This window comes from Saimiri boliviensis, chromosome 14 (assembly GCF_048565385.1).
Source record: "Saimiri boliviensis isolate mSaiBol1 chromosome 14, mSaiBol1.pri, whole genome shotgun sequence".
NCBI classification, from domain to species: domain Eukaryota; kingdom Metazoa; phylum Chordata; class Mammalia; order Primates; family Cebidae; genus Saimiri; species Saimiri boliviensis.
Window position 1 is genome coordinate 32,483,095 of NC_133462.1, and position 60,948 is coordinate 32,544,042.

Genomic DNA, 60,948 nt, shown 5'->3' on the forward strand with positions numbered 1-60,948 from the left:
GATTCTCCTGCCTCAGTCTCCCAAGTAACTGGGTTTATAGGTGTGTACCACCATGCCCAGCTAATTTTTGTGTTTTTAGTAGAGATGGGGTTTCACCATGTTAGCCAGGCTGGTCTTGAACTCCTGACCTCAGGTGGTCTGACTGCCTCAGCCTCCCAAAGTGCTGGGATTACATGCGTGAGCCACCATGCCCAGCCGTAACCCTGCTCTTCATTAACTCTGAGGCCTGCTGCTTAACCTCTTTGAGCCTCTTCTATATCTGTAAAAGGGAGCTGGCAGCCTTTACTGTTGAGAGAGCAACAGACCCATGACGCCATGATGAGGTTGAGACACCAGTCCCGCATGCAAAATATAAGGCAGCACCAAAAAACTCAGTGACTAAGCTAAATAATATTCCAACGTTAATAATTTTTAAAAACCTCATGAAATTAATGCAAAAAAAATCCATGGTTGAACAAAATAGCAGAATGTTCAAGATAGAATCATTAAGAGTGTTGAACTGAGCCATACAGGAGCCTAAAAAGCAGAAGGCACCGGGCACAGTGGCTCATGCCTGTAATCCCAGCACTTTGGGAGGCCGAGGCTAGTGGATCACCTGAGGTCAGGAGTTCGAGACCAGCCTGACCAACATGGTGAAACCCTGTCTCTACTAAAAATACAAAAATTAGCCAGACATGCAGGTGGGCGCCTGTAATTCCAGCTACTCAAGAGGCTGAGGCAGGAGAATCGCTTGAGCGTGGGAGGTGGAGGTTGCAGTGAGCTTAGACCTTGCCACTGCACTCCAGCCTGGGGGACAGAGCAAGACTCTGTCTCAAAAATAAAATAAAATAAAAAGCAGAAGGAAAAGTGAGGAACTTTGGTCCTGTCTTTGTTTAACATGTTGATCTATTTTGTTCATCGTGGATTTTTTTGCATTCATTTTGATTTCTAAAAATGTTGCATTGAAACATTATTTCTCTTTAATACTGAGGTTTTTTGGCACTCCTTTCCTTTTGTTTTATTGAAGTGAAAGTTGTGTAATGTACAATTAACTTTTTTTTTTATACAGTCTCTCTCTGTCACCCAGGTTGGAGTGTAGTGGTGATATCTTGGCTCACTGCAACATCCTCCTTTCAGGTTTAGGCAATTCTTGTATCTCAGCCTCCCGAGTAGCTGGTATTACAGGCGTGCACCACCATACCTGGCTAACTTTTGTATTTTTAGTCACAGACTCTGAGGACAGTTTTAGATTTACATAAAAAATGAAAGGATAATACAGACGGTTCCCATATACTCCCTTGACTTAATTTCACTTGTTATTAGTATATTACATTAGCATGGCACATTTGTATAATTGCCATATTGTAATATTGATACATTATTATATTGATACATAATTAACAAAATGTTATTGATATGGATAGTTTGGTTTTGTTTTTTGAGACAGAGTCTCACTCTGGTGTCCAGGCTAGAGTGCAGTGGCACAATTTTGGCTTGCTGCAACCTCTGCCTCCCTGGTTCATGTGATTATCTTGCCTCAGGCTCCTGGGTACCTGGGATTACAGGCACCTGCCTCCATGCCTGGGCTAATTTTGTGTTTTTAAGTAGAGACAGGGTTTCACCATGTTGGCCAGCCTGATCTCGAACTCCTGACCTCTAGTGATCTGCCCACCTTGACCTTCCAAAGGGCCAGGAATACAGGTGTTGTGCCACCATGCTGGGCCAATATGGATACATTATTATTAATAAAAGCCCATACTCTATTCAGATTTCCTCATTTTTTCCCTTATATCTTTTTTCTGTTCTAGGATCTCACATTGCATCTGGTTGTCATATCTTCTCAGACTCCTCTTGTCTCTGACAGTTTCTGAGACACTTCTTATTTTCTCATTGTTTTATTTTATTTTACTTCTTTAGAGACAGGGTCTTGCTCTGTTGCCCAGGCTGCAGTGCAGTGGCACAATCATAGTTCACTGCAGCCTCAACCTCCTGGGCTCAAGAGGTCCTCCCGCCTCAGCCTCCTGAGTATCTGGGACTACAGGAACCCGCCACCAAAACATGCTCTGGACGTTCCTTAATTTTTAATGACTGTTTTGAAGAGGACTGTGCAGGTAGATTATAGGATTCCTCTCTATTGAAGTTTATCTGACATTTTTCTCATGCTTAGACTTGAGTTAGGGTTTCTTTGGGATCCTCCCTGATTGTTACAGGTGTAAAGGGTTTGCAAAACCCAATCACTGGGGAACTATTGCTGTTTTATTTACTTACTATTTTGTGTGACAGACCAAGGGTCCTGTTGTCTTCGCTGCTGAATTTCTAGCCTCTGGCACAGCCAGGTGTACGGGAAGTATTTGTGGAGTGAATGACTGTAAGAGACAGGAGTTCAGGAGCAGCTCTAGGTTCAAGAAGGATGCAGAATTGACCAAGCACAGCGAGCGACTGAAGCAGGAGTGAGAAGTTTGCAGGGAGGGCTTGCCAATGTGGTCCGGGGGAACCTGATGTCAAAGACAGAGATTCCGCCTTGGCCATACATTGGGAGCATTCAAATATGCTGATGCCTGAGTCCCACTTCCAGGGATGCTGATGTCCTTGGTCTATGGTGTGGCTTGGGTATCAGATTTCTTTTCTTTCTTTTTTTAGACAGGGTCTTGCTCTGTTGTCCAGGCTGGAGCGCAGTGGCACAATCACTGTAACCTCAAATTCCTAGCTCAAGTAACCCTCCTGCCTCAGCCTCCTGAGTACTGGGACTATAGGTGTGTGCCCAGCTATTTTATTTATTTATTTATTTAAATAGAGTCCTACTATGTTGCTCAGGCTGATCTTGAACTCCTGGGCTCGAGTGATCCTCTCTCCCTGGCCTCCCAATGTGCTGGAATTACAGGCACAAGCCACCATGTCAGGCTGGCTTCAGAGTTTTTAAAAACTCTCCCGGTGATTTTAAAATACGGTTAAGTTTGAGAATCACCTGTGTAGGAGCTGCTGCAAAGAAGCAGAGCCAGGGAGATGCACGCAAAGAATTAGAATTGGGGCGCCTGTTTCCTGGCTGTGTGACCTTGGACAAGTTGTTGAACTATTCTGAGCACCTGTGCCCTCTCTGAAAATAGTGGAAGTGATATTTACTTCATAGGAATGTGTAGATTAAATATAACTATTAATAAAAGAGCTTTCAGGAGGTTGCCACCAACACTTAATATCAGCAACAATTAAAAAAAAAAACATTGAACGTGCACTGAGGTTTTTTTCGTTTGCTTGTTTTTGTTTGTTTTTGATGGAGTCTCGCACTCTAGCCCAGGCTAGAGTGCAGTGGTGCGATCTCGACTCTGTAACTTCCGCCTCCCAGGTTCAAGCGATTCTCTTGCCTCAGCCTCCCCAGTAGCTGGAATTACAGGTACCCCACCATGCCCTGCTAATTTTTGTAGAGACGGGGTTTCACCACATTGGCCAGGCTGGTCTTGGACTCCTGATCTCAAGTGATCCGTCTACCTCGGCCTCCCAAAGTGCTGGAATTATAGGCGTGAGCCACCGCACATGGCCTGCACTGAGTTTTTATTCACACGACAGACTTTATGCTCAGATCTTTAACCAGCATTAGCTCTCAGGAGAGGTGGAAGATGTGGGAAGCAACCAAGTCATTGCCTTTAGAGAAGAAAAGCCAAGTGCAGCTTGCCTGCTGTGCTCTAAAGACAGCAAAGAATAATAATTACAATAGGAACAGCATTATCCATCTCCCATTTGCCCAGTGCTTCGCGTTAGCACGGAGCATTTCTAGCCTCACGCGCTTTCATTTTCTGTAGGGTCGGCCAAGTCATCTCCCTTGTTTACCGGAGGAGGCCAGGCTCAGAGAGGGAGAGGGGTGGCCCAAGGGCACACAGCGGCCAAGAGCCACCACCGGAAGGTGCCCCAGCAGGGAGGAGAAGGGGGCGGCGGAGCCCTCGCCCTGGCTGTTGCCACTGGGACGCTAGAGCCGCGCCTTCCCCAGGCCTCCGCTGAGGCTGCTGGCGCGGGTCCCGCGGTGCCAGGGCCTGGTCCCCGCGCTCTGCTCGGGATGCTGGGGCCTCGGAGGGCTCCGGAGGCGGTTGGGGGGGTGGGTGGGGAGGGCGCGGAGGCGCGGCTCCGAGCAGGGGGCGGGGGCTGGATGCTGGAGAGGCCACTCATGCCCGCCCACCTCCCCAACCCCCCCCTTCCCAAACACGCGGTCCCCCTTCTCCCGTGCGGCTGCCGAGGCTGGGCTGGGCGCGGGGGAGGCGGGGGGCATCGCGGAGGGGATCCCGCCCCCTCCCCCGGCCGCCCGACGCCCCCACACCCACGTGAGTGCAGGGCCGGCCTGGATCCCGCCGGCAGCACAGCGCGTCCCGGCTCCGCGCCGGTGCCTCCAGCGTTCGGTCCCCGCGGCCCCGGCCGGGCGCTTCGCCGGGCTCCGGCTCCTGCATCCCGGCGCATCGCGCAGGCCAAGGCGCGGGCAGGCCGCCCCCGCCGCTCCGGACGCCGGTGAGTGTGGGCTCCGCGGCTCGGCTGGGACGCGGGGGCGGCTGGCAGGTGGGGATGCGAGGCGCGCGGGGCTCACTCTGGAGGCAGGCGTGCGAGGCGCTCCCTGCCACCGCTTTTCTCCTGGTCATTCCGGCGAGTTTCCTATCACCTTAGTTATCCCCGTGTCTCCCTGCCCGTCACCCCACCTCCCCAACCCGTGGCCTCGGCTCACCGAGCATGAGCCTGATGCCTCAGTGTAATTTACAGGGCTCGGTTGTCTTCCCCATCAGAGGGCTTATTTCACCAGTTCCACACATATCTGATGTGGCTGAGGCTGCAGGGGGTCTGGGCATTTGTGTGTGTGTGTGTGTGTGTGTGTGTGTGTGTGTGTAAGAGAGACTGAGGTCGCCTTCCTGAACAGGTGTGTGGAGCTGAATGCTTAAATGTGGGGATGATTTTGAGTCTGAAGTATTGTGTTTTAAAGAGTGTGTGTGTGTAGGAATTGTATGATTGTCTCCTGCAATTCCTGAGTAGCTAGGACTACAGGCACAGGCCACCGTGCCTGGCCTCTGTGGTATTTAATCCATGAAGGGTGGTTGTGCAGAGCCATGAAGGTGTATGTGGTTGTGTGTCTGCGAATGTATATGAATTTGTGTGTGCGTGCAGAATTGTATGAATGCCTGCCTGGAATTGCATTTCCGAAGGTATGTGATTGTGTGCCTGAGGGTGTACCTGAATGTGGCAAGTGTGTGAGTGTGTATGTGCAGAATTGCATTTCTGAAGGCATGCGTGGTTGTGTGCCTGAGGGTGTACTTGAATGTGGCAAGTGTGTGTGTGTGTGTGTGTAGGGATTATAAGACTGCATGCATGGAGCTGCATTTCTGAAGATGTGTGTGGGTGTGTGTGTGTGGTTGTATGTCTGAACAGTTTGAGTGTGACTGTGTCTGTCTGGGGTTGTGTATGTGTCATTTGCATACAAGAGGTTTTCGAGGTTATGTGTGCCTGTGTGTGTCTGAGTGTGTGTGATGTGTACATGGTTTCCACCCTGTCTCTCCCTCCCCTCACTCACTCCCCTCATTCAGTGCTAGCATACAATTGCCAAAAAAAAAAAAAAAAAGTATGGAAAGCCTTTTCATTTTGCTCACTGTAGCTTGCTTTAGTTTTAGGGATGTAAGAGGCTCCAAGGGGCAGCCAACACATCTCATCACATGTAAGCATCTGGAGGTTGGGAGACCCAAGTGGGAAAGATCTACTCTCACCCCTCACCCTGTAGAAACTGGGGACACTCAAAGGGACATTGTCTGAGCAGGAAACCCAAGAGGTAGGTCCAGAAGAAAACCTAGACCCAGGGAAGCCTAGAAAAGAGAGAGCCCAGGGTGGGGAGAAGAGAGAGACCCAGAGAGGCCCGAGTGGAGGTCAAGATCACATTTTGTGTCAAACATTTTTGAAAATTGATGTTATTATTAATCGACAATCACAATGGTATATACTCATAAGTGATGCAGACAGCACTGAGAAAAACAGATAATAAGTCATCCTGCCACTGTAGCATTTTACTGTACTTTTAATTTTGTGTGAATTATGTTTCTGCTTTTTATTAACCACAGTTGACATCTGTTTTGTGGTCTTCAGGGGCTTCTCTTTTCTTTTTCTTTCTTTTTCTTTTTCTTTTTCTTTTTTTTTTTTTGGTCAGGGTTTTATACTGTCACCCAAGTTGGAGTGCAGTGGCGTGATCATAGCTTATTGCAGCCTCAGGCTTCTGGGTTCAAGTGAGCCTCCTGCTTTAGCTTCCTGAGTACTGGGACTACAGGCACAGGCCACCATGCCTGGCTAATTTTTTTTTAAAAAAGAGATGGGGTCTGGTTACGTTGCCCAGGCTTGTCATGAACTCCTGGGCTCAAGCAGTCCTCCAGCCTTCACCTCCCCAAGTGTTGGGATTGCAGGCATAAGCCACTGTGTCTGGCGTACAGATGCTAAGTATTGTCTGCTCTTCTCTAGGGGTCAGTAATTTTTTCAGCAAATGGCCCAAGAGGAGATATTCTCAGCTTTGTGGCTGGTACAGTTTCTGTTCCAACAACTCAACTCAGGCATTGTAGCTTGAAAGCAGCTGTAGACAATGAATGAGTGTAGCTGTGTGCCAATAAAACTTTATTTACAGAAACAAGCAGTGGGCTGAATTTGGCTAGCACACCATGGTTTGTCAATACCATACTATGTCTTGTAAGGAAGAGAAGGGAACCAGACAAAACTCTAGGCTCTGGAGTCTTCCTGACTGTTCAGATCTTAGGTGAATTATCTCTCTTGGGATCCACAGGCAACTTCCTGCTGTGGCTTAGTGTCTGGAAACATAATATCCCAGAGGAGAGGGAAGGATTGTACATTCCCTCTGTAGTCTTGTGGTTCACTCTCTGTGGGTTTTGTTGTTTTTTTTTTTTTTCACAGCAAGGTGAGAAGCAGCATTGTGGTTTCAGGAAACGGATCCACTTGGAGCAGGATCCTAAGTGGGGCTTGGCATTGGGAATTTGGATTAGATCTAGAGGACGTAGGCTCTGGAAATCCAGGGCAGATGTCCCATCCTTTGGATATGGTAGGGAGTGGAGGAGGGCAAGGAAGATCCCGGAAAAGCCAGTGGCAGGAAAAAAAAAAAAGGCCCTGGCACCTACATACTGGTAAAACCGAGACCTCCAAGAAACTCCCAGCTCGATCTGGTTGAATTCAGATACCGGTGGGGGTGAGAAAAGATATCAGGGAGCCTTGATGCCTTAGAAAGTAGATGGGCAGAGGGGTGGGGACGGTGGGCTGCTGTGGCTCATGACTGTAATCCCAGAAGTTTGGGAGGCCAAGGCAGGTGGATCACCTGAGGTCAGGAGTTTGAAACCAGCCTGGCCAACATGATGAAACCCTGTCTCTACTAAAAATGCCAAAAAAAAAAAAAAAATTTAGCCGGGTGCGGTGGCAGGTGCCTATAATCTGAGCTACTCAGGAGGCTAAGGCAGGAAAATTGCTTGAACCCAGGAGGTGGAGGTTATAGTGGGCTGAGATTGCGCCACTGCACTCCAGCGTAGGGAACAAGAGTGAAACTGTCTCAAAAAAAAAAAAGTAGTAGATGGGAGAGGTGAACAAATTCTCTTTATAGGTGTGACAATCCCAGGCAAACCAAACAGGTACAGAGTCCAGTATAGGATACAATATTTAGTGTCTTCCTTTGATTTAGAGAGGTTTTCTTTCTGAGTCAGATGAATCTGGTGTATTGCTAGGGGACCAGACAGCAGATTCCAAAGGGAGAAGTAAAAAGGATTTATGTCCAGAGTATTTATCAAGATATGAGCAGAGAAGAGGACCCAAGGAGATTAGAGGTTATGCCAGAGGACTGCCCTATGGGAGCAGTGGCCTTAAGTAGAGGAACACAGCAGCCAAATAGTGGCCTGGCACAGGGAGCTGGGAGGTAGAAGAATAAACACTCCATCTCCATCTCCTCCCGCCCTCCATTCTCCTGCTGTCTTTAAAAGAACTTTGTGGCCAGGCACAGTGGCTCATGCCTATAATCCCAGCACTTTGGGAGGCCGAGGCAGGCAGATCACCGGATGTCAGGAGTTTGAGACCAGCCTGGCCAATGTGATGAAACACCGTTTCTACTAAAAATACAAAAATTAGCCAGGTGTGGTGGTGGGCACCTGTAATCCCAGTTATTCGGGAGGCTGAGGCAGGAGAATGGCTTGAACCTGGGAGGGGGAGGTTGCAGTGAGTTGAGATTGTGCCAGTGCACTCCAGCCTCAAAAAAAAAAGAAAAAAAAAAGAATGTTATATACATGTAAAGGGTACAAGGGTAGTTTTGATACATGCATAGATCACATGGCAGCGATGTCTGGGCTTTTACTGTAAACATCACTCAAACTGTGTGCACTGTACCTATTGAGTAATTTGTCGTCCCCCAGCCCCATCTCACCCTCCCACCCTTTCTTTCCAGTCTTCAGTGTCTGTTATTCTACTCTGTGTCCTTGAATACACTTCATTTAGCTCCCATTTATAAGTAAACATGTGGTATTAAACTTTGCTTCTGCATTATTTCCGCCTAAGAGCATGGCCTCCAGTTCCATGCGTGTTACATTTCATTCTTTATTATGGCTGATTAGTATTTCATTATATACATCATGAAACATAGATAAAATAATATAAGCAACAATGTAGCAAGAAAATGTGATATTAATATAAATGTGGTACAGATTGATTTATCTATAATGTAATATACTATACTTATCTACATCACATTTTCTTTAATCATCCATTCCTGGACACTTAAGTTGATTCCACGTCCAGGCCATTGCAAATAATGCTGTGATGAAAAATATCAGTGCAGATATCCTCCTGATAAAAAGGAAACTGAAACAATGCTTTGTTTTCCTTGGGGTGGAGACTCAGTAGGGAGATTTCTGGATGGATGGTAGTTCTATTTTTAGTTATTTGAGAAATCGCCATACTGTTGTCCTTTCCCCTGGACAGATCGAAAGAGAACCAGTGGGAAAGGGAGCATGAGAGTGGGTCTAGAAGGAAGAAGAGAATTCTCAGTATCTCTGGAGCAAAGGCACTGCCCTTTCTTGGTTATGACAACAGTGTAGGTTAGGAGTATAGCATCTATAGCACACAGTGCTTTTAGGAACCCACAGAAATGTTTTCATTTCTTTCTTTCTTTCTTTTTTCTTTTTTTTTTTGAGACAACGTCTGGCTCTGTCGCCCAGGTTGGGGTGCAGTGGTGCAATCTTGGCTCACTGCAATCTCCACCTCCCAGGTTCAAGTGATTCTCCTGCCTCAGCTTCTGGGGTAGGTGGGACTACAGGCACCTGCCACCATACTCAGCTAATTTTTGTATTTTTAGTAGAGATGGGGTTTCACCATGTTGGCCAGGCTGGTCTTGAACTCCTGATCTCAGGTGATCTGTCTGCCTCGGCCTCCGAAAGTGCTGGGATTACAGGCCTGAGCCACAGTGCCTGGTTTGGTACAGGTTTTTAGATAAGTGAATAAGGACACATGGATATAGCCAAAGATAAAGAGGAAGCACAAAAGTCTGCAGTCTGGGAAACATCAGTACAGTGCCTGCCACCCCAGAGGGGCTCATGAACATCGCACTGCAGCCAAGAATCATTATCATTTCTTTCCCAAGGGACTCCCCACCTCCATGTTGCTCACCTGAGCATTCTGGCAGAGGAGCTGCATTTAGTGGGTACCTGCGGTTTGCCGGGCACCTACTGATTGTGTCCTTGTGGAAAGCCTCCACGCTGGACACGAAAGTGTCTTAATTTGGGGAACTAGCCTCCAGGTGCTTTGTCTACAGCTCTGTATGCAGTTGGCACTTAACAAAGGCTTGTTAGTTTCTTTCGAGCCACTAGGGAGCCCCCAGAGGCTTGCAATGAAATCAGTGAAATAAGAGTGGGCTGGAGTCAGGGAATGTCAAAAACGTCCATTTATTCGTGGTTTTCTCCTCTTCCCAGCCATTCCTAGGAAGGATTCTGGAGACTTAACCTTTTACTGCCAAGACCTGACCTTGGCACCCCAGGCAGTCTCTCAGGTGTCCTAGGACGGGCACATCCCAACAGACTGACCTTCCCCCTCCCACCTTCTTTTTAAAAAAATTATTTTTATTCATTTGCTGTTCCTAGAGACAGGGCTGTACTCTGTCATCCAGGCTGGAGTGCAGTGGTGCGATCGTAGCTCACTGCAGTCTGAAACTTCTGGGCTCAAGCAATCTTCCTGCCTTGGTCTTACAAAGTGTTGGGATTAGAAGTGTGGGCCACTGTGCCTGGCCTTTGTGCTTTTTTAGAGGGGTGGAGGTCTCATTATCTTGCCCCGGCTGGGAAGATCATAGCTCACTGTAATCTTGAACTTTTGAGTTCAAGTGATCTTCCTGCCTCAACCTTCCAAAGAACTGGGACTACTAACCCCAGCTATTTTTAAATTTTTAGAAACAGGGTCTCATTATGCTACCTAGGCCAGTCTTGAACTCCTGGGCTCAAGTGATCCTCCTGCCTCCGCCTCCCAAAGTGCTGGAATTAATAGGCGTGAGCCAACACACCCTGCCACCCCCGCCTTCTAAGAGTCCTCAGAAAGCGCCCATCACCCTGCCCAGCCTTCCCCATCTGCCCATGCCTGCCTTCTGTCCTGGCCCTCACCAGCCCCAGGTTTCTCTGTTTCCCGCAGATAGACCATGAGCAGCCATGGCAACAGCCTGTTCCTGCGGGAGAGCGGCCAGCGGCTGGGCCGGGTGGGTTGGCTGCAGCGGCTGCAGGAAAGCTTGCAGCAGAGAGCCCTGCGCACGCGCCTGCGCCTGCAGACCATGACCCGCGAGCACGTGCTGCGCTTCCTGCGCCGAAACGCCTTCATCCTGCTGACGGTCAGCGCCGTGGTCATTGGTGAGCTCTGCGTCCTGGAGGGCGGGGACTTCAGGGAAATTCCTGGCCCTTACACATCTCTTTGTCCCACCCCCTCATTCTCACCTACACACACGTCTCAGTCCCACCAGCCACCCTCAACACGACATAAATACACAACATGCAGATGGATACACACATGTGCAAACACAGCTATGTGGGCACACGTTACATGCATATCCGTGTGTATACACACACATATATACATATACACTGTACAAACACACGTTACTATGCATGCATAGAACTTACAGGTGCAAACACAGAAATTTAACACGCACACTTGCTCATGTATATTGGAACTTATAAACACATTCACATGTCCACATGCATTCTCCTGAGCACACGTGCACACACTTATGAGCTTAAAACACATACACTCCCATGTTTGAAAACAGTAACATATACACACGTCACACCTATAGACGTCCAGGAAAATACATGTGCATATTCATGTGTATATGCCATGTATACAGACACCTATACATGTTCACAAGTGAACATCTACTGTCACATATCCTTGACATATACACACATACATTTACACACTTATATTTACACAGCCATGGACATGTATTTACACAATATCAATATGGCTACCCATAAATGCATACATTTCTACAAGGTATGCTCATATCAGTGCACACACAAATACACACTCACAGGTTATTTCTCTTTCTCAACCCTCCCCTTACCCTACCCTTCTTGGGATGGATGGACCATGTCTGGGGCTGAGTGACCCAGACTTCGCTCCATGGACCCCTTCTTTTGTCCCTAGGGGTCAGCCTCGCCTTTGCCCTGCGCCCGTATCAGCTCACCTACCGCCAGATCAAGTACTTCTCTTTTCCTGGAGAGCTTCTCATGAGGATGCTGCAGATGCTGGTGTTGCCTCTCATTGTCTCCAGCCTGGTCACAGGTGAGAGAGCCCAGGCCAGTGTTGGCCTCCAAGACCCATCCAGAGCCTCAGCTTGAACCCAGAGCCAAGGCTATCCTGAGCATGGGACCACTTCCTTCACGCTGCACCTCAAACATGGAAGCTGTCTGGTCCAGGGTCCTTGGCAAAACAAAGCCCAGGTCCTGATCAGTCCCAGGTTCCAGACCCCATATGACCCACACCACTTATCTCAGTAGGCTTCCTGTACTTTTCCTTGGAGGTAAAATGCTAGCCTGCAAGGGGATCAGTATCACCCAGAGGTGAGACAAAGTATTGGAGGGGCATCTAGGGAGGGTGGCTGGGCTATGGTATGGATTTACAGAGAGTAGGGTGTAGATTAAGGTATGGAAGGTGTGTGAGATGAGGTGACAGCTTAATGGGCAGAAGGTGGGATGGAAGTGGGAGTATAGTTGACTTATGCAGGGGTCCACAAACTTTTGTTCTAGAGGGCTGGATAGTAAACATTTTCAACTTCAAGGGCCATCTGATTTCTTTTTCAGCTACAGTTGGCCCTTGAACAATTTGGGTGTTAGGGATGCCAAAACCCACACAGTCAAAAATCTGCATATAACTTTTGACTCCCCAAGAGCTTAACTACTAATAGCCTACTATTGACTGGAAGCCCTACAGATAGCATAAACAGCAGACTAACTCATATTTTGTATGCTGTATGTATTATATACTATATTCTTAAAATACAGTAAGGTACAGAATAGAATCTTATTAAGAAAATCAGGCCAGGTGAGGTGGCTTAGCCTCTAATCTCAGTGCTTTTGGGAGGTTAAGGTGGGAGGATTTCTTGAGCCCACGAGTTCCAGACCAGCCTGGGCAAAACAGTGAAACTCCATCTCTACAAAAATTTAAAAAAATCAGCAGGCCATGGTGACACATGCCTATAGTCCTAGCTACTGAAGAGGTGGAGGCAGGAGCATCACTTGAACCCAGGAGTTTGAGGCTGCAGTAAGCTATGATGGCAACACTGCACTCTAGCCTGGGCAACAGGTTGAGATCCTGTCTATTAAAAAATGATAAGGGGGGCCGGGTGCAGTGACTCACACCTGTAATCCCAGCACTTTGGGAGGCCGAGGTGGGCGGATCATAAGGTCAAGAGATTGAGACCATCCTGGCCAACATGGTGAAACCCCGTCTCTACTAAAATACAAGGCGTGGTGGTGTGCACCTGTACTCCCAGCTACTCGAGTGGCTGAGGCAGAGGAATCACTTGAACACCTGGAGGCAGGGATTGCAGTGAGCTGAGATCACACCACTGCACTCCAGCCTGGAGACAGAGTGAGACTCTGTCTCAAAAAAGAAAGAAAGAAAGTTAGGTTATGGTGCAAAACAAGAATTCATAGAGGATGGGATGAAAGAGTGGAAAAGGTTGGCTTGGAGAAAAGGGAAGGTAGTAGGGTAGTGGAGTGCTGCTTGGGATAAGGGTTGGGGTGGAGTGTGAGGGTGTGTATTTGGAAAATAGAATAGCAGTAGGAAGATAGTGGTGTGGATGAATGGGTAATGGGTGCATTCTGGGGTGGGCTGTAAGGAAAGGGATGCTTGGTGGAATGGCTGTTGAACTGGTGAGATGGGGAGGGTGGAACTGATGGCTAGGAGACCTGGTGTTGGGTATGCATGGAGCTGTGGGGGCCGCATCGTCTGTCCTGCAGGTATGGCATCCCTGGACAACAAGGCCACGGGGCGGATGGGGATGCGGGCAGCTGTGTACTACATGGTGACCACCATCATCGCGGTCTTCATTGGAATCCTCATGGTCACCATCATCCATCCAGGGAAGGGCTCCAAGGAGGGGCTGCATCGGGAGGGCCGGATCGAGACCATCCCCACAGCTGATGCCTTCATGGACCTGATCAGGTGTGCCAACCCGAAAAAACACAATATGCACATTTGGAAAAGGAAACTTTGATTGTAAAGGGTTATAGCCTGCAAAGTGGCCATCCCACAGGCTGGGAAGCATGCATCTGGTCAAGACGAGAGACAGGCCCTTCTAAGGAGGAGGGGTTGAAGGAGGAGCTTCATGCTGAATGGGTTGGCTAAACATCCATATTCAATAGTTTGCAGGAGGAGCTATGAGTATTCATGGAGGTGGTTCTGATGCATGTATACTGAACAAAGTTGCATGTAACATATGACCCACGTCCTCTTTGGGGTGGAGACTTCCTATCAAACTCCGGGCCTCAAGTGATCCACCCACCTCGGCCTGTGCTGGGATTACAGGCGTAAGCCACTGCATCTGGCCTATTTCATTCTTTTTCATGGCTGAGTAGTATTCATGTGTCCTAGTTGAACAATGAGAAAACATGGACACAGGGAGGGGAACATCACACACCGGAGACTGTCGGGCGGTTGGGGGCAAGGGGAGGGAGAGCATTAGAACACGTATGTCATGTGTTCTCTATATACGCATCAGTGAATGGGTTCTTAGGCTGGTTCCATTTCTTTGCAACTGTGAATTATACTGTGATAAATATGTGTGTGCAGGTGTCTTTTTGATATAGTGACTTCTTTTCCTTTGAGTAGATACCCAGTAGTGGGATCACTGGGTGGGATGGTTCATCTACTTTTAGTTCTTTAAGAAATCCCCATACTGTTTTCCATAGAGGTTGTGTTAATTTACATTCCCACCAGAGTGTATAAATGTTCCCCTTTTCCCACATCCATGCCAACATCTATAGTTTTTTGAGTTTTTAATAATGGCTGGTCTAGCTGGGGTAAGACGCTATCTCATAACAACTGTTTTAATTACAGCAGCCAGATATTTGCCAGCCAGAATCAAGGATAGCCATGGTTCTGCCCTAATCACTGACCAAGGGGAAACCTAAAGCTAAAAGAGTTTGGGAGTTTTCTGTGGTTTTTTGAGGCAGCACCGACACACGTGTGTTTGAATTAAAGTCTTTGAGGTGATGTAGGCTTCTGCCAAGTACTCAGACCTGGATTTGAGGTCTGTCTGTGCCTCTTAGCAGCTCTGTGGCTCTGGGTAGCTTACATGAATTCTCTGGGCTTTGATTTCTTTCTATGTGAAATGGGGACATCAAATAGCACTCATGTCTAGGGTTATTTAGTGTTTAAATTAAATGATAGTAAGATACTTGCTCAGTGCCCAATAGAGAGGAAGCATTCATATGTTGGCTGCCATCATTATTGTTCTTGGTGTCAGTATTACTGTTATCACCCTAGACATCCTTCCACGGTCTAACCACTTTCCTTCTTCTGATATTTTTCTGCAGAAATATGTTTCCACCAAACCTTGTGGAGGCCTGCTTCAAACAGGTCAGGGGGGATACACAGTTTTATCAAGGAGATTCGGAGGGTGGCGGGAGCTTGGGGCTGAGGGCATGGTCCAAGGGCAAGAGGTGGGAGGAAGGGCCTGACAGAGAAAGGGGCAGGGGTTCTTGAGGAGTCTAGGAGAAAGAATGTATTTTCCATGATGATCTGGGAGGGATAAGGAGAAGGTCTTAGGCCCAGGCGTGGTGGCTCAGGCTTGTAATGCCAGCACTAAGGGAGGCCAAGGCGGGAGGATCACTTGAAGCCAAAAGTTCAAGACCAGCCTGGGCAACAGAGTGAGACCCTCTGTCTTTACAAAAAAAGAAAAAAGAAAAAAATTAGCTGAGCACACCCATTTCAGCTCTTTGGGAGATTCAGGTGGGAGGATTGCTTGGACCCAGGAGATCAAGACTCCAGTGAGCTGTGATCACACCACTGCACTCCAACCTGGGTGAAAGAGCAAGACCCCATCTCAAAAAAAAGGGGGAAAAAAAAGGACTGAGGCCAGGGACTTTCTGAGCACAGGGCTAGAGGAGGCACCAAGGCTGCTGCAGAGATTCCAGAAATTTTGGCCGTAGATGGTTGAGTGGAGAGATCCTCAACTCTGGTTAAGCATTGCCCAGGGAACTTGTGAAAAATTCAGGATCTATACAACTTCTTCCACACGTTGCTTGTTCACTCTCTCATTCATCTATTCAGTCACTTATTCTTCAAAAAAAATTTTTTAACGTACTTATTTTTGAATTGACACAAAAATTATATATATTTATGAGCTATGACGATGTTTTGAAATATGTCTGCATTGTGGAATGACTCAATCAAGCTTATTAACAAATCAGTGACCTTATATACATATCATTTTTTGAGATAAAAACACTTGAAATCTACCATTTTGGTGATTTTCAAATACACACTACATTGTTATTAGCTGTAGTCACCACGTTGTATAATAGAGTTCTTGAAGTTATTCCTCTTGTCTAGCTGAAATTTTGTGTCTTTTGACCAACATCTCCCCAGTGTCCCTGGCCCCCAGTCCCTGGTAATCACTATTCTATTTTCTGCTTCTGTGAGTCCAACTGTTGTAAATTCCACATATAAGTGAGAGCATGCAATATTTGCCTTTCTGTGCCTGGCTTATTTCACATAGCACAGTGTTTTTCAGGTTCAACCCTGTTGTCAAAAATGACAGAATCTCCTCCTTTTTCAAGGCTGAATTGTATTTCATTGTATATGTATACCACATGTTCAGTATCCATTCATTTGTTGATGGACACTGAGTTTGATTTCATATCTTGGCTATTGTGAATAGTGCTGCAATAAACATGGGAGTGCAGATATCTCTCTGAGATACTGATTTCATTTCCTTAGGATATATATCCAGTAGTGGGATTGCTGGGTCCTATGGTAGTTTCTATTTTTAATTTTTTGAGGAACCTCCATACTATTTTTCATGATGGGTTTACTGATGAATTTAATCAGTCTTCCATGCATTGTTCAAATCATTCATTCACTCATTCAGATCTGCTGGATAAGGCCTTCCAGGGTGTGGGAGCTGGAAATGGGTGATCTCAAGGAATTTCTCCAGGTGATTCTGATGCATCTGCTGAACTGAGTATGGGCCCGATCTCTATCTATTTCAGTTCAAGACGCAGTACAGCACGAGGGTGGTAACCAGGACCATCGTGAGGACAGAGAACGGGTCTGAGCTGGGTGCCTCCATGCCTCCTCCATTCTCAGTGGAGAATGGGACCAGCCTCCTGGAAAATGTCACTCGGGCCCTGGGCACCCTGCAGGAGGTGCTGAGCTTTGAGGAGACTGTACCTGTGCCTGGCTCCGCCAACGGCATCAACGCCCTGGGCCTGGTGGTCTTCTCTGTGGCCTTTGGGCTGGTTATCGGTGGCATGAAACACAAGGGCCGAGTCCTCAGGGACTTCTTCGACAGCCTCAATGAGGCTATTATGAGGCTGGTGGGCATCATTATCTGGTGAGTCCTGGGCTGTGCCCATGGGAAGGCACAGCAAGAGCTGGGAAGTCAGGCTGTGGGGAAGCTGCTGAAAACTTGTTGGGGACTTCTGATCATTCATTTACATATTGGGTAATTCACTTACCCACTCATGAACTCATCCATTCATGTCTTTCTGCCATGATTTCATCACTAGTTCACTTCCTTATTCATCTGTTCATTCATTCATGCCTTTTTTTTTTTTTTTTGAGACGGGAGTCTCTGTTGCCAGGCTGGAGTGCAATGGCATGATCTTGGCTCACTGCAACATCCGCATCCTGGGTTCAAGCAATTCTCCTGCCTCAGCCTCCCAAGCAGCTGGGACTACAGGCTCGTACCACCACACCAAGCTAATTTTTGTATTTTTAGTAGAGACGAGGTTTCACCATGTTGGTCAGGATGGTCTCTATCTCTTGACCTCGTGATCCGCCCCCCTCAGACTCCCAAAGTGCTGGGATTACAGGCGTGAGCCACCCCACCCTGCCTCATTCATTCAGGGTTTTATGCATTGGTTAGTTCATGGAAGAACTCACTAACTCTTTCATTCATTTATGTCTTTCTGCAATGATTCATTCACTCTTTCACTCCTTTGTTCATCTGTTCATTCACTCATTCTTCTATGCATTGACCATCTATACTCATTCTTCCATGCGTTGACTTACTCATTTCCTTATTCATTTATTCTTTCTTCCATGCATCAGTTAATTCACTCATTTATGCATTCCTTCACTCATAAAGTTACTTACAAACTCATCCATGCATTAGTTAAATCATTGATAGATTCATCTGTTTATTTACTCAGTTAAACCCTTTATTCTAATTCATTCTTTGACCCACTCATTCATCTATACATTTGTTATTCTTTCATTCATTTACTCAAGTATTCTCTTCATTCACTCAATTGTTGAGTTATTTGTTCACTCACCTACTAACGTCTCATTTGTTTATTTCCTTACTTTTCATCCACTTGCTAATCCTTCCTTTCTTCCTTCCTTCCTCCCTTCCTTCCTTAAATTCCTTCATTCCTTCAAAAATTTCTTCATTCACTCAGCAGGCATTTTCCCAGGCAGACTTTGTCTTGACCTCTGGAATACAGAGATACATTGCACTCATACCTTGTCCTCAAGGAGCACACAAAATCTTTGGGGAGACAGACACATTGTAGATCAATGTAACACAAAGTGGTAGGTTCTGTAGCAAAGGAACATTTAATAAGTGTTGGGTTCGTGGAGAAGTGAGCAGTGAGTAGAGGGATACACAGTAAATGCTTCCTAAAGAGGGAGTCATGAAGAAGGTCACCTCTTAACTGCATCTTGACAGGTGAGTAGAACTTCAGTTAGACAGTGAGAGGGGAGAAGTATTTCAGGCAGAGGGAAGAGAATGTATGCAGCTTGAAAGTATCTAAGTTGTTTGGAGAATGGTGGGGCGTTCAGGAAAGTGAGAGCATGAGGTAAGTTGGGAGCGGTGAAGATATTAACAAGGCTGTCAGATCCCAAATAGGAGAAGACTTTGTACATCATCCCAAACAACTGGAAAGTTATATAGGGAACTCGAGGCCAAGTTGAGGGCCTGGAAAAGCATTGGAAAGGAATGGGAGTGGGGAAGCTTACTAAGGATAAGCAGAGAATTAACAAGGAATATTGAAGGCTCAGCTGAATTGGGAATCATGAATTTATAGTGGAGTCATTGGCATGATTGGGTGAAATGTCCAGATGTGCCATGGCTGACTGTAGGGGTTAGGAAATCATGCACAATTAATCTTGGGCTAAAGAATTTTTCAGGGGATGAGGTGGAAGGATGGAGGTAAGAAAGTTGAGAGAGGGATTACTCAGACTAAGCATAGAGGTGGATCTAGTCACGTTGACTTGGAGAGGACTCAGCAGCTACTCCCCAGGGATAAGTCTGAGCCCAGCTTGGAGAACACAGATGTAACTGGAGAAGTCCCTGCATCCTCGTTTTTGATTCAAGCTATTGTGCCACCTTCCCAAGAGGTCTCCACCTTCTCCAGTACATCCATGATAAATGTGAGCAAAAGTAGACTTCAATTTCTTTTTTTCATTTTGAGACAGAGTCTCACTCTGTTGCCCAGGCCAGAGTGCAGTGGCGTGATCTCGGATCACTGCAACCTCCGCCTCCCGGGTTCCAGTGATTCTCCTACTTCAGCCTCCTGGGTATCTGGGACTACAGGCGCATGCCACCACGTCTGGCTAAGTTTTGTATTTTTAGTAGAGGTGGGTTTCACCATATTGGTCAGGTTGGTCTCAAACTCCTGACCTCATGATCCACCTGACTCAGCCTCCCAAAGTGCTGGGATTACAGGCATGAACCACCACCCTTGGCCATATACTTCAGTTTCTAAAGAGAGAGGAGTAGCCATTGAAGCCTAGAAATGAGAGGATGGTCCTGATGGCAGAAACTCACACAATTGACCAGCGGACTGAATTGTGGGGAAAACAGGTGAGCCCCTGATGAACTTGCTTCTTTCATCTTCTCTATTCACCTTTTTACTCACTACTCCAGCCACATTGGTCTTCTCTCTGGTCATCCAGCACTCCTAGTGCATGCCCATCTCAGAATCTTTGCATTGTGCCTGCAATGATTTCTCCCAGATACAGAGGGTACCTTGTCATCATGTGAGTCTCAGCTTAAATGTAACCTCTTCAAAGAAGCCCTTTCTGACCACCTGCTCAGAAGCAGCCCCATCCAATGACTCTCCTTTGCTGTTACAACTTGAAGTTTGTAATTAGTACATTTCTATGTGTACCTCCTGTTTTCCCCATTAGAATATGTCTTAGTCCATGTCAGCTGCTATAACAAAAACACCATAGACATCATGGCTTAAACAACAAAAATGTATTTCTCACAATTCAGGAGGGTGGGAAGTGTAAGATCAAGGCACCCACAGATTCCAGGTCTGGTAGGGCTGTCTTCTGGTTCATGGAAGGCATCTTCTTGCTGTGTCCTTGAATGGCAGAAGGATGGAGGGAGCTCTCCGGTGTCTCTTTTACATGGGCACTAATTCCATTCATGATGGCTCCACCCTCATGACCTAATCACCTCCCAATACTATCCCTTTGGGGGTTACAATCTCAACATATGAATTTGGTGGTGGGGGGGGGTGGATGGGACATAAACATTTAGTCTGTAACAGAATGATAGTGCAATGAGGACAGGAGCCATGTGCCTGGAACATAGTAGGTACTCAGTCAATATCTGTGGAATGAATGAATACATAGGTGGTTTTGATAGGCCAGGTGGTTTGAGATATCAGTGGGAAATGCCTAGGCTGGTGAATGAGTGAGAACAGGCACTGATAGGGAAGAGAATACGGGAATAAAGGTTTCAAATGGGAAACAAAGAGTTGGGGGCAGAAGATAAAGGAAACTTAGAAGGCCAGAGTCAGGGAATGTTTTGGCAATGTCTAGGGAAGGATCCTGAAGGTAGTGGTTATTTGGGGCAGGGTTGAGAGGCCTTGAACGGGGCGTAGAAAGGAGAGACCTGAAAGGTTGTATATCCTGGAGTAGTAGGAACTTTTCTATCACTGGGGGGAGATGTGGAAGAGCAGCAGGAGGAGGTGGGCTTCATTCATGGGGGCCCAGTGGCATTCGTTAATGTACGGGGAAGACTGGGATGGAGTAGGGTGCTGTCGGGTGGGTACTGCGTGGCTCCAGGGCCCTATATGGGCAAAGCCTTGGGGATGCCAGCTTCAGACCTGCAAGGGAGGTCAGGAGCGAGCCCTCACAGGTATGTGGCTCCCTCACACAGGTATGCACCCGTGGGCATCCTATTCCTGATTGCTGGGAAGATTCTGGAGATGGAAGACATGGCCGTCCTGGGGGGTCAGCTGGGCATGTACACCCTGACTGTCATCGTGGGCCTGTTCCTCCATGCTGGTGGTGTACTTCCCCTCATCTACTTCCTCGTCACTCACCGGAACCCCTTCCCCTTCATTGGGGGCATGCTGCAAGCCCTCATCACCGCCATGGGCACGTCTTCCAGGTATGGCCTTGCTCCCCACACCAGCACCATTCCTGGATGCACTTCTTGTCCTTCACAGCCTCTCCGAGGGCTCTTGAGGGTCTCCAGCTGCCGCAGCACCTGGGGGTTGGTCATTGTCCTGGGCTGGCTCTCCTGGTCTCCCCTTCTCCTTTCCTGTTTTTTAACTTTATATAGAGGAGAACCAGGCACCAATTTTGAGGTGAAGAGGGAAGGTTCCAGGATGCCCCATGAGCTCAGTCATTTCCTAGCTCGGAAGGTGTCATCTCCCCTTGTGAGATGGTGTCTGGGAGCTCTGTTGGCTCTTTCTTCCTCCTCCTCCTACTCTTTCTCCTCCTTCTTTTTCCTCTTCCTCCTTTCTTCCTTCTTTTCCTCTTCCTCCTCTTCTTCTTCTTCATCTTCTTTTGTAGTTTTAGGAGATTAATTAAGAGCATGATCCAAATTCAAAACCAATTTGAGAAGTAGCACAACAGCCAAAAAGATAAAAGAATTTTTTTTTTTTTTGAGACAAAGTCTCTGTCACCCAGGCTGGAGTGCAGTGGTGTGATCTTGGCTCACTGCAACCTCTGCCTCCTGGATTCAAGCGATTCTTCTGCCTCAGCCTCCCAACTAGCTGGGATTACAGGCGTGTGCCACCACACTTGGCAAATTTTTTGTATTTTTAGTAGAGATGGGGTTTCACCATGTTGGCCAGGCTGGTCTTGAACTCCTGGCCTCATGTGATCTGCACACCTTGGCCTCTCAAAGTGCTGGGATTACAGGTGTAAGCCACCATGCCTGGCCACAAATATCTTTTTCTTTTTCTTTTTTTCTGACATGAGGCCTCATTGTATCATCCAGGCTACAGTGCAGTGGTGTGATCTCTGCTCACTATAACCTTCACCTCCCAGGCTCAAGTGATTCCTCCCACCTCAGCCTCCCAAGTAGCTGGAATCACAGGTGCATGATTCCAGCCCTCCCAGCCAATTTTTCTTTTTTTCTTTTTTTGGTAGAGATGGGGTTTTGCCATGTTGGCCAGGCTGGTCTTGAACTCCTGAGCTCAGGTGATCTTCCTGCCTCACCCTCCCAAAGTGCTGGGATTACAGGCATGACCCACTGTACCTGGTCAAAAATATCATTTTTAAAAATACCCATAATGCTGGTCAGGGAATGTGCCTCTTGGTCTATGGCTATGTAAGACTGATGTCACTGTATCCTAGAATTAAACTCACATAGTCACTGCTGAGCTGGACACCCAAAGACCCTCTATGAGTCCAGAATTCTAACCACATGATGTAAAGCTGACCACAGAACACGCATCCTGTGGACAGGCTTACTCCAAATGAGATGCCCACTTCTTTGCCTAAACTCCCCAATCAATTAGGTCACTTTTCTCTGGTAAGAAGTGGCAGAGAGATGGATAGAGAGGGTTAGCATAGCTGAGGTCAATGCTGGTGCAAACAGGGGAGTCCGGAGTAGGAGCCCTCTCTAAAGCCAGCAGACCTTTATGATAAACTAGTGTGTAGTTTTTCCCCATAAACTAGTGTGCAGTCATTGGCCTTAGCTATTGGCTTTAAGTGGGTCAAGAGATCTTCAGTTTGGGAGACCCTCATTGCTGTTTCTCCTTGTATCGTGAGGAGTCGCTCCTTTCCTTTGTACAGTTATCAGCCTCTGAAATGTTACACCCTTGTTTTCTGCCTCTTGCGGAGCACCTACCTAGTATGCTCAATGTTCTCATGGGGACTGCTCCCTGGGCTCATTTCTGCACAGACCACGCCCAGTCCATGTCCTGCTCCGAGCCCCGCCCTACCTGGCCACGCCCTGTTCTCAGTTCTTCCCCACCTGGCCACGCCCTGCTCTGAGCCCCGCCTCACCTACTCTGCCTCTGTTCTTAGCCCCGCCCATGTAACCCGGCCCTTCCCATTCTCAGCCGAGCCCCACTAGGACACGCTCCGTTCCCAGCCTGTCCTAGACTTTGCCAAGTCCTTGCTCTGTCCTGCCCCACTAGGCCACGCCCTATTTCCAGCCCCGCCCCCACCAGGCCACGCCCCATCCTCAGCCCTGGGCTCTTTCCCCAGCTCAGCAACGCTGCCCATCACCTTCCGTTGCCTGGAGGAGGGCCTGGGTGTGGACCGCCGCATCACCAGGTTCGTCCTGCCCGTGGGCGCCACGGTCAACATGGACGGCACTGCCCTCTACGAGGCCCTGGCTGCCATCTTCATTGCTCAAGTTAACAACTATGAGCTAAACCTGGGTCAGATCACAACCATCAGGTGAGGGGGCTTGGGTGGGACCTGCCAGCAGGTGAGAGCTAAGCTCTCATCAGCATCGCTGGGAGGGTTGGAGAGGGAGGAGGGGGCCACAGCTGGAGCTCAGAGGAGCCCTCTGATGTTGGAAAGGGGATGTGGGAAGAGCCCCAATGCCGGATGAGGTGAAAGGTAAAGCTGCCACCTGAGGCTGTCAGGAGCTGCCAAGACGTTCCCGCCAGTTCTCCTCTCCCATGGGAGATCCCTTTGTCCAGTCTTTTCCAAAGCATGGCGGGTGCATCCTAATAACCCGAGGTTCTTGTTATAAATATAGATTCTTGTATTTATAGGCCCTATACATTTATTTATTCCTGTATTTATAGGTTCCATCATCCAGTGGTTCCAACTTAGTCATAAAAATAACTGAACATTGTCATCTCCTTCAGGTCTTCAGAGTTACTTTTTCAGGAAAGCCCTGTTTAAAATGGCATATCGGGACTTGCTAAGGAGGCACCGTTTCCCCATGTAATACCATCTCCATATAGTACGAATTTTACTTATTCATTTTGTTTATTGCCTGCTTCCCATACTAGATTGTAAGCTCTGCAGGGCTCGGTGGCTCACGCCTGTAATCCTGCCCCTTTGGGAGGCTGAAGCGGGTGAATCACTTGAGGTCAAGAGTTCGACAACAGCCTGGCCAACATGGTGAAACCCCATCTTTACTAAAAATACAAAAATTAGCTGGGAATGGTGGCGGGTGCCTGTAATCCCAGCTACTCAGGAGGCTGAGGCAGGAGAGTCACTCGAACCTGGGAGGTGGAGGTTGCAGTGAGCTGAGATTGCACCACTGCACTCCAGCCTGGGTAACAGAGCGAGACTCTATCTTAAAAAAAAAAAAAAAAAAAAGTAATGTTTGGATTTTCTGTTTATGGGAATGTCTACTATGTGTATATATACCATATTCTTCTCTCTGCTTCTTTCAGTTTAACTTTTTTAGATTCCATGTATAAATGAGATCAGACAGTTATTTGTCTTCCTGTACCTGGCTTATTTCACTATACTAGCATGTAGTATATGCTTGATAAATACGTGTTGGAAGAATGAATGTATTGAGTGCTCTATAACCAGTCCTGGAAAAAGTGCCTTTGCACATGCTCTGATGGTATGACCTCCTTTTCCATGGGAGTCCAAGGATGCAGAAACAAATGACATAAAGAAAACTTCAAAGGAACCCCCCCCCCGCCTTTTTTTTGCTTAAGGTCCCAAACATTACAATGAACATTTCTCAAGGGAAACTTTGACATCATTGGGAATAGGGATGTTACCAAAAAAGGTAAGGATGGGAGATGTTTGAGGTGGTATTCTTAAATGGACCAGGGCACTTAGTATCCCTTCTACCTTCTTCCTGGGAATCTGAAGAGAGCTTGGTGGATGGCCAGTTTGAGACTTACCAGGTGTACTGAGCTGTGCTCACATTGCTATAAAGAAATACCTAAGACTGGCCGGGCACAGTGGCTTATGCCTGTAATCCCAGCTACTCAGGAGGCTGAGGCAAGAGAATCACTTGAACCCAAGAAGCGGAGGTTGTAGTGAGCCGAGACTGTGCCTTTGCACTTCAGCCTGGGTGACAGAGACTCTGTCTCAAAAAAAAAAATTTTTTTTTTTTTTTTTGTAGAGACTCTCAAAAAAAAATTTTTTTTTTTTTTTTTTTGTAAAGACAGGGTCTCATGATGTTGCCTAGGCTGGTCTTGAACTCCTGGGCTCAAGCAATCCTCCCACCTTGGCCTTCCAAAGTGCTGGGATTACAGGTGTGAGCCACTATGGTCAGCCTTTACATGCAACTTTGAATTCTTTGACTACATCTCCAAATTCCCTGCCACCTCTGGTGACCACCATTCTTCTCTCTGTTTCTATGTGTTCAACTTGTTACTATTATCTTTTAGATTCCACGTATAGGGGAGATCAAGGTCAGGCGTGGTGATTCATGTCTATAATCCCAGCACTTTGGGAGGTTGCGGTGGGAGGACTGCTCTAGCCGAGGAGTTTGAGACCAGTGTGGGCAACAGAGTGAAACCCCATCTCTACAAAAATACAAAAAAATTAACCAGGCATGGTGGCATGTGCCTGTGGTCTCAGCTACTCAGGAGGTTAAGGTGGGAGGGAGCAGTGAGTTGCAGTGAGCTGAGATTGTACCACTACACTTCAGCCTGGGAACAGAGTGAGACTGCCTCCAAAACAAACAAACAAAACACACAGAGAGTGAGATCAGGCAGTCTTTTTCTCTTTGAGTCTGGCTTGGGTATTTAATTTAAGATGCCTTGGGGAACTGATCTCTTCCCTTCTCTCTATTCTTTTCCTGTCTCTTCCTCCTCACCCTCTTCCCTCCACCTGCCTCCCCATGTTCTCCCTTCCCCTGCAGCATCACGGCCACGGCGGCCAGTGTTGGGGCTGCTGGCATCCCCCAGGCGGGTCTGGTCACCATGGTCATTGTGCTCACGTCGGTCGGCTTGCCCACGGAAGACATCACGCTCATCATCGCCGTGGACTGGTTTCTGTGAGTGTTCTCCAGGCTGGACCCTGCTGCTCCCTCTTCTGCACACACTGCTTTCCCCTGCACCGTCCTCTGCCTGTGGGCTTTCATTCCAGCAAAGATGTAGTGGTCCGGAATTTTCTAGTGAAAAGGAGGCCTTGGCGGGGCCTCCAATCCATGGTCTGGATCCCAAATCCCAGAGTTATCTTTGGGAAGTAGGGTGTGGAGACAGCAATGGGGCTTTACCTATCAGCCAGAAGAACTCCTCTTTTACCTGTTTTATGTAGAAGTTACAAAATGTGGTCCAGGCTGGGTGTGATGGCTCATGCCTGTAATCCCAGCACTTTGGGAGGCTGAGGCGGGCAGATCACCTGGGGTGAGGAGTTCAAGACCAGCCTGGACAACATGGTGAAACCTTGTCTCTACTAAAAATAATAATAATAAATTAGCTGGGCATGGTGATGGGCACCTGTAATCCCAGCTACTCCGGGGGCTGAGGCGGGAGAATCGCTTGAACCTGAGAGGCAGAGGTGGCAGTGAGCTGAAATCGTGCCACTGCCCTCTAGCATGGGCAACGAGTGAAACTTCATCTCAAAATTGTTAAAACTTAAAATTTTTTTTTAATTTTTATTTTTTTAGAGATTGGGTTTTGCTGTGCTGCCCAGGCTGTCCTTAAACTCCCTTAGCTCAAGCAATCCTCCTGTTTCAGCCTCCCAAGTAGTTGGGACTACAGGTGTGAGCTGGTACTCCCAGCTGCAAATGTCTATTTAAATCTCAATTTTTAAAAACAGGAGGTTTACGGGCAGTACACAGTGACCAGCCTGGCCAAGATGGTGAAACCCGTCTCTACTAAAAATACAAAACTTCGCCAGGTGTGTTGGTGGGCGCCTGTACTCCCAGCTACTCGGGAGGCTGAGGCAGGAGAATGGCTTGAACCTGGGAAGCCAAGGTTGCAGTGACCCGAGACCGCACTACTGCACTGTAGCCTGGCCAACAGAGCAAGACTCCATCTCAAAAATAAAATAATAATAAAATAATAAAATAAAATAAAATTGGAATGCAGGCTCAGCTGACAGCTCCCATGTGGGAATGAAATCCCAGGCTTCCTTTAATGTAAAGCTCCTGGTTTTGTTGTTGTCGTTTGTTTTTGTGTTTGTGTTTCTGAAACAGAGTCGTGTTGTACTGGAATGGGATTGTACTGGAATGGGACCCCCCTCTGATGCACCCTCTTCCTGCGAAGCTTTTCAAGCCCCCATTAATGGCAGCTTCTTTTTCCCGTACCAGTGACCGGCTTCGCACAATGACCAACGTACTGGGGGACTCAATTGGAGCGGCCGTCATCGAACACTTGTCTCAGCGGGAGCTGGAGCTGCAGGAAGCTGAGCTCACCCTCCCCAGCCTGGGGAAACCCTACAAGTCCCTCATGGCACAGGAGAAGGGGGCATCTCGGGGACGGGGAGGCAATGAGAGTGCTATGTGAGGGACCCCCAGCTCTGTTCCCTCCCAGAAAGGAGGGAAGGGGGCTGGGGAGGGGAGTCCTGGGGACACATCTGTCACCCAACTGACGTGGGCTGAGTACACATGTTCTGCTTGGCTTGTTTAGGGGGGAGGAAAAAGTGAAATAAAGGAGCAGGAATGAAAGGTATATAAGGTCTGTATTTCTCTCTGAGCATATGCTGAGGACTTGAAGGAGGGTATGAGTCAGGGAAGGGAAGAAAAGTTTCTCCTAGGTTTGGGGAGCAGGGAAGCCTCAGCTTCAACAAGAAGAGGGGTCAACTCATGTTTCTTATATTCTCAAAGAGTGGCAGAACTGAAGAGGGTAAAGAAAAACCATTATTTCTTTTAACAAAACAGTATCCGTGGTCTCTATGTCAGGGGTCCCCGAGACCACCTTTAGGTTCAGCAATTCACTAGAAAGACTCACTGAATTCAGGACGGGTCCTGTGACTCACCTGCAATCCCAGCACTTTGAGACACCGAGGCAGGAGGATTTCTTGAGTCCAGGAGTTTGAAACCAGCTGGGATAACATGGCAAAACCTCACCTCTACCAAAAGACACAAAAAACTAGCCAAGTGTGGTGGTGTGTGCCTGTAGTCCAGTTATTCAGGAGGCTGACGTGGGAGGATGGCTTGAGCGCCACAGGAGGCAGCTCCGGTGAGCTGAGATTGCACCATTACACTCCAGCTGGGTGACAGAGCAAGACTTGGTCTGGAAGAAAGAAAAAAAAAAGAAAAGAACATTTCCAGCTCCATTATAATCTTATGGGTCCATCATAATATATGTGGCCTGTCATCTGCCAAAACATCATGTGGGGCATGACCCCATACCAATGCTTCAAGATAATAAAAAAACAAATTCACTAAAATAAGATGCTACTATATTATAAAAGTGACGTTAAAATCAATGAGGGGACCAGGTATGGTAGCTCTCACCCGTAATCCCAGAACTTTGGGAGGCTGAGGCAGGCAGACCACTTGAGGTCAGGAGTTTGAGACCAGCCTGGCCAGCATGATGAAACCCCGTCTCTACTAAAAATACAAAAATACAAAAATTACAGGTGTGGTGGTGCACACCTGTCATCCCAGCTACCTGAGAGGCTGAGGCAGGAGAATCACTTGAACTCAGGAGGTGGAGGTTGCAGTGAGCTGAGATTGTACCATTGCACTCCAGCCTGGGCGACAAGAGTGAAACTCCGTCCCAAAAAAAAAAATAAAAAATCAATGAGGAAAGAAAAGACGTTGAAAAAATGGTACTTGGATAATTCGTTATTAATTGGGGAGCAAAATCAAGTTAAATTCCTGTCTTAACATCAACCACCATAATAGAATGAAGTTGGAGGAAAAATGTGAAATAGCAGTAGACTTCTAGAAAAAAAGGAGAGATTAACCCTCTGAGCAGAAATCCAGATAGAAGAAAGAAAAAGGAAGACAGTGAAAATAATTGGTGGACTCAAACGTGTGAGATATCTGCAGGTAAAACAGTAAAGAGAATAAAAGATGAATGGAAAGCTATGGAAAGTATTTAAGAAACACATACATCAAAGAGATATCCGCACTCTCATGGTTATTTCAGCACTATTCACAATAGCTAAGATTTGGAATCAAACTAAGTGTTCATCAACAGATGGAGAAAGAAAATGTGTCACATGTACACAATGGAGCACTATTCAGTCATAAAAAATAATGAGAGATCCTATCATTTGCAACAACATGGGTGGAACTGCAGGAAATTGTGTTAAATGAAATAAACTAGGCAGCTGGACGTGGTAATCCCACACCTGTAATCCCAGCACTTTGGAAAGCTGAGGCTGGCAGATCACCCGAGGTCAGGAGTTCAAGACCAGCCTGGCCAACATGGTGAAACCCCATCTCTACTAAAAATATATCTCTACTAAAAATTAGCTGGGTGTGGTGGTGGGTGCCTGTAATCCCAGCTACTCGGGAGGCTGAGGCAGGAAGAATAGCTTGAATCCGGGAGGTAGAGGTTGCAGTAAGCCGAGATCTCACCATTGCACTCTAGTCTGGATGACAAGAGCGTAAGCCCATCTCAAAAATACAAAAACAAAACAAGAAGAAAAGAAATAAGCCAGGCAAGAAAAACAAATATTACATGTTCTTGCTTGTATGTGGGAGCTGAAAAAACTGAACTCATGGAAACAGAGTAGAATGATGGTTACCAGAAGCTAGGAGGGGTAGAAGGGAGGGAGAATAAAAGAAGGATAATGGGTACAAAAATACAGTTAGAAGGAATAAAATCTAGTATTTGGTAGCATAATAGGGTGACTATGCTTAACAATAATTTATTGTAAATTTCAAAATTACTAAAGAGTGGAATTGGAATGTTTATTTTTTTCATTTTTAATTTTATTTTATTATTATTATTTTAATTGCATTTTATGTTTTGGGGTACATGTGAAGAACATGCAAGATTGTTGCATAGGTACACACATGGCAGTGTGATTTGCTGCCTTCCTCCCCTTCACCTACATCTGGCATTTCTCCCCATGCTATCCCCCTCCAACTCCCCACCCTGTGTTGTCCCTCCCCTCTTCCCCCCAACAGACCCCAGTGTGTAGTGCTCCCCTCCCTGTGTCCACATGTTCTTATTGTTCAAAACCCGCCTATGAGCCACAAGTTCTTATTGTTCAACACCCGCCTATGAGTGAGAACACGAGGTGTTTGTGATTTTCTGCTCTTGTGTCAGTTTGCTGAGAATGATGGTTTCTAGGTTCATCCATGTCCCTACAAAGGACACAAACTCATCATTTTTTATGGCTGCACAATATTCCATGGTGTATATGTGCCACATTTTCCCTGTCCAGTCTATCATCGATGGGCATTTGGGTTGGTTCCAGGTCTTTGCTATTGTAAACAGTGCTGCAATGAACATTCATGTGCATGTGTCCTTATAGTAGAATGATTTATAATCCTTTGAATATATGCCCAGTAATGGGATTGCTGGGTCAAATGGAATTTCTATTTCTAGGTCCTTGAGGAATCGCCACACTGTCTTCCACAAGAAATGATAAATGCTTGAAGCAATAGATACCTGAATTACCTTGATTTGATTATTATGCAAGTATGTTTGTGTAAAAGTTTCATACATGCCCGATAAATATGTACAACTATTATGTATCCATAATGACTAAGAATAAAAATTCAATAACTAAGTCAACTAGAATTTTTAAAAATCTAAAATTATGAATGATCAAAGGAGGTAAACTCAAAATTTAGTAAAAATAAATGTAAGTCAGTCACTACACAATGTATACATATATCAAATCATCATACTATACACCTTGAATATGTACAATTTTAATTTGTCAACTATACCTCAGTAAAGCTGGAAAAAAGAGTTACTATAAAAATGTCGAACACAAAAAGATCAAGCACAAAGATGTGCTCATTTTCATGAACAACCAACGGAAGTCAAATTAAAATATCAAAGGAAACAATAAATCTTACTCATGGGTTTAATTTGCTTATTTATTTATTTTTATTATTATACTTTAAGTTCTGGGGTACATATGCAGATCATGCAAGACTGTTACATAGGTATACACATGCCATGGTGGTTTCCTCCATCCATCCCCCATCATCTACATTAGGTGTTTCTCCTAATGTTATCCTTCCCCAATCCCCTCACCCTCTGCTATCCCTCCCCTAGCCTCCTCAACCCCTGACAGACCCCGGTGTGTGATGTTCTCCTCCCTGTGCCCATGTGTTTTCACTGTTCAACAGCCACTTATGAGTGAGAACACGCAGTGTTTGGTTTTCTGTTCTTGTGTCAGTTTGCTGAGGATGATGGTTTCTAGCTTCATCCATGTCTCTGCGAAGGACATGAACTCACCCTTTTTTATGGCTGCATAGTATTCTATGGTGTACATGTGCCACATTTTCTTTATCCAGTCTATCATTGATGAGCATTTGGGTTGGTTCCCTATTGTAAACAGCACCGCAATGAACATATGTGTGCATGTGCCTTTATAATAGAACGATTTATAATCCTTTGGGTATATATCCAGTAATGGGATTGCTGGATCGGGTTTAATTTACTTCTAAGGCTGCAGCCCCCAGACACAGAATATTTCTTTGCTGAGGAGCATAATTCCAGAAGAATTTATGTCAGAGAACTCCTGGTTCCTTTGAGATTTGACTATTAATATCAGAAGGTTTGACTAGAGATAACTGTCATGGGTGAGTGGCAACTGTCTGGGGCTGGTGGTGTGGAGGATAAGAATCTACCAACACAGTTGTAGGTAAGGAAAGGCAGATTGATTGGTGAAAGTATGAAAGTACATTGCAAGGAAGCAATGGGCAGGCCAGCAATAGAGGAGCTGACTGCCAAGAGACAAAAGCTTGCTGGGGATTTTATAGGACAGTGCTTGTTGAAGAGGGCTTTGTACAGTATTGATAACGCCAAGGGTGCAGTGAACTAACTTGCAATTTTTGTATCAGCCTGGTGATAGCTGCATGGGTCTGGTGATAGCTGCATGCAGGAATATTGTGAGCTATTTGTACAGGAGGGCTTTGTGTCCAGGACCGTGAAGAAAGGCAGACTTGTAGCTTATCTGCTTCTTCTTTTTGCTTTCCCTTAGTCCGGCCAGCCTGAATCCTTTTCCCTAATGAGGACTCCACAGTAACATAACGCCTGCGACAGCTGTCTGATTCATACAACCCTACATTTGAAGCTTCTCACATATTCATTACCTTGAGCTAGTTACCTACTTACCATAAGCTCTTACTTTCTTATTTGTGAATATGGGAAATAAAACTAATTACATCAAAGAGTTATTGGAAAAATGAAATGAGGCAGTGTATATAAAGCTCTTAAACTGTGTTGGTATATAAAGTGTTATTTATATCAGTTCACGTCCTTTGCAAGGACATGGATGAAGCTGGAAACCATCATTCTCAGCAAACTGATACAAGAACAGAAAACCAAACACTGCATGTTCTCACTCATAAGTGGGTGTTGAACAATGAGAACTCATGGACACAGGGAGGGGAACATCACACACTGGGGTCTGTTGGCAGGTGGGGGGTTAGGAAAGGGACAGCAAGGGGTGGGGAGATTGGGGAGGGATAACATTAGGAGAAATACCTAATGTAGGTGATGGGGGGATGGAGGCAGCAAACCACCATGGCATGTGTGTACCTATGTAACAATCCTGCAAGATCTGCACATGTACCCCAGAACTTAAAGTACAATAAAAATGAAAATAAAAAACAGAAAGTTCAACATATATAAAAAATCAACATCAATAACCTTGAATTCTGTTTCTAGCTCAAAAACCTAATTAATTAATTAGAGACAGGGGCTCACTCTGTCACCCAGGCTGGAGAACAGTGGCATAATCATGGCTCACTGCAGCCCCAACCTCCTGGGTTCAAGCCATTCTCCTGCTTCAGCTTCCTGAGTAGCTGAAACTATAGGCATGCAGCACCATGCCTGGCTAAAAGCTCTAATCAGATTAATGAATTTGTATTTTTCTGGTCCAGATCTTTATTTTATATTTAGCCATCCACCCATCTATTTTTCTACTCCATTTGACAAATATCATGTAAACATGAACTCCTTACCAATAACTGCACTAGCCATTGTGATTGCAAAAATGGTAAGTCATTGCTCTGAAATTCAAGAAACCCATATTATGAAGGAGTAAAAAAGTTAAGTTGGCATGACTGAAAGGAAAGTGAATCAGATAAAAAAAAAAAAGGAGGGAACTCTTTGAGTTATTTTTATTCACATAACCTCAAAAAACATCTCTGTAAATGAGTTTCCAGGGCAACATTTCAAAAATAGGGACATATCCCATCGCTTCTGAGAATATATATTTAACATGTCAGATTTGATTTTTTTTTTTTTAAATCCAAATCAGGCCAGGCACAGTGGCTCACGCCTATAATCTCCAGCACTTTGGGAGTCCGAGGCAGGCAGATCGTTTGAGGTCAGGCGTTCGAGACCAGCCTGGACAACATGGTAAAACCTTGTCTGTACTAAAAATACAAACATTAGCCAGGCGTGGTGGTGCACACCTGTAGTCCCAGCTACTCAGAAGGCTGAGGCAGAGGAATCACTTCAACCTGGGCAGTGGAGGTTGCAGGGAGCCGAGATCATGCCACTGCATTCCAGCCCGGGCAACAGAGGGAGACTCCGTCTCAAAATCAACAACAACAAACATACCCAAAAACAAACAAACAAACAAACAAACAAATCATTACTGAAGATAACTGAGAGAATGCCAGATCATATTCATACAAAGTTAAAATTACTCATTAGAAAGTCAAAAAGGGTGATCCTATATAACCTTATTGGCAGTAGCAAGGGCAGGAAAAGTTTCCAAAGGAAGAAATGCTTTAAAATGTATAAAAGAAGGCCGGGTGCAGTGGCTTACTGCCTGTAAGCCTAGCATGTTGGGAGACCAAGACAGGCAGATTGCCTGAGATCAGGAGTTTGAGACCAGCCAGGCCAACATGACAAAACTCCATCTCTACTAAAAATACAAAAATCATTGGGGCCTGGTGGCTCATGCCTGTAATCCCAGCTGCTCAGGAGGCTGAGGCAGAAGAATCACTTGAACCTGGGAGACGAAGGTTGCAGTGAGCTGAGATCGTGCCACTGCACTGCAGCCTGGGTGACAGAGTGAGACGCCTTCCCTGCCCTGCTCCAAATGCATAAAAGCAGAAGTCAAAATATTAGCCGAAGGAGGCCAATCTGGCCTCAGTATTGTGTTCACCGCTATTCATGAGAGCTTGGCAGTGGTCCCCGTATTGAGAGATGTTGCCCTGAGGAGGATTCTCCCCAGGGATCCCTTTATGTCCCTGTTCCTCAGGCTGTAGATGAAGGGGTTCAGCATGGGGGTGACCATGGTGTACATCACCGAGGCCATGAGACTTGTCCTAGAAGATGGTGTAGCTGCAGATAGACCCCAAGGTCTATCTTTTCTCCCCAGGGATCCCTTTATGTCCCTGTTCCTCAGGCTGTAGATGAAGGGGTTCAGCATGGGGGTGACCATGGTGTACATCACCGAGGCCATGAGACTTGTCCTAGAAGATGGTGTAGCTGCAGATAGACCCCAAGGTCTAACTGAGATAGACCCCAAGGCCCGTGCCATAGAACAGCGTGACCACTGAGAGGTGAGACCCACAGGTGGAAATGGCTTTGTGCTGGCCCCGGGCAGGTGATACTCTCAGGATGGAGGAGAAAATCTGAGAATAAGAGTATAGGATTCCAGAGAGAGGAAAAACACCCATTGCAATCGTCACAAAATACATCACGATGTTATTGACGAGGGTTTCAGAACAGGCGAGCTTCAGGATTTCGAGAACATCACAAAAAAAGTGTGGGATTTCCATGTTTGTGCAGAAGGACAGCCTCAAAATGGTCAAGGTCTCGAGCAGGGAAACCATGACACTGATGCACCAGGACCCCAGAACTAGCAGTCTACAGAGCCGGGGGTTCATGATGACTGTGTAGTGCAGGGGGTGACAGATGGCCACAAACCGGTCATAGGCCATCACCGTCAAGAGTAAATTGTCCAGGCATCCAAATGCAACGAAAAAAAAAATCTGGGTGAGGCAGCCTGCAAAAGTGATAATTTTGCTTTGTGTTCGGATATCCACCAGCATCTTTGGGACGGTCGTGGACGTGAAACAGATGTCAGCAAAGGACAGGTTGGAGAGAAACAAGTACATGGGGGTGTGGAGGTGGGAGTCCGAGCTGATGGCCAGGATGATGAGCAGATTCCCGAGCACGGTGACCAGGTACGTGGACAGGAACAGCCCAAAGAGGAAGGGCTGAAATTCTGGTTCCTCTGAAATTCCCAGTAGAAGGAATTCTGAAATTTGTGTATCGTTCCCTGCTTTCATCTGGTTGATGTTTCTACCAAAAAGAGAGAAGAACATGACACTCACATGCATTACAAACCTACCAGAAATGCTGTTACGGATATCCTACATGAAGAGGCTATTGTTTTTTATTTTCTAAAGTTGATTTTTTTAAGTTGGCAGATAAAACAGAGTGTCTTTATCATGTCCACCATGATGCTTTGAAGTATGTTTACACTGTGGAATGGCTAAATCTAGCCAGTGATCATCTGACGAGAACACTTAATACTCCCTTTGCATTTTTCAAAATACAATATATTACTATTAACTATATCATATTACTATTAATGGTTTTATGTATATGATCACAGTACCATTAGAACCATGCTGTGCAAGAGATTTCTTGAACATGACATTTCTGTCTTGCTTAATTTTGTATCCTTTGACCAACATCTCCCCAGCTCTCCCCAGCAACCCTCCCATCCTCTGATAATCTCCATTCTACAAGAATTCAATCTTCCTGTCTGATTGTAATTTTGTGTCCTCTGATGTCCCCAACCCACCCTCCTAGCACCCCCAGCCTCTGGTAACCTCCATTCTACAGGAAGTTAATTGTGCGTTATTTTGTGTGTGAATCTGGTGCCAATCAGGGGGATCCTCTTGCCATCTTGGATCAGGAATTCCTGTCCCACTCTCAGCCTTTCCCTGAAGGCGTGTACTCTACAATACTGATGAGAAAATCTTTCACGCATTTGGGGAATATAAAGTGAATTTTGATATGTTCCAGGCACTGTCTAGTAAATGAGTATGTGGTGTTATAATATAAGAAAATCTCTACATGACTGAGAGAGAATAGAAGAAAAAAATGTAAATGCCATATATTATGTCAGATGGCAGCAAATCCTACGATGAGGAAGAATGATGTTAACAGAAAAAAAGTGTAGATAGAGCATTATTATTGTTGTTATGATTTCTGAGATGGAGTCTTGCTCTGCCACCCAGGCTGGAGTGCAGTGGCACAATCTCAGCTCACTGCAACCTCCGCCTCACCCTCCCAATGTGCTGGGGTTACAGGAGTGACCCACTGCACCTGGCCTATTACACTGAACTCTCTTCACCATTATATAAAAAAATTCAAATGAGCAGGAACTTCACCTGCTCTGTTTATCTTTGTTTTTTTTTTTCACTTAGGTACATGAATATGTGTAGAAGAATTACAAAAAATTAAAGCAAGAGGAAGTTATAAAATAAAAACTGTCAGTGGAATAAAGCCAGAAAAATATAGTAAATTTAAAAACACTATCTTAAGTGAATTTGAGGGAGACATTGAAAATTAACTGAAAGAAGGTATAAAATAACAGTAATTTAATATCAGAACGGATGAATTATTTAATTGGCAAAGACCTACACAATGAATTATATTACATATAGTGTCACTAGAATGTTCTGGTATATGGCAGATACTCATCTGTTATTGAATGAATCAGAAACTAAGTATTAGTATATATGGACATTTAATGTATGACAAGGTTATATTGCAATTTAGTTGGAAAATGCTGAATTGTGGAACAAAAGCTGGTAAATGGCTATCTACCTGGAAGACAATGAAGTTTCTCCCCATCTCATATTTTACAAAAAATTAGTGGGTTTAAACACCTTATAAAGTAAATAATACATGTTAGCTGAACATGTAGAAAACCACACAGAAAATGACGTGTATGCAAAGCGTGCTAAGGCAAGAAACAGAATATTATAGACATATATTTAGGTAAATAAAATTTACAGCTTTTTGTGCTGAAAAGTATTTCCTCAAATGTCAATGAAAAATCAATAATCTGTAGAAATAATTTGAAATGGTGATAACTGGACAAATGGATATATGATAATAAACAAATCAAAATGGTGATTGTATGTAGGAATCTTTGCTCAAACCCAGTAATGGTTTAATACAACACTCTCTATCACACCCATCAGCCTGGGGAAAAGCCTGAAGGGCAGCTGCCACGTTGAGTGGGGTTGGAACTTTTCAACAGGTAGCAAACAGGGACTCTGCCGTTTTGCCGGCAGAAGTGTAAAGTGTTACAGAATCTTGGGGAGGTAACCTAGAAGGAGATGTGAATATTAAAAACACAGATATTCATGAACTCCAAGTTTCTCAATCCAGCGCTAATGAAATTCGGGGCCAGATTATTTACTGAGGTGGGGTCTGCCCTGTGCATTGTATTATCATTTCCCTGTTATATTGTATTATAACAGCTTCCCTGTTCTCTATTCACCCTCCTCAAGGTGACAGCCAAACCTGTCATTGCTCAAAATTCCACGGGGGACAAAACTACCCGCAGTGAGGATCACTGCTTTAACATGAAAATCCTACAATATTTTCATATATTTATAAAAATATTTTAATATAAGTATTTATATACATAGTTATCTATCCCGCCACAGCTACTACTTTTTTTCTCTCTCCACTTATTTGCAAAATCCTTGGGCATATAGTCTACTTTTACTGGAACCACTTTCTTCCTCCCGTTTCCTCATCAAATTGGGCCTCTGTGACCATTACTTAACTGTCAGGAATCACCCTTCTTGCTGAGTTCAATGTTCACTGCTCTTTTTAGCATCATAAACAATTACATGAATCAAATAGTTTATCAAGCAAGCAAGCAAGCCAACAACCAAAGCAATTTCTCTTCTCGGGGCTTGGCTGGGTTGGCTCTCAGATGACTTTGGGTCCATGTTTATGGACTGTGTTCTCCCTGATCCTTTCCTACGGTACCTCTTGGACTCACCTTGTTGGGTCTTCTGAGAGGAAGGCATCCATGTGGATGTGACTACCTCCCCTGGTGGATGATGGAGACTGAAGCTCTGTACTGAGACAGTAGGAGACAGGGAAGCATCGGTAGCTGAGCCAGATCAAGGACTCCAAAGGAAACAACCATGTCTCATTGAACCCAAGGTTGCATATGCTGAGGAACAGCAGCAGGGGAGAAATTCGCAGCTTTGTAAATCTGTACAAAATGTACAGCTTTGTAACTCTGAGGCACATTTCCTCTTGTTATTCCAACCTGATGACATCATTTTCCTTTGGGATTTTCCCCTGCACTGAAAGAAATCTTTTTCTGCATGCTCTGTTCCCAAGACACTATATTGAATCTGAGGTTAATGCAGCCTTCATTACTCCTTCTCCATGGACTTGCTTGACTTCCAGAGACCTAGCCTCCTAACACCTTAACTCAAACCCTAGAGGAAAGTTTTTTCCAAAGTCTAAACTGAGGAACTTGTCTTGACTAGGTCTCTTGGGTCTCCAAGAATCTGACGTGTGATGTGAACACAGCCCTTGATACCTCCAGAAAATTGCTATTCCCCTCTTCAACAAGGGATGAACTATGTTCTGATAGAAAACCGTAGGTACTACATTCTTGGGCTTTATGATGCTTTCAGCAAAACAATAAGAAATTTCATACGTTTATGACAGGTCAAGAGCTGTCGTATCATTATTCATTTATAAAACATTTGGTTGCTGTAAGAGATGTATTTGGATCTCTTTATGCAAATTGCCCTGCAATTAGCACCTTATAAAATTATTTTAATTTTTTTAAATGTATTTAATAATTTTTTTAATTGATGGGTAAATTGGTATGTATTTATCATGTCTAAAAGAATGTTCTGAGGTCTAGCTACATTATGGAATGTTAAATTCAGCTAATTCATCTATGTTTTACCTCACATTGTTGTCATTTTTGCGGTGAGAACACTTAACATCACTTAGTATGTTTTGATAATACAATATATGATCATTAAGTATAAAGTATCCATGTTGTACTCTACCTCATGAATGTATTCTTTCTAACTTCAATTTAGTATCCTTTGAGACACATCTCCCCACCCTCCTTCCACAACTGTCCCAGCTTCTGGTAGTCACTATTCTGTTCTCTAATTCTATGAGATTTTTTAAAATTTTATTCCTCATGTGAATGATGTCATGTAGTATTTGTCTTTCTGTGTCTGGCTTCTTTCACTTAACACGATATCCTTCAGGTTCCTTCGTTTTGTTGCAAATCACAGGATTTCCTTCTTGTATATGGCTGAATATTTCTCCATTGTGTAGATGTATCACATTTAAAAATTCATTCATCCATTGATGGAGACTTAGACTAATATAGTATCTTGGTTATTGTGAATAGTGCAGCAATAAACATGAGAGTACAGATATCTCTGATATACTGTTGTCATTTACTTTTGCTAAGTATCAGTAGTAGGATTGCTGAATCATGTACTAGTTCTATCTTTAATGTTTTAGGAACCTCTGTACTATTTTTCATAATGGTTATACTCATTTACATTCCACCAACAATGTACAAGGTTTTATCTTTATCTACATTCTTGTCAGCCACTGTTATTATTCTTTTCTCTTTTTTTTAAACGGAGTTTCACTTTTGTTGCCCAGGCTGGAGTGCAGTGGCACCATCTCAGCTCACTGCAACCTCCACCTCATGGGTTCAAGTCATCCGCTAGCCTCAGCCTCTAGAGTAGCTGGGATTATTATTCTTTTCCTGTCTTTCTGATAATAGCAATTCTAATGAGATGTGGTGGTATCTCATTGTGGCTTTGATGTGCATTTTCCTGGTGATTAGTGATTTTGAGCACTTTTCATGTAGTTTTGGCTATTTGTATGTTTTATTTGAAAAAAATGTCTCCTCAGGTCTTTTGCCCATTTATTAATTTTTTTTTTTGCTTGAGTTTTTATTTGTTTTCTTGCTATTGAGTTTTTTAAATATATTCTGAATGGCCCCTTTTCGGATGTATAGTTTGGAAATATTTTCTTTCATTCTGAAGCTTGTTTCTTCAGTCTGTCAGTTATTTTATTATCTGTGCACAAGCTTTTTAGTTTAATGTCATCCCATTTATCTATTTGTACTTTGTTAACTGAGCTTTTGAAGTCTTAGTCAAAAATCCTTGCCTAGATCAATTTCATGAAGGATTCTAATACATTTTTAATAGTAGTCTCGTATTTTTGAGTCTTTCATTTAAGTGTTTTTGTTTTTTTTTTAATTTTACTTTAGGTTCTGGGGTACATGTGCAGGTCATGCAGGGTTGTTGCATAGGTGCATACATAACCAGGTAGTTTTCTGCATCTATTCCCTCTTTGACTATATCCATCATTTCTCCCCATGTTATCCCTCCCCCCCCACTGTATCTCCCCTAGCCCCCTCCGACTGCCCCCAGTGTGTGATGCCTCTCCCTGAGTCCATGTGTTCTCATTGTTCAACACCCGCCTATGCGTGAGAACATATGGTATTTGGTTTTCTGTTCTTGTGTCAGTTTGCTGAGAATGATGGTTTCCAGATTCATCCAAGTCCCTAAAAAGGACACAAACTCATTGTTTTTTATGACTGCGTAGTATTCCATGGTGTATATTTGCCACATTTTCTTTGTCCAGTCTATATTGATGGGCATTTGGGTTGGTTCCAGGCCTTTGCTATTGTACACAGTGCTGCAATAAACATACATGTGCATGTGTCTTTATTGTAGAACAATTTATAGTCCTTTGGGTATATGCCCAGTTATGGGATTGCTGGGTCAAATGGAATTTCTATTTCTAGATCCTTGAGAAATCGCCACACTGTCTTCCACAGTGGTTGAACTAATTTACACTCCCACCAACTGTGTAAAAGTGTTCCTGTTTCTCCACATCCTCTCCAGCATGTGTTGTCTCCAGATTTTTTAATGATCATCATTCTAACTGGCATGAGATGGTAACTCAATGTGGTTTCGATTTGCATTTCTCTAATGACCAGTGATGATGAGCATTTTTTCATATGTTTTTGACCTCATATACATCTTCTTTTAAAAAGTGTCTGTTCATATCCTTTGCCCACTTTTGAATGGGTTTGTTTTTTTCTTGTATAATTCTGTTTGTTTTTTCCTTCTTTGATGAAGTCATTTATTACTATACACTTTTCTCTTAAAGTGACTTTTGCTGCATAACAATTTAAAAATAAAAATATTTTTAAATTTCCCTTTTTTAAATTTTTGTAGGTACATCATAGGTGTATGTATTTCTGGGGTACATGAAACATTTTGATATAGGTATGCAATGCATAATAATCACATAATGGAGTATCCATCCCCTCAAACATTTCAGCACTTTGGGAGGCTGAGGCTGGTGGATTGCTTGAGCCCAGGAGTTTGAGACCAGCCTGGGCAACATGGTGAAATGCTATCTCTACAAACACACACACACACACACACACACACACACACACACACACACACACACACACAGAGTTAGCAGGGCATGGTGGCATGCTTCTGTAGTCCCAGCTACTCAGGAGGCTGAGGAGAAGGCTGAATTTTAAATGAGGATGTTAATAGAAATTATTTGAGCCTGGGAGGAGAAGGTTGCAATGAGCTGAGATTGCATCACTGCACTCCGCCTGGGTCACAGAAAGTGACTCTCTCAAAAATAAAAAAAAAAGAAAGAAAAGAAAAAAAATTTTCTCAAAACCTCATAGTTATAACAAGCTATTGTAAGCTCATAACTTTGACCATGTATCAAAATTCCACTGTTTATTTATTTGTTTGTTTGAGACAAAGTCTCACTTTGTCACCCATACTGGAGTGCAGTGGCGTGATCTCAGCTCCCTGCAACATTTGCCTCCTGGGGTCAAGCAATTCTCCTGCCTCGGCCTCCTGAGTACCTGGGACTACAGGTGCCCACCACCACAGTCAACTAATTTTTGTATTTATAGTAGAGAAGAGGTTTCACCATGTTGGCCAGCCTGGTCTTGAACTCCTGACCTCAGATGATCCACCTGCCTTGGCCTTCCAAAGTGCTGGGAGCCATTGTGAACCACTGTGCCCGGCCAAAATTCCAGTTTTATTCTAGCCCTTGTCCCCACTCCATCTTATGAGTTCATTATCACATTTTACATCATTTAATTTAGAGCATCCCTTAACAAATTAACAGGCACTATTTTTGTTTGACTTTCTATTACTTGCAGCTGAATGGCATCTGTAACTTGCCACACTGTTTACCATACACTTTAGAATATTTGTATCATGCCATATGTATGGAAAACCTACACGGGAATCAAAATTGATTATATTCCATAAGTACATTGTTAACAAATGAAACAATTGGAGTGTATTCCTAGTCTTTGATGGGTCTACACACAAAGAAGTGTCTTGACAAATTAGAAGACCTCCATTGGAGAATTATCCACATACAGGGAAAAAAAAAAGTCATTGGGTGACCAGAGCAAGGAAACAGTATTGTGAGGTTTTCTTCTGCATAAGTAAAGACTTAGTGGTCAAGAAACATGTGTGCAACTGAAAAGGATGCTGGTGTAGCTTCTGGTACATCACTTCATGCTGTCCCACCTATCTTTGAGTCTCTAGTAAATCCAATCTCTTCTCAAGCCTTTCATTCAGGGCACACACAATGGAAGCAATTGCTGACTGATACAATAATCAAAGTTATCAGAACTGAGGGAAATTATAATTATCTGTTACTTTGTAGTTTGGGCCTTTTCTCTGATATTGGAAGAGTATTCATATTTCTTTGTTATTCAAATTTATTTTAGAAAATTGTATTAAAGAGCAACTACATTGAGATTCCTTTCCAGGTGACTAGGGAAGGTGGAAGGACATGCATGTTTGTGCAGGAAAACTTGGGACCCTGGATCATATGACTGGACAGGCATTCACAGTGTCTTTGGAGAAGTCCCTTGATCATTAAGATTCAAGTTTCTGGGTAGAATAAAGATACCTCATAGATAGCCTTAGTATGGTTCATTCACACCTGACTGATGATGACAAAGTTGAGAAATGGGGGAGATACTTCATTTAGAGCCATGAAAGCCATACATTTAGTCAACACTGAATGTTTTCAGTCAGAAACAAGAAGATAGGCCAGGAATGGTGGCTCACACTTGTAATCCCAGCACTTTAGGAGGCTGAGGCGGTTGGATCACTTGAGGTCAGGAGTTTGATGCCAGCCTGGCCAACATGGTGAAACCCGTCTCTACTAAAAATATCAAAATTAGCCAAGCATGGTGGCAGGCACCTGTAATCCCAGCTATTCCAGAGGCTGACACAGGAGAATCGCTTGAACCCAGGAGGTGGAGGTTTCAGTGAACCAAGATCCCACCTGCACCACTACGTGCCAGCCTGGGCAACAGCGAGACTCGATCTTCAAAAACAAAACAAAACCAAAAGAAACAAGAAGGTAATTCAATAACAAATCAAAACAAAAAAAAAATCCTTCACTGCTATGAATGACACCCTTTACACATGAATACCAATCTTTTATACTTCAACAAGTAGACACAGCATGAAATGCAATTATTTCACATGGTAATGCAATGTATGATTTAAAATTTACTTCATTATATTTGTTTATTTCCGACTGTAAGGCCATACTAGACAAACTACTTTTTTTTTTTTTTTTAATTTGGCTTTCCATGTAGACTCCACTTCTAGTTAGTCAGATACAGATCACAGCCTGACTGGAATAAGTGTCTCCTTCTTCAATGCACTCTTGGGAGTAGAGAATCAGCAAGTAGCGTTTTCTTGCCTTCCAGACCAGTATCCCACAGGAAAATCAGGTACTCAGAGGATGGAGTCACAACAGGGAAATGTACCTAATTAGCAAATACAGGGAGCTGTAAATATTTCTGCCGCTGTTGTTCTGAAGATCGTACAACCTTGAGAAGAACAGGACATGGTTGATTCTTTCAAAGTCTCATGTCTAGCTAGAGGAGCGATGCTTAATTTCCTTCTATCATTTTGTGTGGGGACAGAGGTTTAGTCTCCATCATCAACGATCCATGGAAGAACTCAGGGTTCCATATGGCAACCTTCATCCTGGAGTCCTCATACAGATGAGTCTGAGCACCAGAAAGGTATTGGAGGAAATGTTCAAAGAGAATGGAAGCCAAGAACCTTTACCTGAGATGACCTAAGAGCCAAACCCACCTAGCCCAAAATGAGAGATTGATGTGTGTTTGCTTGCCTGGTTGACTCATCTATAACTAATTTATTTAACATGTTAAATGTATCTGTTAGACTCAGGAATGCAAGGATTATTATTGACAATTACGTGATGGAAGCTAAGTCCAACTGGATTAGACTAGAGAAGGAATGGGAGAGATAAAGTGGTTTCAGTAAAATAAGAACATGTACTAGGAACTTTGCAATTAAAGAAGTAAGAAAGTAGAATATTAGGTGTGGGCAGACATGCAATGAATTGAGGACCTATTTTTAAATTTTTTATGATAAGTGTATTCGAGCACACTACGTATTCACTAGAAAATAAAGACCAATAGATCACTTGCAAATACCACCCTGCAAAGCAGTCCATAAAACATACATTTTATTTATTTTATTTTTTGAGATGGAATTTTACTCTTGTAGCCCAAATTGCAGTGCAATGGTGCCATCTTAGCTCACTGCAACTTCTGTCTCCCAGGTTCAAGGAATTCTCCCGTCTCAGGCTCCTAAGTAGCTGGAACTACAGACACATGCCACTACATATGGTTAATTTTTGTATTTTTAGTAGAGATGGGGTTTCAACATATTGGTCAGGCTGCTCTCAAATTCTTGACCTCAGATGATCCACCCATCTTGACCTCCCAAACTGCTGGGATTACAGGCATAAGCCACCATGCCTGCCCCAAAACATACATTTTAATAGTCTCTTCTCTCACTTTGGATATTCACATGAAATCATAAATGTTATCTTTTAAGTCAAAATGGGAATACTGAAGAGTTTTTATTTGCCATCACTTTCTTTCTGGGGAGGCTGAGCATACAGTGTTTGTGGGTTTGTTACCTTTTACTTTTTCTACTACAAATAATACAAGTTCTTGCTTGTATGTTCTGGGGTCTAGATGCTTTTATTCTTTGCATGCATTATTTCAAACAAAGAATTGGAATTTTTCACCAACTTGCTAAATACCATTTAATTTTTTAATGTTTGTATGTATGTATTATAATATAATGTCTGTATTAATGTATTTTTAAATGTATGTTGAGGGAATGTGTGAAAGTTCATACGATTTGAGTGGTCAAATCTCTCAGTCACTCATTTACATACTCCCCCACCACCAGCAATTTTTTTAACTTAGGAAATTCCTCTGTCTCATTACTAGAAATTAATCAGCTTTTATAGTTATGCCCTTCTTATTTCACATCTGTTTTTCCTTATTGCCATCTTTTCACCTTTTGTTATTGGATATATACTTCCATTTTCATTTTATTTTCTTTTAATTTGACGTTTGATGGACCAATAGTAACTACATATTTATGAGATGCAATGTGATAATATATGTGTACCTTGTGAAATGAATAAATGGAGCTGATTAATATATCCATAACCTCCCGTGTTTATCATTTCTTTGTGGTAACAACATTTAAAATCTATCTTTGCCATTTTGAAATATACCATAGTTTAATCTCCACTATCATCACCACACTTTGCAGTAGATCATGAATGTTCTTTCCTTCTGTCTAATTAAAACTTTATACCCTTTGACTAGATTCTCCCCATTCCCCACCCACCCTGCCCCATCCCTGCCTCTGGTAACCACCATTCTACTCTCTACTTCTATGGATTTGACTTTGTGTAATTTTATGTCTAAAGGAAGGCATACAGATCTATTTTTTTATTTATTTTATTGTATTTAGAGACAGACTCTTGCTCCCTCGCCAGGCTGGAGTGTAGTGGCACAATCAAGGCTCACTGCAAGCTCTGCTTCCTGTGTTCAAGCAATTCTTCTGCCTCAGCCTCCCAAGTAGCTAAGATTACAGGTGCCCCATCACACCCAGCTAACATTTTTGTATTTTTAGTAGAGATGGCATTTTGCCATGTTGGCCAGGCTGGTCTTGAACTCCTGACCTCAAGTGATCTGCCTGACTTAAGCTCCCAAAGCACTAGGATTACAGGCATGAGCCACTGTGCCCAGCTTATTTTTTAAATGTCAGTCATCTTGTGCCATCTTGTGGAACATATTCTCCTGTGCTCAACCTAACATCTTTTTCATAAGGTATTTGAATCCACTTATGTTTATACTGGATGCACCTATATAGCTTTAGATACTATTTCCTCCATGCCTTCTAAATTATATTTTCATATGTTTTTATTTGCAGGCTTTTCAAAAATAACATTGAAGTTGTGACCCATTTTGATGTCAACTGATTATCATTTTCTCGAATTCTTTCTTTCAGAAGTGAGTTTTAATTCAATTTCATTAAATATAGTTATTTTGAATCGGCTCTGTTTAACCTGGTTTACTTTCCCTTACATCCTTTTATTTTATCAATTCTAATTTCCTTGAAGTTTGTTTCTAAGGAAGGCACAGTGATACACACGTGTAGTTCCAGCTGCTAAAGAGGCTGAAGCAGGACGATTCTGTGAGGGTGATAGTTGGAGACCAGCCCCAACAACATAGCAAAACCCTGTCTCGAACACATATATATATATATATATATATATATATATATATATATATATATGTATATATACGTATATATACATATATATATATATGTATATATACGTATACGTGTATATATATATATTTTCCAGATAGATGCACATCTCTGTGAAACTGCAGAAGCGAACAAGGTGGGTGAAATTTGCTATTATTAGGATCTTGTATTGTACTTGAATGGTAGAGTGCAATGAAATAAATGTGTGCCTGACATCATAACCCAAGGGAAGAAGCATATGAAAAGAGACAATGGATAGATATAAGATGTGCAGGGCTTTGCAGGGTCCAGGCTGATGAGGGCTCCACGTGTTGGATGAGGAACAGAACCAGGACTACAGTGTGCCCATTGGATTTGTCAGAAAAGAGGTCAAAACCCGAAGCCAAAAGTAACAAAGAAAAGATGCCATAAAGAACAGTGAGTGAAGAGTCGTCTTCACCCAATGCTGAGCCATAGAAAAACACGTGTGTTCAAATAAATATGGAGTGGGTACAGGAATAGCAAGCAGATCAGGAACCTGATGTGAGCTCCATGATGAAGCAGGTGGATTGATAAAGGTCTATTCAGTTGGGGGCCCTTGAGTCTGGAGATAATGTCAGCTCTAGGCCGGCTGGCTGTCTGCCCAACAGCCTGGCTCTTCTTGGATTCCTCATTCAGGATGCATTTCCCTTGGTCACAGGAACTCACATTCTTTTTAAACTATTCTGCTTTCACTGCTCTGGATTAGAAACTTTTTCGACTGTGTCCCAGAGTAAGAAATACCTTGTACTTTATGACTCAACATGTGTACCAACACAAATACACACACATACACAAACGCACAGAGAGAGGGTGGGGGGAGAGAGAGTATCATGAAATCTTTGTGTATGTATGCTTAATAGGTATAATGCACTCTGATAGCTTCTTTTGTGATTTATTTATTCTTTTTTTTTTTTTTCTGAGACAGAGTCTCACTCTATCACCAGGCTGGAAGTACAGTGTCACAATCTCGGCTCACTGCAACCTCCGCCTCCTGGGTTCAAGCAATTCTCCTGCCTCACCCTCCCAAAAGTAGCTGGGAATACAGGCCTGCACCATCAGGCCCATCTAATTTTTGTATTTTTTGTAGAAACTGGGTTTCACGATGTTGGCCAGGATGGTCTCAATCTCTTGATCTCGTGATCCGCCTGCCTCAGCCTCCCAAAGTGCTGGGATTACAGGTATAAGCCACCATGCCCGGCCCTATTCTATTTAATTCTTTCAAACCACACTCTGACCCTTTAATGGGTCCTGATCCAAGATTATGAACAACATTCCAGTACTATGCCCTCCACACCTATTTTAGCATCTTTTTTAAGGTTTCTCTTTTTCTAAGGCTTTCTATCTAAGGCTTCTTTTCTGGCTTTTTTCTCTTCCTTATTGTCAGAAAATTCTGAGACACCACATTCTCTCATTTGTTCATACAGTGTATATTTATTTGGCTACTGTCACCAACTGCCCTAAATGTGGGGTGGTGAGGAACTGCATGTAACATTATCATGTCGCTCACTCAGGTGCCCACAGTATAGTTGGGGAAAATTCTATGGAATGAAATAAAATTGACACAGTGATAATCCCTACTCATTAATTAAGTGCATAAAGGAAATGTCATTTAACTGTGGGAATTTTTTTAAATGGTTCACAACAGAAGTGACTCTGGGGAGTCCTGAAAGAATGGATGGAGTTTTCTAAACAGAGACATGGTGAAAATTACAGATAGACCCAGGGGGTGAGACTCAAACACAGGGAGGTGAGTGTGAACCGAAGAAATATTTTCAAATAAATATGGCATAGGCAGAGGAATAAAAATTAGATTAGGATTCTGCCAAGTGGATCACTGAACATTAAAGCTCTGCTTCTGGTAAAGCTGAAGTCAATTTTAATTTTTGGGAGATCTATGTGGGAGAGGGAAAGGTGTCTGAAGGTATCATAGAGGGTGAAGCCTTGTCTTTGCAAGCGCAGAATTTTACTTTCATTCTCCGGTGGGAAGTCATAGGGTGGGGGTGGAGGGATTAAGCTGGAATAGTCAATGACCAGCTTTGAAAGACAGATTTCTCTGAGTCAACGAGAATATTGGCATGGAGGGGTGCCAGCCTGGGAAAGATGACAAGGAACTGAAATGAGGCCAGAGAATCAGGACTGGAAAGGTGAGAAAGGGATGGAGACGTTTGAGTGGCAGACGGGAAAAATCAACCTCATCTCATCAGCAGGGATAACCATAAATTTACTAACAGGAAGGAACTATGCAAAGCACTTTGTACATATATTGATTAATTCTGTGGACCACATCAGGAGGACGGACAATGCCATCCCACTCTGTAGGGAAAGATACCAGCATTGATAAATTCTGTCATTATTAGCAACATGGGTGGAAGTGGAGGTCATTATGTTGAGTGCAATAAGCCAGGCACAGAAAACATTTACATGGGAGCCCAAAATCAGGATCTCTTGGAGGTAGTGAATAGAATGGCAGTTACCAGAAGCTGGAAAGGGTAGTGCAGAGAGAAGGATGAAAGCCAGTTGCTTGTGGGCACAAAATTACAGTTAGATGGCAGGAATAAGATCTACTGTTCCACAGCACAATAGGATGACTATACTTAATAATAATATATTATATATTTCTAAACAGATAGAAGAGAAGATATAGAGTGTTTCCAACACAAAGAAATGATGAATGTTTGATGGGGCAGGTATGCCACTTACCCAGATTTGATCACTATGCATTGTATGCTTGTATCAAAATATCATGTGCACCCCATAAATATGTACAATTACAATACCCAGATTGGATTATTATGCATTGTATGCTTGCATCAAAGTACCACATGTAGCCCACAAATATGTGCAATTATTACATATTTATAAAAATTTTAAAATAATTTAGAATGACTTTGTAGGCTTTTCCAAGTCCAACAGCAGGTACAGAGCAGATGCAAAATTATAAATTTCTTTTCTGATGATAGATGTTTTGCATTTACAAACACGTACAAGTTGGAACATTCGATGACCAGCTTTGAAAGATAGATTTCTCTGAATCGATGAGAATATTGGCATGGAGGGGTGCCAGCCTGGGATAGATGACAAGGACCTGAAATGAGGCCAGAGAATTGGGACTGGAAAGGTGAGAAAGGGATGGAGACATTTGAGTAACAGATGGGAAAAATGAGAGGTAGAAGAAAAACAGCCTCATCTCTTCACCAGTGATAACCATTCATTTAGGAATAAGAAAGAGTTATGCAAAGTTTTTTCACATACATTGTTTTGCATTTACTATAGTTTACACAAATATTTTACAATTGCATCTTAAATACTCCCCGCCCACTTTTATTGGACTTTGTGTGATTCCTTTTGTGAACTGTGGGTTTATTCCCTTTTCCCCTTTTCTCTTGGAGTGTTTAATCTGTAAGACATCTTGACACTATAAAGGTATCACTTTGTATTAATTAATAATTATTCTGGGCATTGGGGTATATAAGCAGGGTTGAAAAGTTGCCAGAAATGAGGAAGCTTTTTTCATCACAGTCTCTCATCAACCACCTGTGTCCATCATGCCTATTATTCATCTCTTTTGTTATGCAGCAGATTTTTATATATTTTGTTAAATACAAGGTACAAAATGATGACGTAAAACGGAGCCCCATGTTTACACATCCATGGGAAGCTTACAGCCTGGAATTTGCTGCCCTGTTTACATTCTTGGGGCCACATTAATAGAGGGCTGAGAACCACTTGGGGAGACGGGGCTGTCAGTGTCTTGAAGTTTCAGCAGCAGCAGGGAGACCAACTGGTTCCTCAACACCCCGACACCACCTCTCATCACTCTCCCTCCTTCTCATCCTCCTCACTACATTGGCTCCTATTTGAGCCTTCATTATCTGAAACAAGAACCTCCCTCAGGCCCTTGCCCTAGTCATTCCCTCCACCAGGCACAGACTTCCTCACATAACCTCCGGGCTCCCACCCACTCTTCCTTGAGGTCTCTGTTGAAATGTCACCTGGTCTGTTGGTCTTGCCTGGACACCTATAAAAAATAGCAGCCCCGTGCCGGGCACGGTGGCTCGAGCCTGTAATCCCAGCACTTTGGGAGGCCGAGGCGGGTGGATCACGAGATCGAGAGATCGAGACCATCCTGGTCAACATGGTGAAACCCCGTCTCTACTAAAAATACAAAAAAATTAGCTGGGCATGGTGGCGCGTGCCTGTAATCCCAGCTACTCGGGAGGCTGAGGCAGGAGAATTGCCTGAACCCAGGAGGCGGAGGTTGCGGTGAGCCGAGATCGCGCCATTGCACTCCAGCCTGGGTAACAAGAGCGAAACTCTGCCTCAAAAAAAAAAAAAAAAAAAAAAAAATAGCAGCCCCTAACCATTCTCTTTGATGTGCTTTCATTTCTTTCTAAGCACCATCTAACACATCAGATGATGATGTCTTTATCAGCTCATGGTCTTTCTCCATCATTGGATAGTAAGAACATCAGTTTCTCAGCACCCTACACTCATTAGCTAGACAGTTCCTGGAACATGGTCAGCACACAATCAATATTACTCAAGTGCTTGAAAGAATTTCTCATTAAACAATACACAACCTCCTAGGGAAAGGTTGAGCATAGCACAGGAATTTTCAATCAGAGACAGCTCTGAAGAGCACAGAAATTGAGACAAGTTCCATAAACAAAATATAGAAATGAGTATCTTGACTGCAAAATATAAATGGTTGCCTTTCAGCAATGCAAGTGATGCCCTTTTGAATGAAACTTAGTCATGTTCTCTTTCTCTGACTAGTAGTCACCTAAACCACATGGAACCCATGAATGATACAAGGATTTTAGGATTTCTTCTTCTGGGACTTTCAGAGGAACCAGAATTGCAGCCCGTTATCTTTGGACTCTTCCTCTCCATGCATCTGACAACTGCGTTTGGAAACCTGCTCATCATCCTGGCCATCAGCTCTGATTCCCACCTCCATACCCCCATGTACTTCTTCCTTTTCAACCTGTCCTTTGTAGACATCTGTGTTACCTCCACCACGATTCCAAAGACACTATCAAACATCCAGACACACAGCAAAGTCATCACCTATGCAGGCTGTGTCACCCAGTTGTACTTTTCTGTACTCTTTATAGGGTTGGACAGCTTACTCCTGACCGTGATGGCCTATGACCGATTTGTGGCCATCTGTCACCCCCTGCGCTACATGGTCATCATGAACCCTCAGCTCTGTGGACTGCTGGTTCTGGTGTCCTGGATCATGAGTGCCCTGCATTCCTTGACAGAAAGCTTAATGGCATTATCACTGCTCTTTTGTACAGACTTGAAAATCCTCCACTTTTTCTGTGAACTTAATCAGATAATCCACATTGCCTGTTCTGACACCTGTCTTAATAACCTGGTGATGTATTTGTCAGCTGTGCTGCTGGGCGGTGGTCCTCTCGCTGGGATCCTGTACTCTTACTCTAAGATAGCTTCCTCTATACGTGCAATCTCATCAGCTAAGGGGAAGTACAAGGCATTTTCCACCTGTGCATCTCACCTCTCAGTTGTCTCCTTATTTTATTGTACAGGCCTAGGGGTGTACCTGAGTTCTGCTGCAACCCACAACTCACTCTCAAGTACAGCAGCCTCGGTGATGTACACTGTGGTCACCCCCATGCTGAACCCCTTCATCTACAGCCTGAGGAATAAAGACATAAAGGAGGCTGTAAGACAATTCTTCAGAAGGAAGAAATAAAAGGAGCATCTTTCGAGAAGTGCATGTGATTTCAAAGCTCTAACCTTCAGACTTAGACATTGTGATTCACGAATCAGACAGTGGAAGGAAAAAGTCCTGCTTCTCTTCAATTTCTAGAGTTTGAATTTCCTTGTTCTTGAGTGCTGTGTAGGTTTTATGCCATTTCTTTAGAAAGCTTTCTGCTCTGATATCCAACCAGTTTTTTCTTTGTCATTGTTCTAATTTCCCAGTTATTTCCAAACTAGAGTAAAAAAACCTCTCGGAGATTCCTATTTGTTTAATACACTAGAGAGTTGTATCCATCCTAAAAATCAATGGCAGCTGGCTACTGTAAGGTCATTAGCATAATTACATTGTAGATGAATATCTGAGATCACGGTTTTTCACATCTGAGTCCCTCACTTCTTTCTCTGTCATTACCTTGACTGCTCTTCCTGACGATGTAAACTTTACCATGCTAGTGTGTTCGTACATTGTTACAGCATTCTATTCTCCTCATTAGCATCCTGTGCTCTATCCAGCTCAGTGTACACACTGCCTGCTATATTCCCTGGTAAAGTGAAGGAAGGCAAATACTACATATGAAATGCATGTTCCTAGTGTAGTCTACACAAAAAGACACATTTGAATCAATCTGTTGACTTCATATGGCCTCAAGATTCAGAGATGACCTTAAATATAACGGACTAAAATTTTCAGTCATGCAATGATTACCATGGAAGATTTGTTTTTGATGGTGTAGGTATAGTTTGTGTCTCTACCCAAATCTCATCTTGAATTGTAGCTCCTATAATTTCCACATGCCATGAGAGGGGCCCGGTGGGAGGTTATTGAATCTTGGCAGTGGGGTTTTCTTCTGTTGTTCACATGATAGTAAGTCTCATGAGATATGATGGTTTTATAAAGGGGAGTTCCCCTCACATTCTCTCTTGCCTGCCACCATGTTAAGACATGTCTTTTGCCTTCTGCCATGATTGTGAGGCCTCCGCATCTACATGGAACTGTGAGTCCATTAAAACTCTTTTCCTTTATAAATTACCCATTCTTAGGCATGTCTTTATCAGCAGCATGAAAACGGACTAATACAGTGTACATCTACTCATTAAAGTGTGGAAGCCTGTTGTCTGTGGGTACTGAGGTTTGTTCATTTAGTTAAAGATTTGGTGTCATGATCTATATTTTTTGATTGCATCATCTTACTGTTTGTGATAAAAAGTTTCCAGTGCTACAAATGTGATTTCTTGCATTGTTCTAAAAATATCCCTTCCTTTAGGAAATTGTGTCATAGCATTAAACTGGAGGTAAGTGAAGAATGTGTGTATTTACTGCATTATCACTTGCTTTGTCTCTTTTATACTTCAAACTTTCTTCAGTCTTCATGAGCAAATGATGACTCACACAAGAGCTTGAATTTCTTCCCAGTATTGCATGTAAGATTAGAGACTTGTGATTCAAGACGGCAATTTGTTTCAGCAAAAATATATGGGTCCTGCCCAACTCTCCTGGTTACCTAGAAGGAATCTAAAAGTAGTCTTCTTATGATACAGTTATCTGAAGTAAATATAAATATCCATATAATTAAGGTCCCTGCCTTCAAATATCAGAAAAAGCACCAAAATATATGAGCCAGCAGAATATTCTAAATACACTGAACCCAATACAAAATTTACAAAAGGATCGGACACCTTAAAAAAAAGAATATTCCCAATATCTTTAGTTACGCTGCTTTGATTATTGTATCAGTAATCTAATCCTGCATAACAAAACATCCCAATAATAAATGGTTTAAAGTCATGCTTTAAAAAAATCACATCAGAGTCTTTATTGTTTTCTCATTGGGAATTAGGACATATATATCCTGGATAGGACAAAAATATTCACCATAGGACTATCCAAACCTAGTTAGTTCTTGAATGTTGAACAGTAGGGACAATTTTTTTAACTTTTATTTTAGATTCAGGGGTACGTGTGCAGGTTACCTGTATAAGCGAATTGTATGTGGTGAGGGTTTGATGTACGGAGTATTTTGTCACCCAGTTAAGCATATATGATAGACTGGGTTTTTTTATCCTCACTCTCCTACCACCCTCCACCCTCCAGGAGGTCCCAGTGTCTGCTGCTCCCTTCTTTGTGTCCATGTGTTCTCATTATTTAGCTCCCACTTGTAAATGACAACATGTGGTGTTTGGTTTTCTGTTCCTACATTAGTTTGCTTAGTATTATGGCCTCCAGCTCCAATCCACATTGCTGCAAAGGGCAAGGTCTCGTTCCTTTTGATGACTCTATAGTATTCCATGTTGTATAGGTACTACATCTTCTTTATTCAGTCTACCATTGATGGACATTCAAGTTGATTCCATGTCTTTGCTATCGTAATGGGAAATCCTTCATGAAATTGGTGTAGGCAATGATGTTTGAATAAGACCTCAAAACACAGATAACAAAAATACAAATAGACAAATGGGGTGACATCAAACTGAAAAGCTTGTGCACAGCAAATACAATGACTGACAGGTTGAAGAAACAAGCTTCAGAATGGGAGAAAATATTTCCAAACTATATATTCAAAAAGGGAACATTCAGAATATATGAAAAACTCAATAGCAAGAAACAAATAAAAACTCAAGCAAAAAAAATAATAAATGGGCAAAAGACCTGAGGAGATATTTTTTTCAAATAAAACATACAAATAGCCAAAAATACATGAAAAGTGCTCAAAATCACTAATCACCAAGAAAATGCACATCAAAGCCACAATGAGATACCACCTCATCTCATTAGAATGGCTATTATCAAAAAGACAGGAAAAGAATAATAATCCCACCTACTCCAGAGGCTGAGGCTGGAGAATCACTTGAACCCACGAGGTGGAGGTTTCAGTGAGCCAAGATTGCCCCACTGCACTCCAGCCTGAGCGACAAGAGCGAAACTCCATCCAAAAAAAAAACCAGAAAGAATAATAACAATGGCTGACAAGAATGTGGAGAAAGATAAAATATTGCATATTGTTAGTGGAATGTAAATGAGTACAACCAATATGAAAAACAGTACAGAGGTTCCTAAAAAAAGTAAAGATAGAACTAGAACATGATTCAGCAATGCTACTACTGGTATTTATCCAAAGTATATGACAACAGTATATCAAAGAGATATCTGCACACTCACATTTATTACAGCACCATTCACAATAACCAAGACATGAAATTAGTCTAAGTGTCCATCCATGGATGAATGAAATTTTATATGTGGTACATCTACACAATGGAAAAATATTCAGCCATATACAAGAAGGAAATCCTGTGATCTGTAACAAAACGAATGAACCTGAAGGACATCGTGTTAAGTGAAATAAGCCAGATACAGAAAGACAAATACCACTTGACATCATTTACAGAGGAATTGATCTCATAAAATTAGCGAATAAAATAGTAACTACCAGAAGCTGGGACAGTTGTGGAAGGAGGGGTGGGGAGACGTTTTTCAAAGGATACTAAATTGAAGTTAGAAGGAATAACCTCATAAGATACAGAGTACAACATGAATACTTCATACTTAATGATAATATATCGTATCATGGAAAAATACTAAGGGATGTTAAGTGTTCTCAAAATGAACATGATATGAGGTAAAGCATATATTAATTATCTGAATTTAACATTCCATACTGTAGCTAGACCTCAAAACACTCTTTTAGACGTGATACATACCAACTTACTCATCAATTTTAAAAAAAATAATAAATACATTTTGAAAAATTAAAATAATTTTATAAGGTGCTAATCTCAAGGCAACTTGCATAAAAAGATCCAAATACATCTCTTATAGCAACCAAATGTTTTATAAATGAATAATGATACGACAGCTCTTGATCTGTTTTAAACGTATAAAATTTCTTATTGTTTTGGTAAAAGCATCATGAAGCCTAAGGATGTAGCACCCACGGTTTTCTATCAGAAGAACATAGTTCACCCCTTGTGAAGAGGGGAACACCGATTTTCTGGAGGTATCAAGGGCTGAGCTCACATCACAAGTCAGATACTTGGAGACCCAAGAGACCTAGTCAAAACAAGTTCCTCAGTTTAGACTTTGGAAAAAAACTTCCTTTAGGGTTGGTTTAAGGTGTTAGGAGGTTAGGTCTCTGGAAGTCAATCAAGTCCATGGAGAAGGAGTAATGAAGCCTGCCTTAACCTCAAATTCAATATGGTGTCTTGGGAACAGAGCATGCAGAAAAAAATTTCTTTCAGAGCAGGGGAAAATCCCAAAGGAAAATGATGTAATCAGGTTGGAATAACAAAAGGAAATGTGCCTAATGAGCAGATTTACAAAGCTGTAAATTTCTCCTCTGCTGCTGTTCCTCAGTATATGCAATGTTGGGCTCAATAAGACATGGTTGTTTCCTTTGGAGTCCTTGATCTGGCTCAGCTACCGATCCTTTCCTGTCTCCTACTGTCTCAGGACAGAGCTTCAGTCTCCATCATCCACCAGGGGAGGTAGTCACACATCCACATGGATGCCTTCCTCTCAGAAGACCCAACAAGGTGAGTCCAAGAGCCCAGTAGGTACCGTAGGAAAGGATTAGGGAGAACGCAGTCCACAAACATGGACCCAAAGTCATCTGAGAGCCAACCCAGCCAAGCTCCGAGAAGAGAAATTGCTTTGGTTGTTGGCTTGCTTGCTTGATAAACTATTTGATTCATGTAATTGTTTATGATGCTAAAAAGAGCAGTGAACATTGAACTCAGCAAGAAGGGTGATTCCTGACAGTTAAGTAATGGTCACGGAGGCCCAATTTGATGAGGAAACGGGAGGAAGAAAGTGGTTCCAGTAAAAGTAGAATATATGCCCAAGGATTTTGCAAATAAGTGGAGAGAGAAAAAAAGTAGTAGCTGTGGCGGGATAGATAACTATGTATATAAATACTTATATTAAAATATTTTTATAAATATATGAAAATATTGTAGGATTTTCATGTTAAAGCAGTGATCCTCACTGCGGGTAGTTTTGTCCCCCGTGGAATTTTGAGCAATGACAGGTTTGGCTGTCACCTTGAGGAGGGTGAATAGAGAACAGGGAAGCTGTTATAATACAATATAACAGGGAAATGATAATACAATGCACAGGGCAGACCCCACCTCAGTAAATAATCTGGCCCCGAATTTCATTAGCGCTGGATTGAGAAACTTGGAGTTCATGAATATCTGTGTTTTTAATATTCACATCTCCTTCTAGGTTACCTCCCCAAGATTCTGTAACACTTTACACTTCTGCCGGCAAAACGACAGAGTCCCTGTTTCCTACCTGTTGAAAAGTTCCAACCCCACTCAACGTGGCAGCTGCCCTTCAGGCTTTTCCCCAGGCTGATGGGTGTGATAGAGAGTCTTGTATTAAACCATTACTGGGTTTGAGCAAAGATTCCTACATACAATCACCATTTTGATTTGTTTATTATCATATATCCATTTGTCCAGTTATCACCATTTCAAATTATTTCTACAGATTACTGATTTTTCATTGACATTTGAGGAAATACTTTTCAGCACAAAAAGCTGTAAATTTTATTTACCTAAATATATGTCTATAATCTTCTGTTTCTTGCCTTAGCACGCTTTGCATACACGTCATTTTCTATGTGGTTTTCTACATGTTCAGCTAACATGTATTATTTACTTTATAAGGTGTTTAAACCCACTAATTTTTTGTAAAATATGAGATGGGGAGAAACTTCATTGTCTTCCAGGTAGATAGCCATTTACCAGCTTTTGTTCCACAATTCAGCATTTTCCAACTAAATTGCAATGTAACCTTGTCATACATTAAATGTCCATATATACTAATACTTAGTTTCTGATTCATTCAATAACAGATGAGTATCTGCCATATACCAGAACATTCTAGTGACACTATATGTAATATAATTCATTGTGTAGGTCTTTGCCAATTAAATAATTCATCCGTTCTGATATTAAATTACTGTTATTTTATACCTTCTTTCAGTTAATTTTCAATGTCTCCCTCAAATTCACTTAAGATAGTGTTTTTAAATTTACTATATTTTTCTGGCTTTATTCCACTGACACTTTTTATTTTATAACTTCCTCTTGCTTTAATGTTTTTGTAATTCTTCTACACATATTAATGTACCTAAGTGAAAAAAACAAAGATAAACAGAGCAGGTGAAGTTCCTGCTCATTTGAATTTTTTTTATATAATGGTGAAGAGAGTTCAGTGTAATAGGCCAGGTGCAGTGGGTCACTCCTGTAACCCCAGCACATTGGGAGGGTGAGGCGGAGGTTGCAGTGAGCCGAGATTGTGCCACTGCACTCCAGCCTGGGTGGCAGAGCAAAACTCCATCTCAGAAATCATAATAACAATAATAATGCTCCATCTACACTTTTTTCTTAGCATCATTCTTCCTCATCGTAGCATTTGTTGCCATCTGACATAATATATGGCATTTACATTTTTTTCTTCTATTCTCTCTCAGTCATCAGATTGTAGAGATTTTCCCACATACTCATTTACTAGGCAGTGCCTGAAACATATCAAAATTCACTTTATATTCCTCAAATGCATGAAAGATTTTCTCATCAGTACTGTAGAGTACACGCCTTCAGGGAAAGGCTGACAGTGGGACAGGAATTCCTAATCCGAGATAGCAAGAGAATCCCCTGATCGGCACCAGATTCACACACAAAATACGCACAATTAACTTCCTGTAGAATGGAGGTTACCAGAGGCTGAGGGTGCTGGGAGGGTGGGTTGGGGACATCAGAGGACACAAAATTACAATCAGACAGGAAGATTGAATTCTTGTAGAATGGAGATTATCAGAGGATGGGAGGGTTGCTGGGGAGAGCTGGGGAGATGTTGGTCAAAGGATACAAAATTAAGCTAGACAGATTTTGTTCAAGAGATCTATTGTACAGCATGGTTCTAATGGTAATGTAATCATGTACATAAAACCATCAATGGTGATATAATATAGTTAATAGTAATACATTGAATTTTTGAAAAATCCAAAGATAGTAAATGTTAAATGTTCTCATCACACATGATGACTAAAATAATCACTGGTCAGATTTAGCCATTCACAGTATAAGCATACTTCAAAACATCATGGTGGACACAATAAAAACCCACCATTTTATCTGCCGACATAAAAAAAATCAACTTTAAAAAATAAAAAACCATAGCCTCTTCACTGTAGGATATCCGTAACAGCATTTCTGGTAGGTTTGTAATGCATGTGAGTGTCATGTTCTTTTCTCTTTTTGGTAGAAACGTCAACCAGATGAAAGCAGGAAATGATACACAAATTTCAGAATTCCTTCTTCTGGGATTTTCAGAGGAACCAGAATTGCAGCCCTTCCTCTTTGGGCTGTTCCTTTCCATGTACCTGGTCACTGTGCTCGGGAACCTGCTCATCATCCTGGCCACAATCTCAGACTCCCACCTCCACACTCCCATGTACTTCTTCCTCTCCAACCTGTCCTTTGTAGACATCTGTTTTGTGTCTACCACTGTCCCGAAGATGCTGGTAAATATCCAGACACACAGCAAAGTCATCACCTTTGCAGGCTGCATCACCCAGATAGGCCATTGCCTACTCTTTGCAGCATTGGACATCTTTATGCTGACTGTGATGGCCTATGACCGGTATGTGGCCATCTGTCACCCCCTGCACTACACAGTCACCATTAACCCCAGACTGTGTGGACTGCTGGTTCTGGCATCCTGGATCCTGAGTGCCCTGAATTCCTCATTACAAACCTTAATAGTGCTGCGGCTTTCCTTCTGCACAGACTTGGAAATCCCCCACTTTTTCTGCGAACTTAATCAGGTCATACATCTTGCCTGTTATGACACTTTCCTTAATGATGTGGTGATGTATTTGGCAGCTATGCTGCTGGGCGGTGGTCCCCTCACAGGAATTATTTACTCTTACTCTAAGATAGTTTCCTCCATACGTGCAATCTCATCAGCTCAGGGGAAGTACAAGGCGTTTTCCACCTGTGCATCTCACATCTTAATTGTCTCCTTATTTTATGGTACACTCCTAGGTGTGTACCTTAGTTCTGCTGCAACTGGCAACTCACATTCAAGTGCTGCAGCCTTGGTGATGTACACTGTGGTCACCCCCATGCTGAACCCCTTCATCTACAGCCTGAGGAATAAAGACATAAAGGGGGCTCTGACACAATTCTTCAGAAGGAAACAATAAAAGAGCTGTTTTTCAAGAAGGGCCTGTGATTCCAGAGCTCCAAGCCCTGGACCCAAAAATTGTGATTTTGTAGTCAGATGGTGGAAGTAGAAATTGCTCCTATTAATTTCTTGAACTTTCCAATTCTATGATCTTAACTGCTTTATAAAATGCATGCATTTCCTTAAAGAAGCTTTCAGCTCTCAGATAGCCAACCGTTTTCTCCTTTGTCATTTCCCAACTTCCCCAAAGTTATTCCCAGGCTAAGGTCAGAAACAAGGTGGATATTCCTGTTGGTCTCATACACTGGTGAGTTGCGTTAGTGCAAAGAACCAAGAATGGCAACTATAA

The 60,948-nt window shown here is 43.3% G+C and overlaps 4 protein-coding genes across 6 annotated transcripts; 3 read left to right on the top strand and 1 right to left on the bottom strand.

Moving 5' to 3' along the window:
- Window positions 1-4,391: 4,391 nt before the first annotated feature.
- SLC1A6 (solute carrier family 1 member 6) lies at window positions 4,392-30,512 on the top strand. 3 transcript variants are annotated; one of them, XM_039466228.2, is made up of 10 exons: window positions 4,392-4,467; window positions 10,639-10,850; window positions 11,647-11,784; window positions 13,464-13,668; window positions 15,042-15,084; window positions 16,719-17,062; window positions 20,846-21,079; window positions 23,134-23,328; window positions 25,721-25,855; window positions 27,116-30,512. In XM_039466228.2, exons 2-10 carry the CDS (start codon window positions 10,646-10,648, stop codon window positions 27,309-27,311), a joined length of 1,695 nt encoding a protein of 564 aa, XP_039322162.1. In that variant the 5' UTR covers window positions 4,392-4,467; window positions 10,639-10,645; the 3' UTR covers window positions 27,312-30,512. The 3 variants fall into 3 exon arrangements, 2 of the variants coding, with proteins under 2 accessions (XP_039322162.1, XP_039322163.1); XM_039466229.2 differs by having other exon boundaries at window positions 13,587-13,668; XR_012513430.1 differs by lacking the exons at window positions 23,134-23,328; window positions 25,721-25,855; window positions 27,116-30,512 and having other exon boundaries at window positions 16,719-19,537; window positions 20,846-20,929.
- A 3,504-nt stretch (window positions 30,513-34,016) lies between these two features.
- LOC101042558 (olfactory receptor 7C2-like) lies at window positions 34,017-35,286 on the bottom strand. The gene is given in 2 exon segments (XM_039466443.2): window positions 34,017-34,270; window positions 34,410-35,286. Coding segments are annotated over 2 exon segments (1,038 nt in total). The 5' UTR covers window positions 35,255-35,286; the 3' UTR covers window positions 34,017-34,077.
- Window positions 35,287-51,467: 16,181 nt separating this feature from the next.
- LOC101032386 (olfactory receptor 7A10) lies at window positions 51,468-52,397 on the top strand. The gene has a single exon (XM_003941688.1). It carries the CDS (start codon window positions 51,468-51,470, stop codon window positions 52,395-52,397), a length of 930 nt encoding a protein of 309 aa, XP_003941737.1.
- A 7,291-nt stretch (window positions 52,398-59,688) lies between these two features.
- On the top strand, window positions 59,689-60,618 carry LOC101032713 (olfactory receptor 7A10). Its single transcript, XM_003941689.1, has one exon. It carries the CDS (start codon window positions 59,689-59,691, stop codon window positions 60,616-60,618), a length of 930 nt encoding a protein of 309 aa, XP_003941738.1.
- Window positions 60,619-60,948: the final 330 nt, after the last annotated feature.

Coding starts and splice junctions, on each gene's coding strand:
- LOC101032386 (XM_003941688.1), top strand. CDS start 51,468: ATGGAACCCATGAATGATACAAGGATTTTAGGATTTCTTCTTCTGGGA.
- SLC1A6 (XM_039466228.2), top strand. CDS start 10,646: ATGAGCAGCCATGGCAACAGCCTGTTCCTGCGGGAGAGCGGCCAGCGG. Junction 15,085..16,718: donor TGGAGGCCTGCTTCAAACAG/GTCAGGGGGGAT, acceptor TATCTATTTCAG/TTCAAGACGCAGTACAGCAC. Junction 23,329..25,720: donor GGTCAGATCACAACCATCAG/GTGAGGGGGCTT, acceptor CTTCCCCTGCAG/CATCACGGCCACGGCGGCCA.
- LOC101032713 (XM_003941689.1), top strand. CDS start 59,689: ATGAAAGCAGGAAATGATACACAAATTTCAGAATTCCTTCTTCTGGGA.